The sequence below is a fragment of the Humulus lupulus genome, chromosome 6, assembly GCF_963169125.1.
Source record: "Humulus lupulus chromosome 6, drHumLupu1.1, whole genome shotgun sequence".
Taxonomy (NCBI): Eukaryota; Viridiplantae; Streptophyta; class Magnoliopsida; order Rosales; family Cannabaceae; genus Humulus; species Humulus lupulus.
Window position 1 is genome coordinate 37,797,492 of NC_084798.1, and position 72,089 is coordinate 37,869,580.

Here is a 72,089-nt window from a genome sequence, read left to right on the forward strand (position 1 = left end):
TAGCGTATCTATATTTGTTATAGAGCGTTCTATGAATTCAAGAGTGCAATTCTGAGTCTATAGTGGAGTCACGAGGAATTAATAAGTTAGTAAATTTATTTGTTAGATTTATGATAACTTATTGGAGATTGATTTCATAGGCACATGGTCCCCATTGTACTTTGGATAAAATCATCTAGATAGTCTCAATTAATTGATTTAATTATCAATTAGAATTATCAAAGTTGACCAGGTCAATTTTGGATAGTTTCATAGAGTTGTGTAATTTTGAGAAGAAAAGAGAAATTATGGCAGATTTATTAATTAAGATAAATTTGTATCTAAATTAATAAATAAATTTAAATCAAAGGTTCAAATTATAAATAATAAATTTGATAAAGGATTTAAATAATTATTTAATTAATTAAATCAATAGAAAATAATACAGAGATTGATTTTAAGTTCAATGGACTTATAATCAAATGAGAAATTTCACGGGCCTAAAGCCCGTGATAATTTCGACCTAAGGCTTTAAAATGACTATTATTTTATTGACTTTTTAATTAAATTAAATTGCCTAATTGAGTCTATAAAAGGAGTGTTTAGAGAGAAGTCAAAACATAAGTTACAAGTCAGATTTTATGATAGTTTTATATTCTCTCTAAACACAAGTCCTTTTCTAAATCTCTTTGTTATTTTCTCTTCTTCTCTCTATATCTATCTCACGTGTTGAGAATTGCCCACACTAGTTTAGGTGATTCTAATGATACATTGGAAGACTATGAAGAAAATAGAAGATCAGTTCAGTTTCTTGATAATACTCTGCGACAGAGAGGATATAAGAGTTAGAGAAACTGAAGGAAGGATTTTTCATTCCCCTGCGTATACTGTAAGTATTCTTGTTTTTGTTTCTCTTTGAATTCAATTTTAGAAACATGTTCTAGGTTATCTCATATTAATTTGTTTAATATTAGATCTACATGAAAATAAATAAAGATCTTGTATAAGTTTTCCCTAACAACTGGCCTCAGAGCCTTTGGTAATCTTTATTTTCATGGATGAACATGTTTAAAATTGGATTATTTGATATGTTTGAATAATTGGATGGTTTTCATGTTTTTATGAAGCATATTGATTTTATGTGATAATTTGCAATTTTTAGGTTATTTTGTTGTGTTTTCTATGCTATTAATTTTTATATATGCTTTATTTTGTGTAAAACATGTTAAAAATTAATTAGAAAATGGTTTTGGTTTGAAAAATTGCTCAAAAAGAATTTTTGAAATTTTTTTGCACTGGCTGCCATGCGCCCATGCGCACTAGCGCGCACCACCCGTGCGCCTTGCGCACACGCCCAGCCACCAGCACACGATGAACAGTACCCCCCGTGGTACTGTTCATCCAAAAAAAATTAATTGAAAGAAAATAAGATTTGTGGAAATTTATTATTTATAATCAAAGCCAAAAATATCAATTTTGATTTTGTATTTTAAATTTTTTTTTTTAAAATAAGATATTTTTGTTAGTTGAGATTTAAATAATTAAATATTTTCTACAAAGATTCAAATTCAAATTTAAAAATAGATCAACAAATTAATTTTAAATATTTTAATATATTAAAATATTAGAATTAAGATATCAGATATTTAAGATATTTTCTTTTAAATTCTTGATATTTTTATTAAATCTTTATTTGAAAATATAAATATCTTTTTATTCTATAGTTTTTAATATTTAAATTATTTTAAATTTAAATATTGTTAGTTAGATATTTTTATGGATATTTGAATTTGTTTAACTATTTTGAGATATTTTAGGATTGTTATAACTATTTATATTTTTTTAATGGTTAAAATATTAGCTAATAGTTGTAATAACACAAGATATTTTTGGAAAATAGTTAAGATATTGATTTTAAAATTTAAAATTTGTTAAATTTTGAAAAATATCATTTTTTTCAGCCAATTAATAAAATATTTTTTAATAAATAGGATTTAAATTAACTTTGGTTAATTGTTGATAAATCATATTTAAATTAAATTAATATTTTTTTCAAATTAACCTAAAACTAAGTTGATTGTTGATAAATGAAATTTAAATTAATTATTGTTAATTGTTGATAAATTTCATTTAAATTGACTTATTTTTTGTAAAAAATTAATTAATTTGAATTTTTTGAAAAATTCTAGATAATTAATTGTGGTATTTTTGCAAATGAAATTAATTGTGGTATTTTTGCATAAATTCGTAGAATTGCTCATATAGTAACATGATTAGGCTCATCCAATTATAACATGTATGTGTTGCACTATATGTGGTATTTTTGCAATTGAGCTTAGATGCATATAGTGACCCATATGTTTGTTAGATATGTGGTATTTTCGCCAAATAAAATATTCATAAAATGATAGGTTTTATTTGGGCCCATTAGAAAATGTAAAGTTTAAATTTCTCTCTTGTGGGTGATTCCACTTGTGAAGGCCCATTTGCTTTGCATGACTATAGTGGGCCTAATCAATTAATAACAATTAATAAAACAAAGGTTTAAATTCTTGCCTTTTGGACCTTATATGGAATATAGGGGGCCTTTATAGTGGGAACGACATACTGGACTCAACCCTTCTCCATACAAGCCCAATTGTTAAGGCCCATTTACCTGAGTTAGACTTAATTGTATAGGTTCATTATATTAGTTAAACCTAAATATTGATTAGTAGCAAATTAATTCTAAATTAATTAAATCTGTTTCAATGTGACACTTTAGAATTAATAGGAAATTATAGGACTTTGGTTTTAAAAATTTAATCTGTTTATTTTTTTTTGGAAAACCATAGTCATTAATTTTCTAAAAATAAATAATAAAAATACTATTTTTAATTTTAATAATGAGTTTTTTTTTTAAGATTTATATTCGATCTCCACCGTTGGTTTAACATAGTCAATAGCTTAATGGGGCCTCGAGACGCTTTGATTCGTCCCCTTACGGAAGGTGTTTATTAGTTATTTTGACAATGTTAGATTTCGAAAGATAGATAATTATAGGTCAAATTCTACTAGACTCACGCCTACGGTGACTACTAGAACTAAATATATGATTATTGAAACCGTGGGTCTAACTCATAATATAAGAGATTTTGTTTTCTTATTTTGATCGAATAATAGGTTGTTAATAGTGGTGTCGATTATTAAATGAGTTTACAACTCTATTTAACTAGTGGCATTTTTTACTCTTGCCAACTGGGACAATGATATCATAAATTAGTTAAAAACCTAAAGAAATAGAGATATGATTGTTTTTTGTATTTTTTCTCATATCTTACATATTTTTGGTATATGTTGTGCTATTTCTTGAAATATGTGTGAATAGAAGTTTTATTGAGCAAATGTGATTGATTTTTATTTTATTGGTAATTTGTAGTTTTAAGTTATGGCTGTGTCTACTCCCATCCTTTCTCAACTTTCGATGGAGAAACTCACTGGAGAAAACTTCCTTAAATGGAAGCAAAACATCAACATTGTGTTGATTGGTGACAACTCCAAGTTCGTCATGACTGAGGAATCCCCGGAAGTTCCAGCTGAAGGAGCTACCAAGTCTGTGAGGGACAAGTATGAGCATTGGCAGGCGGCTAACAACAAGGCGCGGTACTACATGTTGACTAGTATGGTTGACACTCTCAAGACAAAGATGGAGAATGTCGAGACAGTCTACGAAATCATGGATCAGCTCCAAGACATGTTTGGTGCCAAGTCAGCGCAGACTCATTTTGAGGCCACCAAGAAATATGCCAATGCTCGAATGGCACCTTCTCAACATGTTCGTGATCACCTGATCAAGATGACAAACTACTTTCAGAAAGTTGAACTGCATGGAGCCATAATAGATGAGGAAACTCAAGTTGGCTTAATCCTTAACAGTCTTTCTCCAGCTTTCCTTCCATTCACCACCAACTATGTGTTGAATAAACTCAACTATGGCCTGACGCAGCTCATGAATGAGCTTCAGACTTTTGAGTCAATCATGGGTGGACCAAGTAAGGGAGGAGAAAAGAAGACAACTACTACTGCTGCTGATCCAACTAAGGTTGAAGCTAACCAAGCTTCGTCTTCGAAAGCTGGAAACAAGAGGAAAGGTGGAAAAACAACAAACCCAAGCTTGCAAAGGCTACAAAGGCGAGTGCACACACCCCTAAGGGGAAGAACAAGAAAAACAAGAAAGGTAAAGGTAAGTGTTTTCACTGCAAAGAGAAGGGGCATTAGAAACAGGATTGCCCAAAGTTTCTAGCAGATAAAAACAAAGGTAATGATTATAGTTCATTTATCTTGGAAACATGTGTTTTAGAGAATGATAACTCTGTTTGGATTATTGATTCTAGATTTACTAACCATGTTTGTAACTCTTTATAGCTTCTTGAATCATGGGAGGAAGTGAACGAAGGCGGCTTAAAGCTTAGAGTTGGGAACGGAGCGTTCGTTGCGGTTCAAGCTAGAGGAAGAGCTCGTCTGAAGTTCGGAAATAAATGTTTAATTTTAAAAGATATATTTTTTATTCCGGATTTTAGTATAAATTTAATTTCAGTTTCCATGTTGCAATTAGAATGATTTGTTATGACTTTCACAAGTTTTAATATATTTATTTCTTTCAATGGATCACAATTGTGTATTGCATGTTTGGAAAACGGGCTTTATATTCTGCGACCTAACGAACCCCTTGCTCTTAATAATGATTTATTCAAAGTAGCTAAACCTAGAATCAATAAATGTCAAAAGACCGATAACGATAATATGACGTATTTATGGCACTTGAGACTAGGTCACATTGGCTATGATAGGATTTAAAGACTTACAAAGGGTGGACCTTTGAGGGAACTCGCCTTAGGCGAATTACCTGTCTATGAATCTTGTCTAGAAGGCAAACTGACCAAGCGTCCATTCTCTGCAAAGGGTGATAGGGCCAAAGAACCACTTGGTCTTGTACATTCAGATGTTTGTGGACCTTTGAATGTACAAGCCAGGGGTGGTTTTGAGTATTTCGTCACTTTTATTGACGATTACTCTAGATATTCATGTCTTTACCTAATGCATAGGAAATCAGAAACATTTTCAAAGTTTCAGGAATTCCTAGCAATGGCTTAGAACCAATTAGGTAAAACATTAAAGATCTTACGATCTGGTAGGGGTGGAGAATATTTTGATATGCAGTTCCAAGATCATTTAACTGAACTTGGGATTTTATCACAACTTATTGCCCCAGGTACTCCGCAACAAAATGGTGTAGCGGAACGCCGGAACAGAACTTTATTGGAAATGGTTACATGCATACTTAGTTACTCAACTCTGCCAACTTTGTTCTAGGGACATGCAATTGAAACCGCGAACAACATTCTCAATGTCGTGCCGTCTAAATTAATCCCCAAAACACCTTTAGAACGCTGGAATGGTCGTGAACCTAGTTTACGCCATTATAGAATCTGGGGGTGTCCCGCCCACGTCCTGAGGAAAAAGGAGGGAAAGCTAGAATCGCGAATTGAAGTTTACATGTTTGTTGGCTATCCTAAAGGTACTCGAGATGAACTTTTCTATAGTCATTCAGAAAACAAAGTGTTTACTTCTAAAACTGCTACTTTTCTGGAAAATAACTATGTCCAGAACTTTAAACCTCACAGCAAAGTAGTTTTAGAGGAGATGGTTAAAGAATTGACTCCAACCAATGTTCCATTGTCATCAACGCAAGTTGATGATGAAATTCCCACTCTTCATGTACAACCGACATAAGTCGATTTAAATGAAGAGAGTACCACTGTTCTTGAGCAAACAGTCACGAAGCCTCGTCATAGTGGGAGGGTTTCTAGGAACCCAATTCACTATGGTTTGGATGGTGAAACCAATATGGTTGTTGGTGACACTAGTGATGATGTTCCGTTGTCTTTCAAACAGGCAATGGATAGCCCTGAAAAGGAACTATGGCTTGAAGCCATGAAACAGTAAATCGAGTCCATGTACTCAAATTTTTTCTGAGATCTTGTGGAAGCACCTAGTGACTTTAGGGCCACTAGGTGCAAGTGGATCTACAAGAAGAAGTGAGGTGTTGATGGAAATATCGAGACTTATAAAGCTCGATTAGTGGCAAAGGGTTATACCCAAAGAGAAGGCGTGGACTATGAGGAAACTTTTAGTCCGGTAGCCATGCTCAAATCCATTCACATCCTCCTATCCATAGCAGCCGCTCTCGACTATGAGATCTTACAAATGGACGTCAAGACAGCTTTTCTTAATGGAAAGCTTGACAAAGTCATTTATATGGATCAGCCAGAAGGATTTAAAGTAGCTGGACAAGAAGGAAAAGTTTGCAAGTTGAATAGGTCCATCTATGGACTTAAGCAAGCTTCTCGTTCCTGGAATCTTAGGTTTGATGAAATAATCAACACCTATGGCTTTGAACAAAATATTGATGAGCCCTGTGTTTACCAACTGAAGGCAAATCAAACAGTGGTATTCCTGGTTCTTTATGTAGATGATATCTTACTCATTGGAAACAATGTTAAGAAATTATCAGATGTGAAGAATTGGCTGAGCACTCAATTCCAGATGAAGGATTTGGGTGAAGCAAGTTATGTTCTAGGTATCCATATCATTAGGGATAGAAAGAACAGACTCTTAGCTCTATCTCAAGCAGCTTACATAGATAAAGTGCTTGAATGTTTCTCAATGACAAATTCCAAGAAAGGGTGTCTACCGTCCCGCCATGGAATTCATCTTTCAAAGAAGCAGTCTCCCTAGACTCCTGAAGAGGAAGATGCAATGAGAAAAGTTCCTTACGCATCTGTAGTTGGAAGTTTGATGTATGCCATGTTGTGTACTAGACCAGATATCTGCTATGTAGTGGGAGTAGTGAGCAGGTATCAGTCTAACGCAGGACTGGAACATTGGATAACAGTTAAGCATATCCTGAAGTATTTGAGATGGACTAGGGATTATATGTTAGTCTACAAGGATGGTGTTCTGAACCATGTAGGCTACACTAATTCTGATTTTCAGACTGATGTCGATGACAGGAAGTCTACTTCTGGAATGGTGTTTACTCTTGGGGGTGGAGCTGTGATTTGGAGAAGCATAAAGCAGTCTACAATCTCAGATTCCACCATGGAGGCTGAGTACATAGCCGCGTCAGAAGCAGCTAAGGAAATAGTCTGGCTAAAGAAGTTCTATTCGGATCTTGGTGTTATTCCAAAAATGGATAAACCGCTTGTGTTGTTTTGTGACAATACAGGAGCGATAGCCAACTCGAAAGAACCTCAAAGTCACAAGAGGAGTAAGCATATAGAAAGGAAGTATCACATTATTCGAGAATATGTGGCCATGGGAGATGTGAAGGTTATGAAGATTGCAACTAAAGACAATCTTGTGGATCCGTTTACAAAGACACTACCAGAAGCTACATTTGATAAGCATATCAAGGAAATGGGATTAGTAGAATTAAGGCATTAGTTTCAATTAGTGCAAGTGGGAGTTTGTTGGGGTTTTATGCCCTAATTAAAACCCAAATTCTTTGTAATCTCATTTTATTATCAATAAAAGAATAGAAATCATTTTTTGACTTGGTCAATCACTTTGCTCACATGTTTTATTTTCATGATCATTTAAATAATATAAACTTCTATTGAATCCCAAGCATATAGCTAATCTTATTTATAGTGACGTAATCACAGTGGAATATAAATATGATTATATGTTTAAAATAAGTTAGTCCTAAGATTAGTCAGTGCACATGATTTACAGTGACTTGCCAATCTACAATATGATCTACTTACACATTACAGTGTTATGTTCTTTCCAGAACATTAGCAAAGTAGATAAGATCAGATGTATTTGTTACATTAGACTGGACCGATATTGACAGTTGATAAGATAAGTAAACATACCATTATTATCTATTCTAGTCATATCATATAGTTAACCATAAGTCAATTCAATCTTAATTCAGAGTGGTTAGTATTCTAACTGATTGTATTATTTGAGTTCTTTGACTTGTTCGTTACCAGCTTACCCTACGGACTAGCCCATACTTACATCTTGGGAACTCGGTAGTATAATTGAGTGGGAGTGTTAATTATAGATATGAACATCTATAGCTTCTGATGAAGAAGTGAAATGATGGTTTCCTTTTAGTTTGGTTCAAGGTGTTAAATGATAGATATCTCATTTCAGTAATTAAATTAGTTTACTGAAATATCATTTACAAGGAACTAAGTGTTTTAAGGATATAATACAATGAGGGGTAAAATGGTATTTTAGTCCTATCTCATTGTAGACCGTCTATAGAGGATTGAGTGACAATTATGGTTGTAACAATGGATAATTAATAGCGTATCTATATTTGTTATAGAGCGTTCTATGAATTCAAGAGTGCAATTCCGAGTCTATAGTGGAGTCACGAGGAATTAATAAGTTAGTAAATTTATTTGTTAGATTTATGATAACTTATTGGAGATTGATTTCATAGGCCCATGGTCCCCATTGTACCTTGGATAAAATCATCTAGATAGTCTCAATTAATTGATTTAATTATCAATTAGAATTATCAACGTTGACCAGGTTAATTTTGGATAGTTTCATAGAGTTGTGTAATTTTGAGAATAAAAGAGAAATTATGGAAGATTTATTAATTAAGATAAATTGGTGTCTAAATTAATAGATAAATTTAAATCAAAGGTTCAAATTATAAATAATTAATTTGATAAAGGATTTAAATAATTATTTAATTAATTAAATCAATAGAAAATAATACAGGTCTTGATTTTAAGTTCAATTGGCTTATAATCAAATGGGAAATTTCACGGGCCTAAAGCCCATGATAATTTCGACCTAGGGATTTAAAATGGCTATTATTTTATTGGATTTTTAATTAAATTAAATTTCCTAATTGAGTCTATAAAAGGAGTGCTTAACGAGAAGTCAAAACATAAGTCACAAGTCAGATTTTATGATAGTTTTAGATTCTCTCTAAACACAAGTCCTTTTCTAAATCTCTTTGTTATTTTCTCTTCTTCTCTCTATATCTATCTCACGTGTTGAGAATTGCCCACACTAGTCTAGGTGATTCTAAGGAAACATTGGAAAACTGTGAAGAAAATAGAAGATTGGTTTAGTTTCTTGATAATACTCTGCGACAGAGAGGATATAAGAGTTAGAGAAACTGAATGAATGACTTTTTCATTCCGCTGCATATATGTAGGTATTCTTGTTTTTGTTTCTCTTTGAATTCAATTTTAGAAACATGTTCTAGGTTATCTCATATTAATTTGTTTAATATTAGATCTGCATGAAAATAAATAAAGATCATGTATAAGTTTTTCCTAAATAAATATTTACTTTTGAGGGTTGTAACCACCTTGTAAATATTATTTTTGGGATCCCGTGTATCAAACTCTTATTTTAATAAAAGTCAACCATTTTACGATCAAAATCTTTTCACCCTAACCTGTTAGTTGACTTTAGAAACACTTTTATGTTTAAACGACTTGATTATCAAGTCTTGCACTACTTTAAACACACAGTATAACGGTCTTGGTTATCTAGAGCATTACATTGGTAGTTTCTAGGAGATAAGTCAGAGTACTACTGGTAGAGAGTTAGCAGTAAAATTGATTGAGCTGGTTATATGAGGATTTTGATATAATCTTGAGTATGGATTAGTTTGCCAAATAAGGGACAACCATGGACCGTAAGAAAAGATGGTGATTTTTGAGTTTAAAAGGAAAGAACCCGATTGTGTTCATGAGATTCCTAGTTATTATGGTAGGTACCACCAGGGTTATATCGGTTAGACAGAGGAAAATTGGATCGGTCAGTGAGGTTTCAGATGGGTTTACGAGGATTCGTTGGGATTGTGTTTTGAATCTAGGAATTGAGTATGCTACGGGACTAATGCAGGAATGGAATCGGTATCTAAGGCATCATATAAAATGGCACCAGCTGAGTGGAATGAATTAAAGGATTAGTCGAAGAAGTTACTCGACTTGGGGGTTGGTTAGACGGAGCTTCTCACCATGGGATTGTTAGGAACGAATTTCCTAATACGCAGCAGAATGGTGGTGTGGTTGGCCCAGTGTACAACAAAAATTTTGTAACATATTTAAACTACCTTTAAATATGCGGATCTATTAATATACATACATTAATCATAAACAAGATAAGGATAGAATTCATACCTCTTGAAGCCTATCAAGTATCCTTGCTATCTTTTCGTATTTAGAACGATCTTCCTATCCAAGCCGCTCCCACGTACTCACACCAAGATCTTCCAAAGCGTTCTCTACACCTCAAGAAATGTGTGGGCACTTAGAGAATGAAGGATAGTTTATTTGTGATTCTACTTGATGTACTCAACTTATGAGATCAAGAGAATAGGCCTGAGAATTGGTTCTTTATTTTCAGGGAGAGAAAACTATCGTTCTATTTTTCACAGAGCGAATGTTCAGAGTTGTCTCACATCTCCATATCTAAATATTTTTCTGATTAGTCATACTTAAAAGAAAATATTCAAATTTTAAAAAATAAATCTGTAACCATTTTACAATTTACTTTTTAATTAATTAATTATTCTATTAATGAAAAAATCCAAAAACCAATTTTTGAATTATCCATTAATTAATTAATTAAATAAATAAAAATGAAAATCTCATCCTTGAAATTGCCCTACACGACACACACAGTCCATGGACTGTGTGTGCACGTGTAGCTTCCCTAATTTTGGGGATGTTGGTTTTTTAATTTTTATTTAATTAATTCTACCAATTAATTAAATCCAAAATTTTCGAAAATAAATATTTAATTTATTATAATTTCAAAAATTATAATTAATTAATTAATTATTTAATTAAATTTAGAAATTAATTTAATTATTTAATATAATTTCAAAAATTATACAATAATTAAATATTAATTAATTTTTTATCTACAACTAATTTGTAATTAATTAATTAATCACTATTATCATATAATTGCATATTTGGCCTGAAGAACAAATTTCTTCTTAAATATGTCTTTAAACTATTTTCCCTTCATATCAACTCTTACCTTGAACAGTGTTGATAGAGCCGTTATGGGGACCTATGGACCTATAATTCCAAGCTCCAATAAATTTGAGATTATTAATTAAACTCTTTACTTAAATAATCTTAATTTATTAATCTCATGATTATTCCACTATAAATATGAGACTGCACTCTTGTAATTATAAACATTTCATTTATTGAGTACTTTATAATCATAAAGCGTCCATTGATATAATCATTGCATACAACTTGACCATCTAATAATGGTTCATAATTAATCGGGAATAAAATTACTGTTTTACCCTTTTAATTATCTCTTGTTTCCTTAAGTACCATTGACTCTACTAGTGAAGGTTAATTCATAACTAAATTATGAATTTGAGCTCAATAACCTTTCAGTCCCAAAAGTCAACCCTTAAGAGAACCATCATTCAATCTCTTGCAAGAATGCATAGATTCCATATTTGTATACTATGTCCCCAGCCGTCTATATTAATGAGTTCCCAAAACAAAAGTTTCTAGCCTGATCATTCTGACAGACCCTAACAAGTGAATCAAAGAACTCATATAACATAAACAGGAGTCCATAGTAACTTCAGGATTAAGATCTATTTGTATATGATCATCAGTTGATATATTTAATTAATACTTCGAAACGGTATTTAACTAAGTATTAATAAACATATCTGGTCCAGTTCTATATATTCTCTAATATATAAAGCACCTCCACTAAAGTTTCCTACCACACTAGTGATCCGGATCTAGATCACATGTATTCATAATACTAGTGGACCGTACTTGCAGTAATCAATCTAAAGATTCCATAACTTTATTTTACTGCGAACTATTCAAGTTCATTTATCTCAAACACAATCCTCCCGTACCAATACGTGTTTGACATCACATATATGAACTTAGGAATTTTCCTGATATTTACATAATATTATCACATAATATAGTCCATAAAATATATGCATAACAAATTCAATTTATTTATTTATTTCATAAAAACAATGTCTACTACATATGCTTTCAAGGCACATTTCCAACAGGGATATGTCAACACCATTTAGTAAGAAGAAGGCCAAGTCTACGAGAACGTGTACCGTATATGGACAGCTGAGTGAAGTAATTGTCATGAATAGGTATCCATTGCCAGGGATGGATGATTCATTTGTCCAGTTGCAAGGTAAGGCAGTGCTCTCAAGAATTGACCCTAGATTTGGTTATTACCAGCTAAGGATCAAGGAAAGAGACCTTTCAAGAATTACCTCTTACACTAGGTGTGATGTGATGGATTTCCAGTGAAGGCTCTTGAAATGACCAATGCTCCAACGGCCCACATAAATTCAACAAGTAGAGAGTATAGGGATGGTGTGGACAAGTCGTATTTGGATCGATCGATAATGTTTTGGACTACTTCCAGATAAAGATAGAACACGAGTAACATTTTCGTTGATATTACCGAGGCTGAGGAAGCGGGGATTACAGGTAAGGTTCCGGAAGGGATAAGTTCTGATTTCTCCAGGTGGTGTTCAAGGTCACATTATGGATAGTGATGGGGTCATGTGTGATTTAGTTAAGATAGAAACAGTAAGGAATTGGCCAAAGGAACGTTTTAGAGGTTAGAAGCACTGTGGGACCGGTGAAACACATCGGCTTTTATTTGAAGCATCTTCGAGGACTGCCATACCCTTGATTGAAGTAATGTAAGGGCCTAAACTTTGTCTGAATGGGTAGTTACGTACCAGAGTTTCAGAAGTTGAAATAAGGGTGATTATCACGCCATAGGTATCAGTATAAGCATATGGTGGACTGGTATATGAGGACGGTATGGTGGATACTTTCCTTTGTTTATAAATAAGGAGTTCATAGTGCGATGCGTCAGGGGTTAGGTTGTGCATGTGTGTAGACTAAAAAGACGATTGTTCATGCTTCATAGTGATTAAGGGAATAAGAACATGGATGCTTTAAATGAGACTTTGAGTTGATAGTAATGTCAGATAGCTGCAGTTAGGGTGAGACGACAACACTTATGGGAAAGAAGTGTATACACTAGCATAAAAAGTTAAATCGTTTTGTCACCCTTAGGGGTTAACCATGAAACAATGCATTAGTGGGAACTAGTGAAGGGCTCACAGTGACATCCTTTATTACCCAGAGAAAACTAACATGGAGGTTGATGCCTTGAGTTGGAAAGGTCCATGCTAGTTGTATGATTCGCAACAGATCACAACAAAGTCATATGAGGAAACGAATAGGATTGGTATAGAATATGGGATTGATAATTGACAGATATACCTCTACAAACAATGAAATACAGAAAGAGGATTTTGTAGGAATGACTAAGAACCCTACTATTTTAACATGGATAGGTTAAGATATGAGGATCGGATACGTGTTCCGACGGATGCTGGCATCAAGGTGGAGATTCTGGATGAGTCTTATACCACCCCTTATCCTTGTTGTAGCTAGGAATTTTGAATGTGTAGTAAGACCTAAAATTGGTATACCGGGGGGCTGACGGCCTAACCTTTCAGCAAGTGAGAGATGAATATCAGAAGCCAGATAGGCTATTTTGACTCTAGGGCATCCCAAAGTTAGTATGGAGGGATATAATTATGGACCGTATAGGTGGATCACCTTAGAATGCGGGTAAGATGATTGGGTATGAGAAGTTGTGACTCGACATATTAAGTTAACACACCTTTTGCCTGTGTGAGCAAGTTATCATAAGAATAAGTATGTGTGAAAGCAGACCGTATTTCTCGGTGGGGCACCAGAGTCGATAGAGTTGACTTAAAACCCTTTATTTATTTTCCAAGTTCTGGAAAAGGTCATAGAGGACGATGAGTATAATAAGGATTTTGAATTATTGGCTACCTTCAGACAAATTGACAACCTGAAAGAACAACTCATACTTTAAGCATTTTATTTTGAATATGTAAGTATTTAGGACATTGAGGCAAATACAGTCCCTTGATTGTCATGGTGATGAATAACGGTCGGCGGCTAGAGTGACTCTGGATAAGATATTGTAAGATAGGAAACAAGAATTACCCATTCTGTGGAATGAAATGAGAGACAAGAAGTATTCTGGTTTGGAATCGGTCCAAAGGGCCAATAAAGTTATTAAGGGTTGTTAAGGCAGGAGTGTCTGCTTTATTGAAAAGACATAAGAGTTTGCAAATTTAAATATGAGAATGTGGGGTTCCAAGATAAGGAGACCTTGTACCTCTCCGAGTATCGTCAATCAAAAGATAAGGTAATTTGGAAAGAAGGAGGAGATTTGACTCTAGGTTTGTTTGACTTTTGAGATCCTAACTAGGATTAGGCAAGGGTTCTACAGATCAGCCTTACCCCAGCATGGATAGAGGCTCATAAGGTGTTACTAGTGCCAATGCTAAGGAAAGAGGTGTCGAGTACTACCCTTGTTTGGGTGAAGAGACCCTGGGATTTCAGTAGGACTTATTGTGTAAGGAAAAGTCAGTGGAAATCCTGGATAAAAGAGATAAAGTCTTACAGAATAAGACTGCCACTTTAGTGAGGGTGTTACAAAGAAATAGTAAGGTAAAGGACTTGACTCTAAAGTTAGAGTCAGATTTGTTGACCCTGTATCCCGAGATGTTTGAATAAATTTCGTTCTCGAAATTTCAATAAGGAGGTGATAGTTGTAACGTCCCAAATTCGCCAATAAGGCTTAGTGCCTGGATTACTGTGCCAGGGGGAATAATCAGAGTTATATGTGAAATTAATTGAATATATATGTGTTATTATGTGGCATATATGATTTATATGGGGATATGAGTATTTATGCATGTTTATGTGTATTAAATATGCATGTGGGCCTGTTTTGTTAATTGGGCATATTTGTAATTTTTGACCCGTTGAGGGTATATATTGTATTATATATGTTTTATGAGTGAGACCATAGTGTTATGGGGATATATTTGAGATGTGTGGCTCGAGGCGATCCTAGTGGGGGAGTTAGCAGAAAAGTCACAATTGGGTCAAATACCCGTCTCGGGGTGAGCCTAGGGTTATTTTGGGAAACTTAGTGCATAGTCGGGATTTATCGGGTGATGGGTAGTTATTTAGTGATTATTTTGGTATGTCGGGATTAGTTGGGAATCTATAGTGCTACTTGAGGATTAGCGGGAAATGTGGCTAATGACCGCTTTGCCCTTGAAGGCATTGAAGGGAAAACACTTGGGTTAGGGGCGTTATGGTCTTTTTCTAGCCTTTGGTTGGCCTTAGCTGAGGCTAGAAGCCTTGAGAAACAATCGAAAACACCAAAAAACTCTCAGCCATTCTCTTTCCCTTGAAGCTTAGTTGGAGCTTGAGTCATTTTGAAGGAGCTTGGTTTAGGAAGTTGAAGGTTGGAGGCTGGAATTGATTGAGGTTCACTTCAGGGGTCGAAATCACTATCGAGGTAAGATTTATAACTTGATTTTTTTATGTGAATTCTTGGATTAGTTCAAGTTTTGATTGAGTTTTAATTCTAGCTTGGGTTATTGAGTGTGGTAAGATTGTGGTTGGGTTTTTGGGGTATAAATGATGCCTATGCTGTGTTGTTGAGAATTCTATACTCAATTGTGGCTTGGGTTCATGTTTAGGGTGAATTATGATGGTTTTGGCTCAGGGAAAATGCAGGAAAAGTGATGGGAATTCTGAGTTCGTGGGGTCGCACTGTGGCACTGTCCGTGGAGCGCCGTAACCCGCATGAACTCAGAGGCCTAAGGGGGGTTCGCTGAACTGCCTTAACGCCACGACGCTGGGTGGGTTGCACCGCGACACGTCTCCAGGAAATGACTTGGAGGCTCTCTGACTTGTAGAGGGTCGCGACACTTTGAGGGGTGCCGTGGCTCAAATATACATTTTTTTGGCCAAATAGGGATTTTAAGTTTGGGAACTCAAACCTAAAGGCTCGGGAAGGATTCTACTACCTGGTTTAGTAGAATTCGAGGTCCCAGAGGCTAGTAAGTAATTTTGAAGCTTTTAATTAGTTTAGATCTTGATGATTACCGTTATTTCTTTGTAACTAGGTTATATCGCTAGGGCTCGGGAATAGGGATCGTGCTCGGGATTGCCATACACTATCTACTCGGAACTCGAGGTAAGAAAACTACACCCGGGTTGTAATCGGGGCTTGGACCCCTGTTAATGGATGTGACTGTGGTTATAAATGTGATTATTCGATTAGGCATGCTTGTATGTGCTGCAATCTATATGTTTGATTATATATTAATTTGGAAGCTCGGCCTAAGGGAGCCAGGGCCAACATCAAGCGTGCGGAACGCAGCTCGTCCTAAGAGAGTCGGGGTCGGCAATAAGAACTGAGAGCTCGACTTAAGAGAACCAGGCCTGAACATCACATAAATATTCAAAAGTGCTAATTGCACTTATCTAACTCATTGATTACTAAATTGGATTATGTGTTTTTTGCGCAGGTTATTACTACTAAGTTTATTATTTATATGTTGTTGCTTATTTGAATCTATTGACTTTGTGGCGCAGGTAAAGGCAAGGGTAAGCTGGACCAACCATGAGTTGGAGAGCTTCAAGGACGATGTGTACATATGCAGCCTAATCAACCACCACAACTAGGATAACTTGGGAGGAACTAGGGTTGAACTCTGTTTTGCAGTCTAGGACGGCTAGTGTATATTTTATTTGTCTTTTATCAGTCTATAATCACTTTTTGGGATCCCATATATAAACTAAATACTTTTAATGAAAAATGATTACTCCGTTGACCAAAATTTTTAATACCTAACCTTGGTTTAGTATTTAATTACACATTTAAGTCCAAATGACTCACTTAGCGTGTTAAGCTCCACTTTAAACACACAGTGTAACGATCTTGACTAATCAGGGCGTTACATTATATATGTGCTTGTTATGTTTAATTGAATATGTTATGACTTATCGGTATGGAGCGTATTCGACTATAATCATGTAGAATGTAGGTTGTGATGGTAGGGTCATTAATGGAGTGCGGTATACACTCATTTGGCATGGGTCGTAAGCATGGTGCTCGATACTGAACCCTATTCGGCATAGGTCGTGATAAATGTTTATATGATTGAATGATTGCATTTTATTTTCTATGAATCATATTAATTGTTAATTATGTTTAATGTGATTATTTATTATGCCATGTTGGGCTTTTCTTGCTAGGCATTGGCTCACAGGTGCTCTATGGTGCATGTAAGGGCAAAGGGAAGGTAGACCAGCCATAAGTTAGAGAGCTTGGCGATGGTGCATACATGTTCGGCCTACTCGACCTACAGGGTTGAGTTATCTTATGGACTTAGGGTAAAAATCTGTTTTTTGTTGCTTAGGTCGACTTATTTTGAAAAACAGTGGTTGTAAATATATTTTGTTTAAAGAATTTGGGATCCCATGTAAACTTTTATAATTTTAATGAAGAGGTTTAAATATTTTTAATCAAATTTTAGCGTTTCAACTTTATTTAACTTTAAATAACAGTTTTGAGTCCAAATTTCTCGCTTAGCGAGTTAAGTACTATTTTAAACACACAAGGTGATGGTCCTGGATTAGTAGGGTATCACATTTTGTTTTCCTATTTTTTTTTTCATTTCTTTCAACAAATATGTTAGCTACAATGATGCTTCATCATGGAGGAATGTGGATAGATTTGAATGAATATGCAACTACATATTTGCTATTTTTCTGCTTCTTAGCAATTGCTCATTCTCAACTCATATCAATAAACGTTGAGACACATGAAATCAACTTTAGAAATCAAAACTGAAATTGGTGACACAAAAACCAATTTATGTATGATTTTTTCTTGTAACTTTTTCTTTTTAAATGGATTCAGTTATATTAATGCTTTATCATGGAGGTATATGGACAGATTTCAATAAATTTATAAACTGCAAACTTGTTAGTTTATTGCTTCCTATTAATTTAATTTATCATTTACTAACCTTGTAAAGGTGATAATAAAGAACGAAATACAAGCAAATGGTTGCATATTAATCAACTACCAAATAGAAAAAGGAAGTCAGCCAATGTTATTTTTATATATTTTTTAATTTGCTAAGATTATTCATATATAGAATACTTAAATATTGAACTTAATGCTGATGCATTATTGATTCAATCTGTGTAGCACATGATACTAAAAAGTTTAGAAAAATAAAGGAACTCTTTATTAGTTTTCATGGTTCTATTTTAATTATTTATCGTAACCAGTTACAATAAGTTCAAAAACAAATTTACAAAGGTTGTAATCAGTATCAGAGAACACACCACAGGACAGTTGTTTTGGAATGAACATACTATAATTGTAACTAGTTACAAAAAATGTCTTAGTGATATATATATATATATAAGCAGCTGTAACTAATTAAGAATTTGCACAGTAAAAAAGTAAACTAACACAGCTAGTAAGGAACTGTAATAAGTTAAAAAATGAGCCTTACTAATATATATGTTGTTGAGATTGGTTAATGTAATGGCTAAGTTATTTACACAATGAGATGTAAAATGATTTTTACTTAAGTTGAAGTGAAAACATGAGATTGTGTGGTAGACATCTATAATTGACTTTTATGGGTCTAAAGTGATACAATGATGTATCTAAACATTCTCAAAAAGTTTGGGGGCATTTGGAGCAATTTTAGAGTCCCCCTTGGAGGCTTTAGGCAGAGAGGGCAGCGTTGCATCGCCTCCTTGTAGGCGTTGCATCACCTATATGCGAAAAGGGTTTAAAAACCCGAACAGGCGATTGCGTCGCAGGCGATGCATCGCCTATAAGCAAGCGACGCATCGCCTGGGTGGTCCCTACGACATCGTACAATTATGTAAATAAGCTCCAAATAATATGTTCTAAAGCTCTAATCTTATTGGTTAGACTTGAAGATGATGCCTATACTATATATAAGGATTATTAGAGTTGTAAAACATTGATCACATTTTTCAACTCTCTCTCTCTCTCTCTATCTCTCAAAGATCATAAGTTTTCTCCAAGAAACTCACCAAGTATTGCTTGAATTGGTGAGTTTTGAAAAGGCTTGTTCAATCATAAATCTCATTCTATCTTGGTGAAGCTTCAAGCAACAAAGGGAAGACTTGGAATAGAGATTTTGCACAGCGATGTTAATTTGTGTATAAGCCTTACATGTTCCTCAAGTTTGAAGATTCAAGTGCTCAAAGCCAGGTTGTATCTCTCTAACACTTAACTTTGTAATTCCGTTTTTCCATTGTGTTTTACTTCTTTAATTGTGTTCATTATTGTTAGTTTTGATGATTTAATGATTCTGGATCTATGTTATAATCATTTAATCTTATAATCTTTAAATATCAAGATTTGCATTCATACATTGAATATGGTTATTTGATTATCAAGATTTGCATTCATACTTTGAACTAGAATCTTGATTAGCATATAGGGTTTGTAATATTGAACTATTCCTATTATGCGTTGTTGATTAAGAAAGTGTAAATACATAAATTCCCAATATACATATGAGTAATTATAACCAATTACAATTTTTTATACCATAAAGTAAACCAACACAGGTTGCAAGGTACTAAAAAAAAACTACTTAGAGAAGTTTTGCATTAAAAACAAATAATATTAAAATAAATATTTTGACTTGTTGATAACAAAATAAAACTAAAACACATAAACATAAAACTAATTGCCCTTTTTTTTATTCTTCTTATTCCTACCCAGATCTACAAGATCAGTAACATACAGTAAAACCTCTTTATAAGAATAGTTTTGGGACCAAACTAATTTTATTCTAATTGAGAGGTTATAACTGAATAGAGTTATTGGTATAAAAAAAATTATCAAACATTCAAAAGTATCAACTTTAACAACAATAACAATAAAACTCCCTAATAACTATTACATATTTAAAAGTAACTTAAGTAATTCAAATGTAGAATAAATCCTTGAATTTCTCATTTGTGTACAAATAAATGACATAATATATATTTATTTGACTGTATATATAATTATTACTATATAGATGTATACTTTCTTAAGGAAAATTTTACATTATATGTCCTATAACATACTTAATTTTTTTAAAATGCAACATAACTTACTCTCCCAAACATATGTCATTTCTAATTTTTTGGACAAAAACACCCCTAGCATTAAACACTCCCATCATAGCCGAACTCTCTTATTTCTCTCTCAATGGAATTTTCTCTCAACCTCTTAGACCCCTCACATTCTCACTATCTCTCTCAGGCGAAGCTCTCTCTCTCATCACAGCCGCCTTCTTCTCCATCGCCGGCAACGGTAAGTCGGTTTTTATGGTTTTTTTTAAAATTTGAATCGTAATGTATAAAATCGATGAAAGGGGTTTGATTTTTAATATTTATTTTGAAAAAATGTAGCTTTAAATGGGTTTGATTCTATGTGCATCATTTTGGAAGATTGTGTTTAAGTTCTGCAAATTTTTTGTGGGTCGATATTCATTCGATTCCACATTGATGCCATTTCGATGCTTAATCGATGGTAATTCGATGACATTCAGTGCATGTGTATATTTTTAAATAATTGAATTGTTGTTCATCGATGCGCAATCGACGCTCCATCGATATTATTTCGATGGACCATTAAATGAAGGTGATAGTCAATCGATGGTATATCGATGCCATTTCGATGCTTGCATGTTTTTCAGTTTTTTTTTTTTGTATAAAATTGATGAAATTTCGATGATATGTCAATGCTGACTTCGATGCAATTTCGATTATAGTTCGATGGTATTTTGATGCTTTCTTGGTTTAGTCATATTTTGATAAATCTATTAATTTCGATGCTATTTCGATGTCATTTTGATGGTTGTTCGATCACTTTAATTTGATGGTGATGCATCGATGTTAATTTGATGCTATATCGATGCGATGTTGATGACTTTTATATGTTATCTACTTGAAAGATATTTGATGCATAATCGATGCTATTTCAATGGAATATCGATACATGGTTTGTTGATTTTATTTTGTATATAATCGATGCTATTTCGATGCTGAATCGATGGTGGCTTAGTCAGTTGTTATTTGTTAAATGTATTTCAATGCCATTTCAATGGCACATCGATAGTTTGTTTATTTATTTGTAAAATCAGTTTCGATAGTATTTCGATGCCATTTCGATGGCACATCGATAGTTTGTTTGTTTATTTGTAAAATCATTTTCGATGGTCTATTGATAGTATTTCGATGTTGATTCGAGGGTGGCTTAGTCAATTGTTATTTGTTAGATGTATTTCGATGTCATTTCGATGGCACATCGATAGTTTGTTTGTTTATTTGTAAAATGAGTTTCGATGGTATATCGATAGTATTTCGATGTTGTTTCGATGCATGCTTGTATATGTTTATTTTTGCTTTTTGTTTCGATGTCAAATCGATGGTAATTCGATGGCATTTCAATGACAACAACAGACTGAGTATTTTTTTGTAAATTCAACTAATTCTCTCTTTTTTTTGTGGATATTTTGCAGATGCCACCCAAACGTATCCCACCGCTTGAGATCCCTATAGAGGATCATTATGTCGGTTGTATGACCTATAGGAGTTCCGGGAGGTTAACGAAATTGAAGAAAAGGTTTGAGGAGCATGGATTGTTGGGGAGGGTCAATAAGTCTGTTTTTGGACCATTCTTCATAGACCCTGCCTTTTCGTTCTCTGGGGCATTGGTGCACACACTACTTTTGCGGAAGGTGAAGTCTCTGCGTGGCGATGAGGTGCACTTCTTGATGGGCCCAAACTTATGTAAGTTTGGGGTGCACGAGTTTGCCATTATGACTGGCCTAAGATGCTCCTGTCCACATCTAAATTATATGTTCGTCCCAACATTGAAATTCCATCGATGATCATCGATATGGCATCAATGTACCAACAAAATGTCATCGATGCATAATCGATGTTGATGGTCGCCATTTGTATGTGATTCCATTTCGATGGTATATCGATGCCATATCGATGCTGAACCAAATCAACATATATGGCATCGATTCAACATCGATGTACCATCGATATTATATCGAAAATAACATCTAAATTAGATGTTCGCCCTAGCATCGACATTCCATTGATGCACCATTGAAATGCCATTGATTTACCATCGATTTTGGAATGACACCCACATATTTCCAGATCCGAAGAACAAATCAAAAAATGCAGAAAAAATACCACACTCAACACCGGAACAGTTCAAATCTAATATCTAACCATGGAATTTCATATTCACAAGTAGATAGAATTAAATGATACTTACCCATGATTTTTTCTCTTAAAAAACGCAAAGAATAACAATTTCTTCACTTGAAATGAAACTTCCAGATCCGAGCAGTCCGATTTCTTCACTGATTTCAGTATATTCGACAATGCTATTAATGTTGCTGTGAAAATGGCTGTAAATGATGGATGAGAGAGAGATAGAGAGAGAAATATGTGAAGTGTTAAATTTTTACTATTTTTAACTGATGTGGGTATTTTTGTCCAAAATATGGGAGGGGGCACATTAGTGGGAGAATTTTTATGATGACATGTTAAAAAAATTAACTATATTATGATGCATATAGTGTAAAATTTCCCTTTTTTAATGCGGGACTTAAAAAACGTATAATTAATTATATTTTAGAGATTATTCTTATTTATAACTGACCCAAATTAAGACCAATTTTTTTTATAATAAAATAAAGATTATTCTTGTATAAAACATTTTTATACAGAGGTTTTACTATATCTCAATCGAATATTATTTATTGCATGAATATACTAAAACAACAAGGTCATCACGAATAATTAGGAAACTTCTCAATTGTCCCATAAATGAACATTCTTCCAATTATTCTTTTCTCTTCTTCTTCAATATGTTTCTTCTCATCTTCAACAAGTTCTAGTTCTATAGCAACATTTGATCCAACTTATTGAACTAGTCTTAAGTGAGATCAATTCAGAACATACACATCAACAAACTGGTGTAAAAAAACAAAAAAATAAAATACTTAGATAATAATACCTAAAATTGTATATTGTAACTACTTACATGAACTCACAAGTAAAACATTGTAACTAGTTAACTGGTTACTTTACGCTAACATCTTCATTTAAATTTTCATTAGTGATATGTGATGCCAACAATAGTTTTATGAGTTCATCAACAAATTATCGAGTGAAAATAAGATCTTCCTCGTAAATTACTTCATCCTTTCAAGCCTAAACATGCATGAGAAGTAATATAATGAAAATACACAAACAAAAATAAAAATACAGAATTACAAAAAGAAAAAGAAAAATCAGACCACTACTAATGCAACAACAAGATACAATGCAAAGCACTGGCAATCACATCACTAGAGATGGGGGCAGGGGAAGAGTGCCTCTGAAGCATAGAGGAAACGAACATTGCCAAGGAAGCTGCTAGAGTCGACAAAGATAATTGAACAATAACAAAAGAAAACATTATTAATACATGTGTTTACAACGTTAGAAAAAAATAGCTTAAATAATAAAATAAAATTGCTGAATGAAAATGACCAAACTGCCATTACAAAATAATACAGCTTACATGTGAAAAAGTATTATGGCTTATTTCTTATTTCTTAACTTAACTATTTATTTGGGAATTTAAAACTCATACATTTAATTTTTATATGTTTTTTTAAAAAAAATATAGACATAGTAACAAATGTAAATTCCCACAAAAAAAGACCTATCTGGTATAATTTTCAAACAAAAAAAAAGGTGTGTAAATATAAGAAACAATTAATAAATGGTACTTATCGAAAATGAAATACTAAAAGGGTATTTGTCAAGTTTCCCAGGGCGAATACCGCCAACTCAAGTGAAGAAGAAGGAATAGGGCATTCAATTCATTCAAGAAAAAGGAAAATCTCGGAAAGTCTCTCGAAGGGTTTTGGCACTGTCCCCACTGCCATTGCCATTAGCCATTCAATCCATGGCAACCACTTTCTCTGAGAAATCAGAAGACGATCTTCGCAAGGAGATCGATGAGCTTCAGCGCCAGCAACGCGAGGTCTGATTTTCTCTCTCTCTCACTTTTGAATGTATATTGTAGCTCAGTGTGTTTTCTCTCTGATTTTCTCAGTAAATTTTCAGATTACTGACCGCCTTCGGGATCCTCGGGGGCTTCGCCGGGGACGCTTGCCCGGCGCTGGTCCTCGTAACTTTGCCGCCAATGGTGCTCGTCAGCGAGGTTTCACTCGGCCTGTAAGTTTGTCTTTCTTTTGATTTTTCTTTGGTTTTCCTTTACTCTTTCTGTTTGTTTCGTGGAAAACGCACTGTTTCTTAATTTTCTTCTTTTTTAATAGACTGATAGGACTGAGCTAGAAGATGAACCACCTGCAAAGAGACGACTTTCATCAGCCGTTGTCAAGGTATAAAGAAGAAAGTCTTGTGTTGTGGTTTAGAATTATGTTGCTGAATCTTTCTTTCATTTTCATTAATCCTTAGGTATTGATAGTAGAGTTCTTGGGTTTTGGCTTATCTTAGTTATACTTAGTTTTCTGTTTGGTTGAAGAGAAAATATAAAAAAGTTAAGAAAAGCACTATTTTTGAACCAATGGGAAGTTATTTTTTTTTTCTGTTCTTTATAACATAGTCTAGAAATCGTATGATTCTAATTTTTGGAAGTAGGTGGAAGATGGAGAGATCACTGAGGATGCCAAAGCAAATGAGGATGTGAATGAAGATGATTCGGTCAAGGAAGTAACTGATGGGAATTTGCTGCAGAGTGGTTGGTCCAGTAGAGATGGCAATCAAAGACCAATGAGGAAGGTAAATTCATATCACTTTACTAGTCTTCTTTTGGATTTTCAGGTTTCGAACTATGTTTACAGTTCTACTTTGATTTTTTAATTAGGATTTTGATATCCCGAGCAATGAGCATGTCCCAAGGGTATTGCCTAAGAATGAGGATCCAAGCTTGGTTAGTAGGAATAAAAGAATGCTGGGGCAGCTTCTGGGAACTCTGGAGGTATGTATTAACTTGTTATGTTATGATTTACTCTGGGATTTACGTAAAACAAAGATTTACACAAGATCTGTTTTATAACATTTCTTTGGGACTCTTGCAGAAATTCAGGAAAGAAGACAAGCAGCTTTCAGGAACTGAGGCATTTATGCGGAGATCAACTTCCTTACAAAGAGTATGTATATATTTCCCAACTTGTAGAATTAATTTTCATATGACAATTGACATGTAAGGCACCTCAATCATGCTCGTGTGGTTGACTTGACACTGACGTCAAAACTTAAGAAATGATATACAGTTTTTCTGTTGCTTTGTCAGTGGTGGGGCATGCATTTTGAGGATTGGCTTATTCTTTGTCCTGTGTCATCTTTCTTGTTTGTTAGCTTAGAAGGTAGACCCTTGCAAAACAGAAGTTGAACAGAATAACTTTATTGGAGCTAGTGTTTAGCTTCTCTTTATTTAATTATCAAGTTAAGCTCTAATGTTTGAGTTATGAGGTTATTATCTATTTTGAATATCTGAATTTATAGAACAATCACACGTGGAACCAACCATAAAGATCTTAGATATTTGTGTGGCCTTACCAATTGATTTCCCATTAGCTATTGAAGAACAGATGATATGGTAGTTGTTTACATCACAAAAGGGGAAAATATGCTACTAAGATATGAGAGCTAGTGATTAATTTGACTTTTATTTAAAACAATAAAGAGCTTACAGGTTATCACACATTTGTGTAATAATTATTATGATGGCTGCTGTCTTACTTAAGTGTTTTGATATTATTTGCATGTAATTGATGCATGATAAATGCTTGGAAATGAACATACACCTACTTCAGGGTGGCAACTTGGGTTTATAAAGTTAAAAGGGTTTGAGGAACTCTCTTTCTTTGATTTAGTTAGAGATTGGAACAACTTGTTGCAAAGTTGCTGCCTTATCTGTTTCATAACTTTCATTTGTTTATTTCATTGCTGTTTCTCGGGTCTTATGTTTTCACCCAAATGATGTTAACATGTTCCTTTTACATTGTATTTCATTCAAACGAATAATACAAAGCTTTGTTCTTTTTGTATTTTTTTTTAATATTTTTTTTAAAAAAGGAACATACTCCCCCGATAATTAATGTAAGTATTTGCCTCATTGACATTTACTCAAGAAGATATGACTATGTGGTTGCTTTTATTATTTATATATTTTTTTAAAGTGTTTGTTTGTTGATAGTTTTGAGTATATATTTGTGTTTCAAGTTTTTGGCATAGTAAGTGTTTTTTTAGTGCATAAATGAAATTTTAATGTATTCTACTGCAAACAGAAGCGATTTGAACTTCTAAAATTATAACATCTTAATTTTGGGCAAAAATGTTGAATGGACGTGGGCAGAGTTTTGGATGTTTATCATGTAAATTGCTAAACTTTGAACTGACTTGTCACCAAGCAATATTCTGTGTAGAGGCTTGCAAAAGTTGCACACTTTAGGTAATGAAATTGACATCTTAGGATGTTAGTGCATCTCAATAGCCGACACTCAACTTTGGGCTTTCGTTCAGGTCCGCACATCTAGAGACTAGAGGAATTTTGGACTTTTACGTAATATTTGTGTGAATGGGGAGAGTGTGATTTGAATTCTCCTCTCTTTTCTGTTCTCTTAGGCATGAGGCAGATATCTGGTTCTTCAGCCATTTTGGTTTCCTTTTTTCTCTTAAAAAAATTATTTGTTTCAAGAAAAACCACATCTGTTCCCTGACAGTACCATTGATTTATCAAATTGTCTGCACTTGAAAGTTCCAAATCCATGCATCTTTAGATTTGTCTTAGGGACACATTCTTGTATCTGTCATTTGTTCCTGTCTCAAACACTTACCGCTCCTTGTAACTTGTATTATTGATAGGCTGAGCAAAGAGCACGTGAAGAAAGTGAAAGACTTAGACAGCAAGAGCGTGAAAGGATTGCTGAAAAGCGGAGGAGAGATCTGGTTTGTTAATCACATATGTAATTGACCTGCTGGTGAACATCAATGCTTTTCTATTGGGAAATCTAGCTATACTAATTAATTTTTAATGCTTTTACCCATGTTGTGTCAGACTCTGCGGGCACGTGTTTCTGCCAAGACAGAAGAGAAGAAGTTGGAATTACTGTATCTTCGGTGGAGTGAGCACCATAAAAAACTTTGCAATTTTATAAGGTAGAGTCTCCATCAATGATTTTTTTAAATTTTTTTTGGTTTTAAGTTAGTGTTTATCTCTTTATCAGTGTTCTTTCAAAATTGATGACTCCAATATGGTAAAATTTTAACTGTAACTTTTTTGCAGGTTATTTTTATTTTTGGCCCAAAAGTGTCCATATTCACATTTTATTGAGCCGAAGATAAGTTTTTCTGTTCATGTGCATAGTAGTATTGAAGCAACTTGATGAATGAGTGAAGTTTCTTACTGTATAGCAAGGTTTTAGGTAGAAATTCAAAACCCATTTGTTTTAATTGTTGGCTCATATTTTATTGTTTTGAATTTATTCTCTTCAGGACTAAGACAGAGCCTCCAATTTATTATTTGCCGAAGAAGCCACTAGATGCAAATGAAATTGAGGCTGAGCAGCGAAAAGAACAGGTTTTTATTCATCTTGTATTTCTCTTGAAATATGTTTCATGTCTTAAGGCATACTAGGTCACCCATTGGTGCTGTAGCCTGTAGGTGCTGTGATATGCAATGATTTCAAGTGGCTGAATACTTTAAAATACCGAAATTAAATCTGTCTGCAATATAATTTAGTTTCTCTCAATATGTTCTAGTTTTCATCTGTGTTCTTAAGCATTATGTAATGTTCATAATGATCAGTGCAGTGCAGGATTGGTTTTGTGAGCTTGGTTCCAAACTTTCTTAACCATACTGGAATATTCTCTTGACATTTCTTTTACTTTATTCTTATCAGGCATTTGAAGAATGGAAGGCTTCTAGGAGGGAGGAACTGACGGAATATCAGAAAGAGATTGGGGAGCAATATCTTGCCAATGTTGAAAAAGACTTGGAAAGGTGGCAAAATGCAAGGAATAGGAAAGCAAATGATGTACTGAACTTGCAGGAAACAATGGACAAAGAATTGGACACCCATAGACTTGAGCATGGTCCCAAGAAAAGAACGATTCCAAGCGAAAGCAACAATGAAGAGGAAGATGATGTGGAGGACATCAATGGGGAGGATGACATGATGGATGATGTACTGGATGTTGACGACAACACTCGAAGGGGTGAAGAAACAACTAGGACAGATGCTGCCGATAATGCTAGTCCAGAGGCAGATAAAATTGAGTAGTGACGGTTATTGCCATCTTCTCAACACCCTTCTTTTTGTTCTGGTTTCATTCTGGCTGATTATTGGTAATTAGTGGCTCATATATGTGTTTGTTGTAGGCAGTTTTTCTTCTTGGTTCTTATGTTTTTTACACACCTCGAGCTCTTGATGGCTAATCATTTTAGGATGAGTTTATTTCTCTTTTTAAGCCTCACATCATTTTGCTTTATGTATTCTGTAGGACAGGTAAAATTTGCTATTTAATAAATTGACTTTGTGCAGTTTGAATGAGTTTTTTTTTACTGTCATTTACAGTATCAATTTAAACCCTCGTGCTCATACTATCTGGTATCAGTGCTATGTTTGAGATCTGAAAATAATCGAATCTGGTACTATTTTCTTGTCGAATTCTACTCTATTCATAAACAAGGCAGTGTCCTTATTTGAACTATACACTGTTCTGCTTTTCTCCTTGTCAAGGAATTTACTGGGATACCGTGCTTTGGAAGTTGATATTAAATGTTGGATCTTTGGTATTAGAGCTATATAACCGGTGGTCGGTGGTCTTCAGCCCCGAGTCCGTACATGAGGTAATATTATTAGTTATTTATTATGGTAATAATATGGATAAATATTTGTAAATACCTTCTGTTAATTGTTTGGATCTAATGTTTTTGTTTATGGTTAGTATTATGATGTGATTAACGTACTACAAAAATTATTTTGTGAGTATTTGCTCTACGGATCAAGAGAGAAAACTTAGGTTAAATTATGTTTTTTTTTTAATTTTGAATGCGTTTTGTCTTTGCATGTTTTATTAAATGGATGAGATCTTTGTAGTTTTGGATTTCTCTTGAAATTGTCTTTCCATTATATATAATTTTTTTTTTGGGATACATGGCTGGCATGATTTATTTTTTTAACTTCTAATGTGTAAATGATATGATTTTTTTAGAGAAGTGCTAAGAGGCACTAATGGTGCTCAACACCACAAGGAGGTGGTGTATTGCTATTGATGCAATTTGATATCGGGTCTCATATATTGGAATTTAATAAGGATTATGGGATATCACTAACTAATTATGAAGTGTCACCTCTTGTAGTGTAGGGCACCTTAAGGTGGCAAATAGTAACACTTTTTTAGGATATATATATATCATGGGTACATTCTTTCCACTTCAATGGACTACTCATCAAAATTGAGTGTGCTGCTTTTTTTTTTAAATGAAAAAAAGAATGTCAAATGCTTAACTCTAATTTACCACATGCTGGCTTGACTTAACCAACAAGTTATATATGGGTTTTGAGATCTCAATGTTTACTCGTAAGAGCACTCTCATTTGGTGTTCTACTTCATCTCTTAAAATATTTTCTAAAAATACACATTTTTCTATTTTATTTTTAAATTTTACATTTTCCCATACATCAGATTTTCTATTTTTTTTCTCTATATCATTTAAATATTATATTTTTACACATTTTTTATTCATTTCAAATATTTTTTTATAACTATCAATAATATCTTTATATATTTTAATGTTATAATATTAGGTTGAATGATGAATAGTGTACGTTAGATAGTTTTGTACTATAGCTTTATCTAAAAATATTTGTAAAATACATCATCCAATGGATACTCATTTTTCTTAGTTTTAGCTAATTTTTTTTATATATTTTGGTAATATACCTCACCGGATGAGAGTGTTCTAAGTGGATCTTCAAAGATCTCATCTTGGTTCTCTCCAAGGAGATATTTTAAACAAAACTATGCCTGGCGATAATTGTCTTTATCATTTCTAGTTAATGAAATGTCGTCTACATACAAGGATAAGATGAAGAACTTCCCTTAGATCCTTTAACATACGAACTGTGATATTCTTTAACAATCTTAACTCATTTGTAATAAATCTCAAATACAATAGCCTAGATGATTTCTTTTAAGCTATGAATAGAACGATTGCTTGCAAACTTTGTACTCTTGTCCCTTTGTCTCAATGCCCATAGGTTGATCTATATAGATTTATTTTTTATACTCGTATAGTAAAGTTCTAAATCCAAATGAGTAAATAAGCTAAAATGAGGCGACAATCCTTGGGTTATAAGGTTTCTTCATAGACTACACCTTCCTTTCAAGTGTAAATTTTCATCCCAAGTAAGCCTTATACCAACCATTCAACAGGTCCATGGTCTTGCGTTTGACATCTACACTGCATATGTTTTTAATAGCTTTTTGCCTAGGCATAAGATTTACCAAGTTTTAGGCATAATTTTTCTTCATAGACTTCATTCCCTTTATATCATTGCAGCTTTCCATTCCCTAAAAGAATGTGATAAAAAAATCCACTTGATAATTCTTCAGCGAATCTATATCCGACTTAATTGTTTCCTTCTTAATCTCAAAACGACGATGTGGGGTGGTCAAACATTTGCTCGTGTTTTATAGGCAAGAATTTGTTTGTTGTAGCACTTTTTTGTGGTTCCACAATTTCATAGAAATCTAAATTTTAATTCACATCTCCTTTCCTTGGAAATTCCTTTTCAAGGAGATCTACATAATGTGAGTAAGTTTCAGTTATGCTTCCATTATTCTATTCACCAAGCATTACATATCCTTTGAATCATTAGAATATCTAATTAATATGCAATTATATTCTCTTAGGCCTAACTTTCGACATTTGTGACAAGTAGTGTGAACAAATCTTATTGAACCCTACGAGCGCAACTGGTCTAATTCGAGCGTCCACCTTATCCATTGGTAAGAGTTGCAGTAACTAACTTTTAGGGCAATTGCTGCAGAGTATCAGCAATTATTAATTGTCCCAATTTCCATCACATAATTCCTTGATTTGCTCAGATATATTCTCACATCCACGATCAATTATAAAGAGTTTTTATGGTTTGCTTGTTTTAATTCTCAACCAACTTCATAGAACGTTTAACACATTTTGACTTGTGAGATATCAAATAAACATAACTCAACACATGAAGTTATCTATGAAAGTGATGAAATAGGAGACACGAGGCTTTTCTCCAATATTCATTGGACCACGTATGTCATATGTACTAACTTCAAAAGAGTTAAGACATGTTGGGCTTTCCCAAATGTTTTTTTCTATTTGATTGAGTTTTTTACTGAACAATGTTCATATGTCTGGATCGTGGCCTAGAATTTTGCCGCCGCGACCTGGAGTCGCTTCCTTTCTTCTCTTCAGTTTCCTAAGTAATTGAAATTTTCTTCAGCTTCATTCAGTGATGGTATTTTAACCATAACTTTATTGATAACTTGGAATTTGACTATTCAAAAGGCTATGGAAAATTACAAGAAAAAGATCTATAACTTGCATTTCTAGAAAATCTCTCAAAAGATTATTAGAACATTGTTAAAATTAAGTGTAAAGCTTCAAATTTGTAATGTTAAGCTTAACCATTGCTTGTAAAACATTTCAAATGTATTATTTTTCACCAAAATGTCTTGGAAATCCTAAAAATACAAAATAAACTAAGTAAACAGATAAATAAATAATCAAACGCATAATCATAAAAGAATAATGAATTAAAAATAGACAAATTCGATACTTATCACTACTATATAATTCTAGCTTGTAAATGCCAATGTCTAACACCTTAATGCTAGCTCCATTACCCATGTAGAGTCCTTTACTCCTTGAAATCCAATGATACTCTTGGGACTTGACTCGGTCCTTCGCAATGTATTCAAACTCTTTTAGATCAACACTGCAAAAAGGATGTGAATGAGCGACCATAACTCGACTAGAAACATAAACTTTGTACAAACTAAAATAAGGGAGTACCTTATTTTGGCTTAGTACAATCACGAACAAAATATCCAAACCTTTTTATAGTTGAAACTATAGCTTTTCTTGCCCTTTGCCACCACACTTACCTTTCTCGCGTTTGGTTGACTTAGCCTTTTTATGTACAAGTCCATTACCGCATCCCTTCCTTTGAGTATTATTGTCACGTCTAACCCTCTTTGTGTTATGTGAGTTATTATTATAGGCGGCATAAGCATTCATAGAGTTTGTAGCATTTGAAGCTTTGATGGCATCTAAGCACTCAACTTCAAGCTCAAGGTGACGAGAAAGATCATCAAAGGTTTTGATGTTATCACTGTGAGTCGTGCTCACCGCTATAGTCTCCTATGAATTTAGTAATGATCAAATAAATGTCGTGAGTTGTTGTTCATTAATCAAGTTTTTACCAATAATTTTAACTTGTGAATCATAGTTGACATAGCCCTAAGAGGTTGCTTATTTGTGTGATTTGAGCATATCTTATAAAAGTCAAATTTTATATTTAGTGCATGTAACCTCTTAATAGTGGCCTATCCATATTTTATCTTAAAGGAATCTCACATCTCAAAAGTAGTGGCTTGTTGCTTAAATTCATTAATTAAGTTCTTGTGCGTGATACTTAACATAGCAAAGCGCACAAATGATCTTTCTTAAGCCAATTCTAATAGGCGTCGATGTTGAGTAGTGTTTCAATCACGGGTGCAGTTATCTCTTTGGATGAGGTTACCATAACATCTTATTCTTTGAGAACATATCAAGGCACACAACACAACACATTAATATTTAGAGCTTGATAGATTATGTGTTATGTTATGCAAAATGAGTTTATGTGTTCTCAACGTGCAAGAGGCAATGGAAACCTTGACCCAAGAAATAATTGCACTGGCATCTAGGAACATTTCTCAATATTGGCATGATTAAGAGCCCATCAAAATCAGCTTGGGAAAGATCTTGTGTGCGACTGCAATTTACTATGCTAAGCAACATGCACAATGGTTTGATATGCAAATTTGAGCAACATACCACTACTAGTGAGATGTGAGACACTTTTAAGAGAAAATATAAATGGGCCACTATTACGAGGCTGTGTGCATTGAGTGGAAAAAAATCTTCTATAAGACGTGCACGAATCACACAATGAAGCATTATCTAAGTGTTATCTCAACTATGATTCGAGAGTTGAAAGCAGTTGGTAAAACTTGATTGACAAGAGCAAGAATTCATTCCTTACTAGATTCATAGGAAACTGTGGTGGTGAGTACGACTCACAATGAAAACAACAAGACTTTTGATGATCTTTCTTGCCACCTTAACCTTGAAGTTGAGCACTTAGATGCAATTAAAGCTTCAAAGGTTGCAAATTTTGGAAATGCGTATGCATTCAATAATAATAGTGCATGCAACTCAAAAAAGGTTAGACATCGTAATAATGCTCAAAGGAAGGGTTCTGGTAATAGACTTGCACCTAAGAAGGAGCCCGCCAAATACAAAATAGGTAAGCATGGGAAAGAAAGGCAGTCATTTCAATTTTAACAAGGAAGGACATTACACTTGTGATTGTCCTGAACTAGAAAAGGTGCTCTATGATTTTAGTTTGCACAAAATTTACGTTTTTAGTCATGTTATGGTTCACATCCTGTTTTGATTGTTGATTCAAATGTGTCCAATCATGTTATGGATCGAGTTGAGTACGAGTATCATTAAAATTCCTAGGTTAAGGACTTTACATGGACAATGGAGTTAGTGTTGACTAGCTAGAAATGATCTATTGGGCCAATATTAGAGAGAGAATTTCACATTGTTAGATCAATAATGTTGCAAGCCAACCACCCAATGTCTTAATGGGGAGCAAGCTTTATAAATCACGCGTACATACTTAATCGAGTGCCCTCAAAATTAGTTATTATAACTCTTTAGAAATGTACAAGGTGTAAGCTCAAAATTGGACAATTTGTGTCTAGAATTGAGGTTATTTTAAACTACTTCTCACCAACATGGAAAGTTTTCTTTTTGAAGAGGAATACTGATATTCAATAAATAAACGGCAGAGCCGTAAAAACCATGCAACCTTTGGCCAAAGGCAAGAAGGTAATCCGGCCACCATACTCTAGTTTGCTCCATGGACAATGCTAATTTAGCCAATGAATGAGCACCATCATTAGAGTTTCTATGACAATGGATAAAGGAGATAACATGAAATTTGGTACACATTGTTTGAGTATCAACTAATACAGTTCTGAAACCTGAGAACAATTGGCTCTTATTATTAATAGTCAAGCAAAACTCGAAGGCAGTCAGTCAAACCCTATGCATACATTCGCATACCCCAGACGGAAACAGAAGAGCATTCCTTGGAGCACTGCTAAAGCCTCTGCAACGTGTGGTGCCATAGTTGATTGCATAGTAATCACAAAGGAGCCCAAAAAGTTGTCGCCTTCATCACGCAATACAACTCCCAAGTAGGGCCGGCCCGTGAGCATTGGAGGCGCAAGTAAAATTTTGGTATTTCTACAATATTTATATATAAAATGGTATTTTTGTAAAATTATGAGACCTTTTAGTATAGAAAAAAAATAACATTTTAAAAAAAAGTAGAGCCTTTTTAATTTGGAGCCCTAGGCACAAGTCTGGTCCGCCTATGTCCAGTGCCGACTCTGCTCCCAAGCCAATTGTCATGTCGTAGGAACTAATAGATGTAGCTACATTCACTTTAACCACCCCCTCTCTGGTAGAAGCCAAGCAGTTTGCTTTTCTTTGTTCCGAGCTGGTGCCAAAGTTTGACAAGGATGATGGTGTTGTGCTTGTTGGTACGGAGATTAGAAATCATAAGCCTTAAGACATACTCATCTTGAAGTTGAACATTATCATGCACTCATCTATTACGTCTGTACCAAACTCTCCCCAACAAGACAACCTCCATTTCTTCTTTAGTGAGAATGTTCATGATATACAAAAGAAACACATACATATTCATGGAGCTAGGGAGATAAGCAATGCGATCATCCAAAAAAGAGAGGAGCATCCCTACAAGGATGTCTTAGTTGTGACGTTGCAAATAGGGCAGTGACTTTTTGTAGGTACTCTCCTAGCAGACAAGTTGTTCAAAGTTGGGATCCAATTCAGGGAAAAATGTATAAATGTATATTCATTAAACATTCTAATATGTATGAGATTTGGTTAATCTTCCGGCTAGGTGAAAAGCTATTGGGAACAAATGAGTTCTAAAAGTTAAGGTAAGACGTATGGATCTATTGAAATGTACAAGACTTGTCTAGTGGTGACTTCTTTTATATTTATTATTTATTTTTATTATCTTTTTTAATAATAATAAAATAATATAGGAAAGAACTAAACTTAATTGTCAAATTTTATTTTCATTCAAATTTAGGTTGAAGTATTTAAACTTTATGATAACAAGAGTCAATTTTGAATTAAAATACAAAATTCAGGGTTTTTTTTATTCAAGCAAGAGTTTGCGGCTTATAGAATTAATCAAAATTAAAATTTGAAATTATTGATGATAAAATATACTTAAATTCCCCCTAGATTCTCATCGTGGGCTCAAAAATTGTAGGAGTCTATTTTTTATTTTAACAAATTTGAGAACTTGTTGTTTTTTCTCTCGTGTACATAAAAAAGATTATTTATTTATTATTATTCTATCGGTATGTACCAAAATTTGCAGAGTTCAGAATAGGTTGGGTTCAAAGTTTCAAGTGTTCAAGTAATTTTTTTCTATTACTAAATATTTTGACATATTACTACAGTTATTTGTTGGATATTTTTTTTATAAGTATACTTAAAATAATAATTAATTATTACAAAGATCTAAAATAATTAAAAACAAATACTTCCAAAACTAAAAATAATTACAAAAATACTAATGTTACCTTTTGGTGTTGCTTTGAAAATTATTTAACATATTTATTGGTTACTTTTTAAAATATGACTTTGGGTTGCTTTTTATTGACGACCTTTTAAAATATGACTTTACTATTTTAGTTTTTATCTCTTCAGCTTATTTTTTTTTGTTGAAATCTTATTTCTCCTCTTTCTTTGTCAAACTTCTTTTGAGAAAACTTCTTATTAAGTCGTCTCACCTTCAACTCAAATATTTTATTATTTATTTTCATTTTTTTTATTATTGTACTTATTTTCTTAATGATACATAAAAAAATACCAAATCAATTTTTTTTGTTCTAATTTTTTTTTAAACATTTTTTTTAAAGATCGTGACTATTCTTTTCCTTGTTTGGGTTAAGTAACTAATAACAATCATGTTTTCATATTTGATTTTTTTTTTCAAATTTGGATGTTCTCATCAGAGTAACCAGATACTCATTCACGTTTTCATATGAGCTTTTTTTTCCTTTCAAATTTGAATGTTTACATCAGGGTAACTAGTTACCCATTCAAGTTTTTTATATCTATTTTTTTCTTTCCAAATTTGGATATTCCTATTATGGTTACTGGTTACACATTCAATGTTTCATATCTAATTTTCTTTTCTAAATTTGGATGTTGCCACTAAGGTAACTAGTTACTCATTCACATTTTCTTATCTGGGTAACTGGTTATCCATTCACGTTTTCATATCTATTTTTTTCTTTTCAAATTTGGATGTTCCTATCAGGGTTACTAGTTACTCATTCAAGTTTTCATATATATATATATATATATTTATTTATTTTCCAGATTTGGATGTTCCCACTAGGATAACTAGTTACCCATTCACATTTTCATATAAATTTTTTTCTAGATTTGAATGTTCCCATCACGGTAAATGGTTACCTATTCACGTTTTCATATTTTTATTGTTCTTCTTTCCAAATTTAGATGTTCCTATAAATGTTATAGTAAAAAAAATGCTGAAAAAATTGATTTGAATTTTTTTTACACATAGTGGAAAAAATTGTAAAAAATACAATAATAAAATAGTAAAATAATTATGTAATTTTAAAATATATGTGTGAAAAAAATTAGAAAAGAATAAGTACATAATAGAAGAAAAATGGAAGAAAAAGGAAGGGAAAAATAGAGGAAAGAAAACTAAAAAAAATATGAAAAAAAAAACAAAAGAAATGATGAAGAAAAAAAATAGAAGAATGAATAAAAATGAAAAGAAGAAGAAGACAAATAATGGGAAAATGGAAAGCAAAAAATTTGTACAAAAAAAGAAGGAAAAAAAAAAAGAAAAAATGGAAGAAGAAAAAAAGAAAGATAAAAATGGGAGAAAAGAATAAGTACAAAAATGAAGAAAAAATAGAAGGATTTTTTTTTTTTTAAAGAAAAAAGAGGAAAGAAAACTTAAAAAATATGGGAAAAATAAAAATGAAAGAAAAAAAAGATGAAGGAAAAAATTGGTAGAAAAAATAAGTAAGGAAAAAAAAAAGAAAAAAACTGAAAAAATAATAAAAAATGAAGGAAAAAAATTACCTTCAAAATCAACGAAAACATAATTATGATAAAAAATGTGGCATAATTATATATTTTTTCAAATTTATGAGAATGAAAATATCATAAATATGAACTTCAAAATAAAAAATCCATAAAAAAAGTAGAAAAATTAAATGCCATAAAAAAGTAGAAAAATTAAATGTCTATATTTTTGTAAAGCAACATTAAAAATCCCATAAATATGAAAATGCAAATTTAAAAAAACAAACTTTTTAGTAACTCATAAGGTTAGTTGTTTTCAAAGTAAACTTACATTTGAATTGTAATTAATTTTTGGTCAATCAAATAGGAAAGTAACTAAAAAATTACTTTTCTCAAATTATCTTCTTTGGTGACGATAAGAAACCTATTGATGCAGCGAAATGGATGGGGGGAGCAAAACTCATACTAAATCCATGACAAATAAAGGAAAAACCCCCAAATGAGAGAAACTCTCTCTCAAAATTCTATTCAAAATGTTAGTAATCAATAATGTCCCTTATATTTCTACTCATAAGTTTATATAGCCCACTAACAAATTTGAAACCATAATAAAAATAAGATAAAAGAAATAACCAACTAGCCTAAAAAATTATACTATTCTAGAATATTCGTAACCATTCTTCTACATCATCCACTCACTTTATGAAAGAACTTGATCTCGAGTTCATTTTGTGAGAATGGTAAACTCCAACCGAAAATTCCCTTCGAGGCTCGTCCCAAATCCACAATGGGATTAAAGAGATATCCAAACAAAATGATAAGGAATTCCAAGCTATCCACCATTGTCTTCGTCTTGCCATTTAAGTCTTGAAGCCTCCAAAATCAATACCAAGATTAACAACCAATTGAGCAATCACAAGTTTTGGCTTCACTACTACTTTGTCAACAATTATTTTCTCAATTGGTGGCACTTCAATTTTTTCGACCATGTTGTTGCCATCCACCATTTCCACTGCCGGTTTCCGATATCGAAGTGACATGCTCGACTCACCGGTGCCACAAGCTAGATTGCTATTTTTGGAAGTTTTTGCTATTGCAGCTAGATGGGGAAGACAAGCTGTCATGTTTGATGTTGTAGAGTCATTCATGGAGGGTAAATGGACACTGTATGATGTCATCGTTGTTATCGGAGACAAAGAGGGGAAGCTTGTCATTATTGCAGCAATCATAGGTGACGCCTAAGGTGGGTGGTCCACTCCAGTGGTCTCGTGACGATTGGGCCTGTTGAGATCAAAGGATTTGTTGTCTCTCTTGAAAATAAAATGGGTTGATGTTTGAGTTGTATTTGCGAGTTGTAAGTCTTCTTTGATGCTCGAAAATGGGAACCAAAATGGGTTTTGAGGTTTGTGATGACTGATCAGCAACAAATTATTCAAGTCTTGAAAATGGGTAATAGGTTCCTTTTGTGAAATCTGGTTTTTCTTTGCACGTTTCATGAATGATGCAGTGGAATGGACGGGGTGAGCAAAGATCATGCGAAATCTATAGCAAACAAGGGGAAAACCCCTAAAATGAAAAGCATAGGTAATGTATAAGAATAGTTAAGAATAGCCAAGACTATTTCAAAATGCCAATAATCAATAATGTCCCTTACATTTCCACTCATAATTTTATATAGCCCACTAACTAATATGACATCATAATAAAAGGGAAATTTCACTATTTATACCTAATAATGCCTAATATTACCAAAAAATCCTAACACTATTAATCTTTTCAATTTGATGCTAAACATTCCTATCATACCCAAAATACCCCTCCCAATATATCAAGAATCCTAAAACCTTATCTTCCTCTCTCTTCCCTCTCTCTCTCTTTCATTCTCACGAAATCGTCTCTAACACCTACAGATTTGTATGATTTTCTTGTTGAAATCGTTGTAAACCATCTTCATTGTCTCTGTGAAGTCACTTATATCAAAGGCAACATCCATTTTGAGGGATTTTGGAGGAGAAAAACCACGGGTAATAAGATTTTTCATTTTATGTGTTGGGTATTATTTGTTTACATTTTTTTGGCTATATTGAACAGATCTGAGCCTATATTGGTGTGTTTTTGGGGTTTTTTTAGAGAGATTTTGCGATATGCATTTTTCTGGGTTTTCTGCAACTTTTTTTCTTGATAGGAGCTTGATACCGGTTTGATAGGGGCTCGATGGTATGTAGAAGAAGGTTCTTTATGAGCTCGATGCTGCTCGATATAGTTTGATTATAGCTCGATAGTTTTAGGATTTGTTGCTCGATTATGCTCGATGGAAACTCGATAAGGGTTCGATTGGACCCTAGAATATTTGGTGTAGTTTTTTTCTCGATTTGTGCTCGATAGGAGCTCGATAGGGTTCGATGGAGGTTTCAGTTAGGTTTTATGTTCGGTTTAAGAAATGGTAGCTTGATACTAACTCGATAAGAGCTCAATTATGGGCTCGATGGTGCTCGATAACAACTTGATAAGGGTTCAATTAGACCCTAGAATATTCAATGTACTTGTTTTCTCGATAGGGTTCGATGAAGGTTTTGGTTAGGTTTTATGTTCAGTTTAAGAAATGGTAGCTCGATTATGGGTTCGATGGTAACTCGACAGCATTCGATTAAAGCTCGATAATGTTCTTTTTTCATGAATTTCTGAAAAATTGACAGTTTTCTTGACAATTTCAATGTTTTTTTTCCAACACAGGTTCCATTGTCTACGTTTTTGTATCCTACAATGGTGTTTGGGAATTACAAGGGAACAAGTGGATTTTCAAGGACCCTCAATGCATGGTGATACCGATGGAGGATATTGTAACGTACTTGCAACTTCTTGACATATTGCACAGGGAACTTAAAGTTGATAAACAGATGTATGAGTTGAAATTGGAGGTTCCTTACACATGCGGTGACCAACCGTTTACACCCGTTCATGTTGAAAGTGATCTTGGTGTTCGTGCATTCTTAGGAGTAACATCTAAAGAAAGGTTGGCCTTGTGTGTCACTCCTATTAAAAAGATTGTCATTACAGATCCATATTCCACTCCTGGACCTGAGGGAGCAGTCAATACTTTGGGATGTCCTATTGGTGACCTGAGGGACAACCAGTATGAGTACAACCCCTATGTGAATGACGACCCAGTAGCTAAATATAATGAGGACTTAGGATACAATTCAGTGAATGATGATCCATTAGCTGAACATTTGCAAGTAGAACAAGCACAAGAACAACCAATACGTCCTATTGCATGGGCAAACCCACCAAGTCAAGGACGTCGAACACTTGGCACCTTCTCTAGTCGTCTTGGTGGAACAGAATATAACTATACAGGGAACATTCCAATATGTTCAACAGAAGATCACAGAAAATGGAGTGCTCCCATGTTTACAAAAAAAGATATCATGACTTCTAGTCGTTCTGAATCACCCTCATCCGGCGTACGATTGGGAAAATTACACATTGGGAAGACTTTTGAGAACAAGATGGTATTGAAAACCAAAGCGGCTCTCTTCGCAATGAAGAATAATTTTGAGTTTATGGTTAAGAGGTCAATTACGGATGTGTTGTATATCACCTGCAAGGATCCTGATTGTGGTTGGAGAATAAGAGGGAAAAAATTCGCGCGATCAGAAATGTTTGAGCTCACTGTTTATAATAATGTACATACTTTCTCACTAAAATTGTGACAGAAAGACCACCGTCAAGCAGCACCTTCGGTCATTGGGCACCTTATCAAGAACAAATAAGCTACTGATGGCACTAGCTACCCAACAAACAACATAAAGGAGGATATGAAGAATAATTTTGGGATCAATATGAGTTATATGAAGGCTTGGAGATGCAGAGAGAAGGCACTCAGTTATGTCAGGGGGACACCTGAAGAATCGTACTCCAAGTTACCTTCTTACTTGTACATGCTGCAGCAAAAGAATCTAGGTACAATAACTGATTTTGTCACAGATGACAGTCACTTTCTTTACTGTTTCTTCTAGCTTGGATTTTGTAGAAGGGGATTTACATCATGTCGTCCTGTTATATGTGTGGATGACACTTTTTTGAAGTCAAGGTACAGTGGCCACATGTTGTGTGTTGTCGCATTGGATGTGAATAGCCACATTTATCCAATTGCGTTCGTGATTGTTGACAGTGAGAATCATGCTTCTTGGAAGTATTTCACGATGAAATTGAAGGAAACCATTGGAGTTGTTGATAATCTAGATTTTGTATCAGACAGGCATGCTAGCATTATTCATGCTCTTGAGTTGGTCTTCCTTGATGCCTACCACGGCGCATGCTACCATCACATAAGTATGAATGTAATAGCTAAGTTCAAGACTGATCACTATCACAAGGTGATGTGGAATGTGACATATGCATTTCGGAAGTCAAAATTTCACAAGTTCTTCAACAATATAAAGCAAATGGATCCTGCCATAGCTCAATATCTCGAGGGTATTGGCTTCGATAAGTGGACCCGTGCTTACTTTCCTGGGAATCGATACAATGTAATGACAAGAAACTACGCTGAAAGTTTCAACACCAAAACCAGAGATGCAAGAACCTTCCCAGTCACTAATTTTGTGGAATTCATTCGTTTCACAATTCAGTCATGGTTTGTTGTGCGTCGTGAAGAGGTAGAGAAGTGCACATCCAAATTAGCAACAATATATGAGAAAGATGTCTCAGGCATTGCGGATGAAGCAAGGTACTTGAAATTCCATCCTCTTGGACAATTCAAATTTCATGTGGGAGACTCAGAAGGTGATGGTGAGGTGAATTTGATGACCAAATCATGCTCCTGTGGCCAGTTTCAAATAATGGGTTACCCCTGTGTTCATGGTGTGGCTGCGGCCATCCTGCGCGGTGTCAACATTTACTCACTGTGTTCCCCATATTACACTACTAAGATGTGGAGGGAATCTTACAAAGAAACAATTTACCCAACTGGCAACGAGGATGATTGGGAAGTTCTTGAGAACATACAATACATGCAAGTTGGGGTTCCCGTTGAAAAACAACCAGTTGGTCGACCAAAGAAGTATAAGGTGGGAAGAAGGAAGACAAACCGCACTCCATCGAATGGAGAAATCATTCGCAAAGAGCACAAGTGTAGTATGTGTGGTGGGCTTGGACACAACAGGGCTACATGCAAATCTAGGCTATAAACTCTTTTTTCCCATTTGGACTTGTTGTATTAATAACCTATGTTGTTTTCCCTTCTTTTTTATTTGATTTTTCTTAAAAGTTATGTTAAGCTCGATTGTAGCTCGACATTAACTCGATAGTAGCTCGATATGAACTCGATAATATGTTAGTTAGCTTCTAAACTGACTTCAAATAACTCGATAATAGTTCGATAATGATTCGATATAGCTCGATATATAGTTCGATAATGGTTCGATATGGCTCGATATTAGTTCGATAACAGCTAGATAATAGTTATGAAAATGATATTGCTCAATTGAAGCTCGATATTAGTTCGATCTAGCTCGATATTAGTTCAATAATGTTCGATATGAACTCGATAACAGACATATGAAAGTTACAAAAAAATGTGAACAAAAAAATGCACAATTAAAGACCCTGTAAATATACAATCATCAAGGTAATAAATTTTGATACCACAAGTCTGTGGTCCACTTGTTCCTGAACACCTCCATATTTTCATCGCAGATAGTTTCCAATGGAAGGCCGACCATTAGATGCTCAATATGCTTGACAACATACACACCACAATCCCCACTGTAAAAAAAAAGTAAACATTAAGTGTACATTACTATAATTTGTAGAGTCCCTTAATGTTTACTTAGTTAGCTAGTTAGTAGTAGTTGTAGTATTTTAGATTTCGTGGATTTTGGTTCAAACCGGGACTTAGTTGGAAACTCCTAGCAATAGTTATGGATTTTATAAGTTTAATCTATAGTTTGAGAATATTAATTATAACATAAGGTTTGATTAATATTGTTGGTCATAAATATGATATTTATTATAACCTAAGGTTTAGATAGAGCCAATAAGAATATGACACTTATCATAAGCATGATTATTAAGGAATTAAGTATTTTAATGATTAAATAAGGAAATATAAGCTTTAGTATTCACCAAAAACTGTTAGGGTCGTAGTTTGACTCAGTCAAAGCAATTATCCAACTTCAATTATGCTGAAAAAGTGCAATTACGTGTTTAAAATATTCACGTATGCTGGTATATCGCAGCATTGGAGCCGATATATCGCCTGATGAAGGATACGGAAAACACGTTGACGTTGCACGAACGTACGAACGGAGGCTCGGGATTGGGGTAGAGCCAATATATCGCCACATAGGGGGCGATATATCGCCCTTAGTAGATTTTTTTTTTTTTTTTAATTTTAAAAACAAGCCTTTAACTACTTGATCTACCTCTGAACGTTTTGACCGAGTCTTCAGCCTCTGATTGACGAAAATTCAATTCTTTTTCATTTTAAAATCATTATTTTATTAAAATCAAAATGGGGTTAGTTTCACTCCTTACCTCTATAAATAGGACTTAGTACCTAGCCCTTCCACTCACTCTTCAAGCTGTGATCAGAGACTCCAAGGTGCTAGTGATTCGATAGAGTGATAAACACTTGGGTTGGGAAAAAGTTTTGCCATTCTTAAGCTTTATAAAATAATTGGGAAGTGAGGATTAGTGTATTTCGGTATTGAAGTTAGACCAATCCTTAAGGTCAACTAAGTTACTCTTACTCTTTTAAGTCCAGTTCTTTAAAACTCTTTAGTTCCTTTTATTCAGATCCTAACTTTTGATATTGGTTTTTGATTAGGTTCTTGAAACTTGAAAGATCTTTCTGGGTAAGTCTCTTATTGAAGTTTTAGTTTCCACAATTATTCTTTACTCTTTAGAAATACTCACCATTCTTATTGTTGGTTTTAGGAGTGTTCCAAGTCCCGCATTTGTTCTCAAATATCCCAGTTTTGGTATGGAAAATAGGATAGATCTTGTATGTTTGTATGATATATTATGTTATATGTTATGTCATCTTATGTTGTATGTTAACATTATGTATAGTATGTATATAGACCTTGGGCATATGACTTGTCTAGCGAGCAAGGCCCAATAATTTATGGGCATATGACTTGCCTAGTTAACAAGCCCCAAGTAGTATAATGGCCATTGTAGTATTATATGACATATGTTTATAGTATATGTGGTTATGATATAATTTATGTATATGTTTTATGTTGTTAGTAGTTTTCCTTGCTGGGCATTAGGCTCACTCCTTTACTTTTAGTGTGATGCAGGAAAATAGATACAAAGGCAGAAGGATTATTGGAAGCTTGGCATGTGTGTTGAGGTGAATGGAGTGGATGGGCTGCATGTCGATTCGAGGACGGCGTTATTTTCTTTAGTCTTTTTAAGTTACGTTTTATTTGATGTATTTTCCGCATTTAGCTTTGTAAACAATTTCATTTAAAGTTATGTTTTATTTTGAAACAATGAGCTCATTTATGTATTACAAATATTGTTTTAAAGTTTTTCAATAAAGTTATGAATTTTTCTTATGTATGTTCTCTTCAAAGTAGTAGTTATGTCTAGTAGGTTTAATGATCTAGTCATAGAAATAGTCGGGTCATTACATAATTTTAGTTATATGATGTTTATTACCTTCTCTTCGACTGAGTGAGCTTGTGTTTCTGTTTGCGACGCCATGTGAACTGAGGCGGCCTCTTTCCTACTGCAGGAATCTTCAACATCAAGCTATCAGTGAACAGTTTACTCTGCATTACAGAGAAGGAAGCAAAAAGCACCATGGATTCATAATTTCCTCTAGCTTTGCGTCACTAATCACCGAGTTGTCTGAATCATAAACAGAGAGGGTCCAACTAGAAATAGAAGCCTCAATGGCAAACCAATGTTGTTGTCCATAGTTCTTGCACCAATACACATCCTCAACTCCTCCCCAAGATGCCAGAAACTGCTGCTTGATGCCGGTCAACATGGACATATCGTCAGAATCCCACGTATACTTTGTTTTGTCGGCAATTTTCTTGTACTGATCATATCGGGTAGGTATCACTTGTGAGAAATACATGTTCATCACAACTTCATTATGTCGATATATATTGGGAAAATACTTGCGACGCATACGAAGCATGTGTTCTGCCACATCAATATGCTACAAAGAGAGTATGATATAAAAAGTTAGCAAAGATCATCATAAATGGCTACTATCGAGCTCCATAGAGCTCACATCAAAATACTATCAAGCTCCATCAAGCTCACATCAAGATAATCTCAAACAGTAAAAAAAAACCCTAATTTAACACCCATATCGAACTACTATCGAGTTCCATCGAGCTCAATCGAGCTAATCTCCAACAATAAACAACAACCCTATTTTAACACCCATATCGAGCTCCATCGAGCTCACATCGAGCTAATCTCAAACAGTAAACAACAACCCTATTTTAACACCCATATCGAACTACTATCTAGCTCACATTGAGCTAATCTCAAACAGTAAGCAACAACCCTAATTTAACACCCATATTGAACTACTATCGAGCTCCATCGAGCTCACGTCGAGCTAATCTCAAACAGTAAACAATAACCCTATTTTAACACCCATATCGAACTATTATCGAGCTTACATCGAGTTCATATTGATCCTGGAAACCCCCCATCAAGCTCCTATCAAACTCATATTGAGCTATCATCGATCTCATATTGAGTCAATAAAAACAGAACGTAAAATTGAAAACAAAACATAATTTCTACCACTATCAAGTCATTAGGTATAAATGGCTTACCCCATCATTGAGCCATGACTGGAGTGTCTTCCACGTCAGAAACCACGCTGGACCGTGATTCCTAGTCTTTACATCCCTCGGGGTGTTGTTGGGGATGTCTCTAAGCAGCCACTTGGACATTGTCCTATACTGTTTGCGATCTGGCTTCTTGAGAGGGTCCAACACCTGTGTAGCCTCCTCTTCTTGTGTAGCTGCATCAGTGCGAGGTCTTTTCCTCGTGGGATCGGTGTAGTCCTCAAACCAATCTGGCTTGCGTCTTTGACGCATAGTCCTCTGAAACTGAACCCCAACAACATCCTCAGAGTTGACAATAACGACTCCCAGAGTCCCAGCATCAGGTGTCACAATGATGGTAGGAGGCGTGGTTGGATCATCAACATAGTCCAGAGGAATATCCAATGGCTCTGAGTCTAAATCTTCATTGGAGCCCCTCGGTTTCTCCTTAATAAACATCAAGATCTGACTGACTACGTCCAAGATCACTGACTAGTTCTTCAGAAGGGTCTCCTGTCGACCCTCGTCTCTGTCCAACCACTCAATCAAGTTGGCGAGCTCAGGGGTTGAGGCTGGGGCTGGGGCTGGTGTTGGGGTTGGTATTGGGGCTGAGGCTGGGGCTGATGTTGGGGCTGAGGCTGAGGCTGGGGCAACGAGAGGGGTGGGACCTGCAACCTCCTCCTCCAGGGCAACATCATCAAATATCTTGCCTGCCTCGGCTGCCTGAGAAACTATCTCCGAAATTTTATCAAAAGTCGCATCCTCTGAGGGATCCTGGCCAAGCCCAGGATAAAGAGGAAGATCTCCCTCTGTCAACGACAAATAATAGTCTTTTTCTGCCAGTCGAGGCTTCAACATCGGAAGGACGATCAACTGCAAACAACACAAAACATTTGGTTAACTCAAATAATCATAAAAAAAAATAAGCATATATATAAAAAATAATTGTTTAATGTCAATCAAATATAACTTACATTCTTCTTTGATAACATCGGTGAGATGACGGACTTGGTGAAATCCTTGTTCCTCCGATGCGACCAACTAAGCATCCTCGGGACCATGTTTCCCGAGCTCACAACAAACTCCGTCGCAAGCTGCTGGATAGCCTCATATGCCCAATACTATAAGGCCGGGGCATAACCATACATACTGTACTTGGACTCTTGATGCACCTTGGCATCCTTCTTGTTGTCATAGTTGGCCTTTTGCTTCACCATGTCCTTCTTACAAGACTGCAATAGCCTCCTATAAGAGTACTTCCCCCATGGATAGCTGAAGAAGTACTCTACGTCCTCAATAATTTTTAGAATATCTCGCCATATGTGCAACTTGCCTTCTATGGCATTCATAACTCCCTCAACCAACAAACATAGACCAAGCTTGTACACATCTTCCACAACAGTACAAGTCTTGAAAGCATGGTCCACCTGTGAGAGCTTTACTTTCTCATCATCGTTGAAATACTCCTTTATCAACTGGTTGCTGAGATTACGCTCTTCCAAGTCTTTTGGTGAGGGGAAGGTACTAAAATTTAACCCCGTCACCAGGGAAAACTCTCCCATGTCGAATCTACAAGACTTCGGCCCCAAGAAGAAATGCACCTCATCTTCGTTGTTACTGGCGATTTTCCTCAACAACAGTTGATGCACCAAGACTCCGGAGAAATTAAACTCCGAAGCCAAAAAGAACTGCTTGAAAGGGGATTCATTAGCCCTTTCATGCAGCTCGAACTCTACAAACCTAGTCTTAATGTGATTTAAAGTGCTACGACCCCGATATGTCACTCGACTAGGAAAGTGATCACTGAATGGAATAAGCAACTTAGGCATCTGCAACAACACATGAAAAAAAATTGGTAAGAAAACAGAATGTTAAACAGAATCAAAAAAATTTCATCAAAACACTGAAATAAGTTGTCATCGAGCTCTATCGAGTCTATCGAGCAATATCAACAACCGAAATCTATAGAAACTATCGAGCCAGTGTCGAGCCTATCGAACTAAGCAAAATATGTCTACATAAATAACCATCGAGCTACAATCAAGTCTAATATCGAAACATTATCGAACCTATCGAGCCATTGTAATCTAATACCATAGATCCATCGAGCCTACTATCGAACCACAATCGAGCCTATTGAGCTAGTTTCATATATTGCCATAGATCAATCGAGCTTCTATCGAACCTTCATCGAACCTATCGAGCTACTAGTTCAAACCCATAAAAAACGACAGACCTAAGAACTGCCATACCCATTCCACACAGTCGGATTCAAAGGGATCAAAACAACAATAATGAGAATATGGGTTCAAGAATTTACCTTAATGAGAATATGGGTTCAATTGACGGGTTCGATGGGTTCAAACTTGGTTCGACAGGTTCGTTGCCGACGTGGGTTAGAGCTTCGTTGCCGACGTTGGTTCGACAGGTTCGACGAGCTCGACGAGGTTTGGTGGCCGACTTCGGAGAAGAGAAAGAGAGAGGGTGAGATGGATTGGGTTTTGTTTTTTGAGGTTTGCCTTCGATTTGGGTTTGGATTTTAGGGAGGAAGGGATTGAGAGAAACAAAGAGATAGAGAGAGTGTGAGAGAGTTTGGGGGGGGGGGGGGGGGAATTTTGGGTGGGAAAAATGAGAGGGGTATTTTTGGTACTTGGTGAAAGTTTAGCACCAATTTGAAAAACTAATTAGTGCTAATATTATTTAGTAATTATACACAATATTATGCATAAATAGTGAAATTTCCCTAATAAAAATAGGGAGTGATATGAAAATAATACCTAGCTAAAAAAACATCACATTTTTATCTTAGTATTCCCTTTCATACCCAGAATTCCCCTCACATAAGTTTCCCTCTTTTTTTCTCCTATTGTCTTCTCTCTCTCTATCTCTCTAAGCTCTCATACACAAAGGCAGCCACCATTATCTTAATCTATACTAATTTTCGAGGTCATTTTGTATTTCGGATCTAGGAACAAGTTGTGAATCCTTTCAAGCCAAGAAACTTCATTTTGGTTTCTCTTTCGGATCTAGGGGAAAAAATCGTATGGGTAAGTATATATTTGTTATATGTAGTGAGGAAACTTGTTTATCTACATTGCTTGTGCTATCTCGAATAGATCTGTGTGTGCCTTCATGTTTTAATGTACTTTTTCACTGTCGGGATGGATTTTCGTTCCTTTCTTGGTTTTTTTTTTTCTGGGTTTTTTGTCTGCCTCGATGGACCTCGATAAAACCCTCATATGTTTATGTCAATTGGTTACCTCGATATGCCTCGATGAGACTCAATGGTCCTCGATGGACCTCGATAAAACCCTCATATGTTTAGGGAAATTGGCTACCTCGATATAACTCGATGGTCCTTGATGGACCTCGATAGAGGCATAGAACTTAATGTATGTAGTATGTGCCTCGATGGGGCTCAATGGGTTCATAATAATTTTTTTTGGGCAGTCTGCCTCGATGTACCTCGTGTTGGAGATGTGCCCTGAAAGCATATGTAGTAAACATTGTTTTTATGAAATAAATAAATAAATTGAATTTGTTATACATATATTTTATGGACTATATTATTCTATGATAATATTATGTAAATATCAGGAAAATTCCTAAGTTCATGTATGTAATCTCAAACACGTATTAGTACGAGAGGATTGTGTTTGAGATAAATGAACTTGAATAGTTCGCAGTAAAATAAAGTTATGGAATCTTTAGATTAATTACTGCAAGTACGGTCCACTAGTATTATGAATACATGTGATCTAGATCCGGATCACTAGTGTGGTAGGACACTTTAGTGGAGGTGCTTTATATATTAGAGAATATATAGAACTGGACCAGATATGTTTATTAATACTTAGTTAAATACCGTTTCGAAGTATTAATTAAATATATCAACTGATGATCATATACAAATAGATCTTAATCCTTAGGTTACTATGAACTCCTGTTTATGTTATTTGAGTTCTTTGATTCACTTGTTAGGGTCTGTCAGAATGATCAGGCTAAAAACTTTTGTTTTGGGAACTCATTAATATAGATGGCTGGGGACATAGTATACAGATATGGAATCTATACCTTCTCGCAAGAGATTGAATGATGGTTCTCTTAAGGGTTGACTTTTGGGACTGAAAGGTTATTGAGCTCAAATTCATAATTTAGTTATGAATTAACCTTCACTAGTAGAGTCAATGGTACTTAAGGAAACAAGACATAATTAAAAGGGTAAAACGGTAATTTTATTCCCGATTAATTATGAGCCATTATTAGAGGGTCAAGTTGTATGCAATGATTAAATCAATGGACGCTTTATGATTATAAAGTACTCAGTAAATGAAATGTCTATAATTACAAGAGTGCAGTCTCATATTTATAGTGGAATAATCATGAGATTAATAAATTAAGATTATTTAATTAAAGAGTTTAATTAATAATCTCAAATTTATTGGAGCTTGGAATTATAGGCCCATAGGTCCCCATAGCGGCTCTATCAACACTGTTCAAGGTAAGAGTTGATATGAAGGGAAAATAGTTTAAAGACATATTTAGGAAGAAATTTGTTCTTCAGGCCAAATATGCAATTATATGATAATAGTGATTAATTAATTAATTACAAATTAGTTGTAGTTAACCAAATTAATTAATATTTAATTATTATATATAATTTTCAAAATTATATTAAATAATTAAATTATAATTTTCGAAATTTAATTAAATAATTAATTAATTATAATTTTCAAAATTATAATAAATTAAATATTTAATTTCGAAAATTTGGGTTTAATTAATTAGTAGAATTAATTAAATATCTTTATTTGAGTGGGAGAAAATAATCTGATAAGTTCAAATTAGATTTGAATTTAAAAGATTAATATTTATTCAAATTATTAATTATATTTGATAATTAATTAAATAGATAGTTAATTTGAATTCAAATTTGAATTAGCTATGAGGTTGTTAGATCTTATCTGACAAAGAAATTTGAATAAATAATTAAATAAAATTTGAAAAACTAATATCCCTAGAAATTAGGAAGCTACACGTTCACACACAGTCCATAGACTGTGTGTGGCGTGTAGAGCAGTATTTTTTCAGGGAAGGGATTTTCATTTTTATTTGTTTAATTAATTAATTAATGAATAATTCAACAATTGGTTTTTCGTATTTTTTCATTAATGGAATAATTAATTAATTAAAAATTAAATTGTAAAATGGTTACAGATTTAATTTTTTAAATTTTGAATTTTTTCTGTTAAGTATGACTGATCAGAAAATTATTCAGAGAAGATAAGAAAAGAGAGTGAGACTACTCTGACAATTTCGCTCTGTGAAAATAGAACGATAGTTTTCTCTCCTTGAAAATAAAGAACCCATTCTGAGGCCTATTCTCTTGATCTCATGTGTTGAGTACATCAAGTAGAATCACAAATAAACTATCCTTCATTCTCTAAGTGCCCACACATTTCTTGAGGTGTAGAGAACGCTTTGGAAGATCTTGGTGTGAGTACGTGGAGCGGCTTGGATAAGAAGATTGTTCTAAATACGAGAAGATAGCAAGGACACTTGATAGGCTTCAAGAGGTATGATTTCTATCACTATCTTGCTTATGATTAATGTATGTATATTAATGGATCCGCATATTTAAAGGTAGTTTAAATATGTTACAAAATTTTTGTTGTACACTGGGCCAACCACACCACCTTTCCGCTGCATATTAGGAAACTCCTTCCTAACACCTCGATTGTCCTCGATAGACCTCGATAGGTAATAAGAATTACATAGAATTTTCTGTCTTGATTGTACTCGATAAACCTCAATAGTTTGACCTTGATAGGCCTTGACATATCTTGATAGAAATCGTTTTTTTGCAGTTTTATGTTATAGGTTTAATTTTTGACCAATTTTTTTTTGTTTTTTTGATACAGATTCGAATGTTTCCATATTTTCATTTAATGGTGTTTGGGAACTGGAAAATAGGGATTGGATTTTCAAGGATGCTGAAAATAAAGTTCTGCCTTTGGAGAAGGGTGTGACGTATGAACAACTACTTGACATTCTATATGATGAGCTTGAAGTGGATAAATGTGTATGACTTGAAAGTTGAGGTCCCGTAGACATGCCTCTCACAATCCGTCAAACCTAATGCTATCAAAAATGATAGGCATGTGCGTGCATTCATTGGGTTAGCATCGAAATCTGTAGAGAAGCTGATTCATCTGTCTGTGACATTGGTTAAGAATGAAGGTATAAGAAATGCATCAGCCTCTCCCAGTGTTAATAAAGAAGTTTGATTTGAAGAGAACATTTCTCCCCAATGTCATGGTTTCAAAGGAACTCAAAGTGAGGTTGGGACATTTGTTCCTGAGACAAATCCAGATGTTATAGTCTATGATGATATCCCTGTTAGAGATGCGCCATATTTTCATGACACAACAGAGTACGATCCCTATGGCTACGATCCTTTTATCAATGACGATCTTGTTGTTGATGCAACAGATGTTGGTGGGCCAAATATTAGGGCAGAGTTGCCAATGCAGAGTTTAGATGTTATGGTAGTTGAGGAGCGCAGAATAGAAGATCGACAAACACCTGGGACCAGCAGTAGTCGTCCAGGTCCAAGTAGAACCGATGATAGTTTTAGATGGAGTTCTCCATTGAACTTAGGTGAAGATCGTAGAACATGGAGTGTTCCCATGTTCACCAAAGAGGATATAGGCCTCACATTAACATCATTCCTCAATCGGTAAAGCTTCAGGAGAATTGCACCTTGGCAAGTTCTTTCAGACCAAGCTTGAATTGAAAACCAAAGCAGCCATATTTGCGATGAAGAATGATTTTGAGTTTATGGTGAAGAAATATGGTACTGATGTACAATACATTACCTGCAAGGATCCTGATTGTGGTTGGAGATTGAGGGGAAAGAAAAAAAAATACGATATGAAATGTTCAAGATTACTGTATACAACGAAGTACACACTTGCTCACAAGAAATTCGAGATAAGGACCACCGTCAAGCATCACCGTGGGTTGTTTGCCACCTAATCAAGAGGAAATTTTCTATCGATGGTACTCAATACATGGCAAACAACATAAGGGAGGACATGAAGCACCATTTTGGCGTCGAAATGAGCTATGAGAAGGCATGGAGATGCAGAGAAAATGCTCTTATGTATGTCAGAGAGACACCTGAGGAATCATACTCCAAGTTACCTGGATACCTATGTCAGTTGGAGCATAAGAAAATAGGTACAATTACTGATTTTGTAGCAAATTATGGTCGTTTCTTGTATTGCTTCTTTTCCCTTAGTGTTTCTAGGCGTGGATTCCAGTACTGTCGTCCTGTCATTTGTGTGGACGGCACATTCTTGACGAATAAGTATGGTGGAGACATGCTTTGTGCTGTTGCGATGGATGCAAACAACCGGTTGTTTCCAATTGCATTTGCATTTGCATTGGTGGATAGTGACAACCATAACTCTTGGACTTATTTCATGAGAAAATTGAAGGAAATCATAGGGGACGCTGACAACCTAGCTTTTGTATCGGACAAGCATAAAAGCATTAATCATGCTTTGGAGCTTGTGTTCCTAGATGCCTATCACGGTGCTTGTTACCACCACATCTATATGAATGTGGTGGCAAAATTCAAAATTGACCACTGTCAAGACATCATGGGGTGTGCAGCGTACGCGTTTCAAAGAACAGAATTTCACAAGTTTTTTGACAAGATTAAGATAATTGATTCCCCCATTGCTCAATATCTTGAGAGAATTGGTTTTGAAAGGTGGAGTAGTGCTTATTTTCCTGGAAACCGATATAACATCATGATGAGAAACTACGCAGAAAACTTTAACAATAAAACCAAGGAGGCAAGGAGCTTTCCAGTTGCCACTTTCCTTGAATTCATAAGATTCACTCTTCAATCTTGGTTTGCTGATAGACGTGAAAGAGCTGCAAAAGAAACAACCGTGTTATCACTTGAGATGGAAAAAGATGTGAAGCAAATAGGTGAGAATGCAATTTTCCTAGATGTCCAAGTCCTTGGTAATCATTAATTTCTTGTGGTTGATGGTAATGGTGATGGTGAGGTGAACTTGGCCACAAAATCATGCTCTTGTTGCATGTTCCAAACTATTGTGATACCATGTGTCCATGCTTTTGCCGCAGCTAGAAAAAGAAGCATGAGAATTTACTCATTGTGTTCCCCTTACTATAGAATCAAGGCATTGAGGGACACTTATAAGGAAACTATTTACCTTGGTTGGAACGAGGATGAATGGGTAATCCCTGATCACATCAGAGATATGGTTGTCAGTGTCCCTGTTGAGAAAACCCATGTAGGAAGACCCAAGAAGCAGAAAGTGGGTAGGTGAAAAACAAACCGCTATGCTTCACGCAGGGAAAAGATCGTCAAGCCACGTAAGTGTAGCAGATGTGGTGGTAGTGGGCACAATAGGAAGTCATGTAAGGCTAGACTTTAAAAATTTGCGTTCTGTAATAATTCAATTGATTTTTCTACATTTATTTCATTCAGGTTCCTCTCATATTACTTTGTTGGTTTTGATCTAAGTAAATAACTCTTTACAAATTTATTCCTGTCTGCCTCGATTGGCCTCGGCACAATAGTCTGTCAATCATGGCCTTGAGGCGAGTCAAGGCACATCGAGGCAATTCGAGGCCAAATTTAATCTGGACCCATCGAGGCCAGTCGAGTCCTATCGAGGCCAGTTTGGTTATGTATTAATCTGGACCCATCGAGTTTTGTCGAGTCCTATTGAGGCTGGTTTGGTTATGTATTAATCTGAACCCATCGAGTTTTGTCGAGTCCTATCGAGGCCTCTCGAAGCAAATTTGGTTATGTATTGATCTGGACCCATCGAGGCCAATCGAGTCCTATCGAGGCAGATTTGGTTATGTATTAATCTAGACCCATCGAGGCCAGTCGAGTCCTATCGAGGCAGACTTGGTAATGTATTTATTTGGCCCCATCGATTCCTATTGAGAAATTCGTTTGATCCATCGAGTTTTGTGGAGGCAGACAATTTTTTTGTGAATTTAGTAGTTTTTTATTTAATAACTTTTGAAATATTTGGACGGTCCTAATCAAATTATATCAAGGCAGATCAATTTCGTACAAAAAAAATAATGTTCGATAAAAAAAAACCATGTACAAAACTAACTATATACTATACTATACGCAAGGTGTATCAAGAAAATGTAAGGAGCATCACGGTGACAAATTCTGATAGAATAGGGCCACACACCACTTGGTCCTGAAATGCTGCATGTTCTCATCGATAACGGTATCGAGTGGTAGCCTAGAAATCAAATGCTCGATATGTTTTATGGCAAACATACCACAATCCCCACTGCATATAATCAATTTTTTGTCAATAGAAGATAAAAATAACTTCAATATTCAAATTAAAAAAAACTAATTAAATAGGGGAATACCATGTCTTAGTCTGAGGACACTCTTCATGAGAAATACAACAATCCAAAAAAGGCTTTGATTTCTGCTCAGGATATGTCTGGAGGTCCTCATGGTCGTCAAACATGCAAGAACACCACAACAATGAAGGCAACAATAAGCACCAAGGCTTGATCACTTCCACCAATAGAGTCGGACTAAGCATGCTATGGTTGGAATCATAATTGTTGATGCACAACAATGGAATGAAGACTTCAATGGCAATCCAATGCTTAGCTTGATCGACATGCAAGGTAAAATATACTTCACTCACATTGTGCCAGGATACGAGGAATCAATTTTCATCACCCTTCAGTATTTTCAGCACATCCTCGTCCCATATATACTTAGTTCCGGTGTCCTTAAAATGATTCTAACGACCTAGACACACTTAGGGGAAAGTGGTGTTCATGATCCTAGCATCCTGGCGATATGCAACGTGATAAAAGTGGCATCAACGGCGTAGCATGTGCAGAGTGGCTTCAATATGCTGCAAAAACATGAAAATTCGTTAGTACCATCAATATATTTTATGATTGAATTGAAAACATAATTGTATTTTACATATCGAATCTCAAAGCCAAGTATGAATTGTGTGCAACTACAAGAACCATGCCACGCCGTGCGTCCCAATATGGACGTTCTGATCCCTCTTATTGTCGATCTTCCTGATCATCCACTTATGGAAGCTCTTCTCCTACTACGGGTCACACTTCCTTAAAGGTTCAGTAACTAGCCCCTGTTTATCTACTCTAAACCTCTTCGTAGGGTCGATAAAGTCATCAAAACGCTTGTGTAGAGTCCAAGAACTTTACTTAGCTAGTTAGATAGTAGTATTATAGTATTTATAGTATTATCTTTATGACTGTGGATTTTTGGTTCAGACCGGGAATTATTTGGACACTCATAGTAGTACTTGTAGATTTTCTAAGTTTAACCTATAGTTTAAGAATATTAATGTTAACCTAAGGTTTGATTAATATGGCTGATATTAAGGATAATATTTATTATACTATAAGGTTTAGATAAGAACCAATAGGATTTTAAGCACGTGTTATGAATGGGTGTTTAAGGATTAAGTATTTTGAGGATTAAATTTAATAAGGGTAAAGTTTGAATGCTCTAAGGTCAGTCAGCAGCTTTGAATACGTTTAAGGGCTTAGTCAAGGCTGTTTACTCAATTTGAATTAAGCTAAAAATGTGTAATTTCGTGTTTAAATAATCAGCGAATGCCGATATATCGCATTTATAGGGGGCGATATATCGCAGCACGTAGATACGGAAAACACGAAGCGATGCACGACTGCCTCGGGCATACTGGCCCAGGCGATATATCGCCTACAGGGGGCGATATATCGCCTCCTTCAGCTTATTTTGAAAGTTTTTGAATTTGTTTTCCATTCAGCCATTCAACCTTTTGATAAGTCCAACACCTTTTTGAACGAGTCTTCAGCCTCTACTGAACGATTATTCAAATTATTTTCACCTAAAAAGCCATTATTTTTATTCAAGTTAAATTAAGGTCCTTTCACTCCTAAACTCTATAACTAGGACCTAGTACCCAGCCATTATTCACCTTTTATTCTAAATTCAGAGGCTGCAAGTTGCTAGGTGAGTGTGAGAGTGTAAACACTTGGGTGGGGAAATCATAAGCTTGATCATCATAAGCTTATCGAACACTTGGGGAAGTAAGGTTTCATAGTATTTCGGTTCGAGGTTTAGATTGGTCTACAAGTCTTCAAGGTATTTCTACACCTTAGTTCATTGGTATTATTTTATTTTAAGTTCTCATAGTCTTCTACTCAGCCTCTAACCTTAATCTTTATTTTGGTTAGGAAATCTAAGTTCTTGAGCAAAAAGGTTTTGGTAAGTATTTTTCTCAATGGTTTAGTCCTTCCATTTCCTTTCATTTCTCTTCTTCTCTATACTCACTCTTTTTCAAATGGTTCTTAGGAGTGTTCCAAAGTCCCACCTCTGTCCTCTTATCCCGGTAATTTTGGTAAGGAAAATAGGATAGAAATTCATGTGTTATATGTTTTATATGTTATCTTATGTTTCTTATGTTATGATAAGTGTTATGATATGTATGTTTGTAGGCTTGGGCATATGACCCATATGACTAACAAGACCCCAAATAGATTATGGGCATATGACCTGCTTAGCTAGTAGGACCCCACTAATCTCATGGGCATATGACTTGTTTAGTCTATGGGACCCCAAGTAATAATGGCCATTATAGTATGTGTATGATAAAAGTGTAATGTATGTTATGTTATGTTTTTATGTTTCTTATGAAATTGATGTATATGAACTATGTAGTAGATTTTCCTTGCTGGGCATTAGGCTCATTCCTTTTTGTTTATATGTGCAGGAAAATAGCTATAGTGGCGGTAAGATTCGTGGATGCTTGGGGAATGTGTATCGGTGATGAATGGATTCAAGGAGTCGAGAGTTCGATTTTCGAGGATGTAGTATTCTTTTTATGGGTTTTACATGTATTTTTCCGCACTTGCTATGTAACTCCTTTTTATTCTAAATTATGTTTTGTTTTTAAAGACAATGGGATCCCATATCCTACTTGACAATTTATGTAAGTAACTCTTATTTTTACAAGTTTTCTAATAAAGTTATGGTATTTTCATAATGTAAGTTTTATTAAGGATTAGTATGTTTAGTTTTCGTTGATGGTCCAAAAGTCTAGAATAGTTGGGTCATTACAGCTTGGGCCTGCATTTCTTCCTGATAACTTCAAGGCTAGTTGCCTCCTCAGGCTGTAGTACTCGTACACTGGGACTGTCAGCGTCATTGGCAACAAGAGATGTCTGAGCCTGTGGAGTTGTAGATGGATCACCGGGCTCGTAGTCAGCATGCAAGATATCAGACTGTATCTAATTGTAAGTGGGTGGGTCAGCTCTGTTCTGTGGATCGATCTAAGACCACTGTAATCAGTTACGCCAACTGAGCCATGATCGTAGTCTGATTCTGAAGTAAGGTCGCCTGGCCCTCCTCAACCCTTTGTAGCCTCTAGGCATAATCGTATTGGCCCTCCTCAATCCTCTTGAGCCTTTTCATCAACTGCTCATAATCAGGTTGGGCAACCTGACTAGAGGAAGGTGCACAGGCCTGTGAAGTGCCCTCCTCAACCCTCAGGACATCCTCGTAAAAAATAGAAACTTCATTTGCAACCTCTGTCAACTTTTCTGCCTCCTTCTCGGACTCTACTACCTCTGTTGTAGTCCCAGCCTCCACTGCAGTGGATTCCAACTCAGGGAATAACCTGGAATCAACGTTTGGGAGGCTATTGTAGTAGACTACCTCATCGGGACGTGGTTTCAACAAGGAAAAATACCAATACCTGCATGGTCGAATAACATATGTCAGAAAAACTTTAATAAAATAAATCGTTAAAAAATTAATTTGTGACATTTAACAAGATAAAGTGGAACTTACTCAACACTTGGTGAACATAGGAACGAACTCAGCTATCGAAAGAGTGATATCGGTCTTCGTAGCCCAACAAAGCATCCTGGGAATCTCGTTCCCACTATCCTCATCGAACTTACTCCCAATAGCTAGCATGGCCTCAAACACCCAGTACAGAAGTGTGGGGGCATAGCCATAGAAACTGTAACGACCCAACTATTCTAGACCTTGGACCATTAATAACTACTATACTAATCTTAAGAAAACGTACATATGAAAACACCATAACTTTATTTAGAACTGTAAAGTAAAGATTTAAATACATAAATATTTCACTTAGGATATGGGATCCCATTGTTTTGAAAATAAAAAAAAAACATAACTTAAATAAATTGGTTACAAAATTAAGTGCGAAAAAATAATAAATAGAAATCATAACTAAAAGACTTAAAAACTTCATCCTTGAATCGTACACGCAATCCACTGATTCCATCCTGCCTCAATACACATCCCCAAGCTGCCAAGAACTTTTCCGCCGCCATAACTATTTTCCTACACATATAAAACATAAAGGAATAAGCGTAATGCCCAGCAAGGAAAATCTACTATAAACATGAAACATAAACATACACATAAACTATGAACATATACACAAGCACGTAGCATATCCTCTAAGATCTGAATCGTACGCTCAGATTTCCTGTCTGTCTAAGGATGAAAAGCTGTACTAAGACTTAACTTAGTACCCATGGCTTACTGTAAACTTCCCCAAAATCTCGATGTAAACACCAATCCTCTATCTGACACTATTGTCTTGGGGATTCCATGCAACCATACTATCTCTTGGACATATATGTCTGCGTATTGGTCTGCCGTGTATGAAGTCTTAACAGGAAGGAAATGAGCGGACTTGGTTAGTCTATCTATTACTACCCAAACGAAATCATGCTGCTTGTTCGTTCGTGGCAACCCTGTCACGAAATCCATAGCTATATCGTCCCATTTCCATTCTGGTACACTAAGCGGTTGCAATAAGCCTGCAGGCCACTGATGTTCTGCTTTCACTTGTTGGCATACTAGACACTTAGACACAAATTCCGCAATGTCCTTTTTCATCCCTGGCCACCAATAGATTGCCTTGATGTCATGCATCATCTTGGTTGACCCTGGGTGAACTGAGTACGGGGTACTGTGCGCTTCTTCTAGAATCGTCATCTTAATCCTTTGATCATTTGGCACGCATACCCGATCTTTATATCTCAATAATCCTTGACTTGATATTGAGAAATATGTGGCCTTGCCTTCTCTAACTGCATCCATATGTGCCACTAGTGTGTTGTCATGCCCTTGCCCAATTCGTATATCTTATAGCAGATTTGACTGGATAGACAAATTAGTCAGCTTACTGACAACTATTTCTATTTCGGCATTGATTAGCTCCTGCTGTAGCAGCTTTTTTATTCCTACTAGCACTGCTAAACTTCCATAACTCTTCCTACTTAGCACATCGGCAACTACGTTTGCCTTTCCCGGGTGGTATGGGATTTCGCATTCGTAATCCTTTACTAACTCTAACCACCTGCCCTGCCTCATGTTGAGCTCCTTCTGAGTAAAGAAGTACTTTAGACTTTTGTGGTCTGTATAAATCTCACATCGTTCTCCGTAAAGATAATGGCGCTAGATTTTCAACGCAAAGACCACCGCTGCCAACTCCATATCGTGCGTTGGATAGCGTTGCTCATACTCCTTCAGCTTCCTTGAGGCGTAGGTTATTACCTTGTCATTCTGCATCAGCACGCAACCCAACCCTTGCTTTGATGCATCACAATAGACTACGAACTTATCGTTGGGTGTTGGTACACAAAGTACTGGTGCTGAGCACAACTTGTACTTAAGCAACTGGAAGCTTTCTGTACATCTATCATTCCAGTTGAATCTTTGCTCTTTCCGGGTCAGGTTGGTGATTGGAGTGGCTATCTTGGAAAAGTCCTCTATGAACCTCCTATAATAACCTGCTAATCCCAGAAAGCTTCTTACTTCGGATGAGTTCTTCGGTCTTGGCCAATCCTTCACGGCTTCTACCTTTGATGGGTCTACTACAACTCCGTCCTTGGATATAATGTGCCCATGGAACGCCACTTGCGAAAGCCAAAACTCGCATTTCCTGAACTTAGCGTAGAGTTGATGCTCCTTTAGTCGTGAAAAAATCAATCTCAAATGTTCCTCGTGCTCTACTTCATCCTTGGAGTATACTAAGATGTCGTTGATGAACACTACGACAAATTTATCTAAGTAGTCCTTGAAGACCATATTCATCAAGTCCATAAACGCGGCTGGTGTGTTGGTAAGACCAAAATACATAACCAAGAACTTGTAATGCCCATAATGAGTTCTAAAAGCTGTCTTAGGAATATCTTCTCCCCGCACCCTGAGCTGATGGTACCCGGACCGTAAATCAATCTTTGAAAATACGGTCGCACCTCAAAGTTTATCAAACAAGTCGTCATTCCGGGGTAGTGGGTACTTATTCTTAATCGTTACTTTATTCAGCTCGCGGTAGTCTATGCACATCCGCATACTTCCGTCTTTTTTCTTCACGAATAGCACCGGTGCTCCCCATGGAAAATGGCTTGGCCTAATAAAACCCAAGTCTAGGAGTTCTTGTAGCTGCGTCTTTAACTCCTTGAGTTCCGTAGGTGCCATCCGGTATGGTGCCTTGGAGATAGGCTCGGTGCCCGGTACTAATTCTATTGTGAAGTCAATTTCCCGAGTCGGCGGCAATCCTGGTAAGTCATCGGGAAATACCTCTGGGAATTCTCTTAGAATGCGGACGTCTCCAACCTTAAGTGGTGTTTCCTTTACCACATCTGTGATGCTGGCTAAGAATGCTTGACATCCTTTTTCCATCATTATTTGAGCTTTGAGAGATGATACTAACGGGGTGCGTAATCCTGAAGCTTGTCCCACGAAGCATAGTTTCTGGCCGTCAGGAGTCTCGAACATCACCTTCTTGCATTTGCAGTCGATTGTTGCGCCATGTCGTGCTAGCCAGTCCATGCCTAGTATTATGTCGAAATCCTTGATCTCCAGTTCTATAAGGTCTCCTTCTAGCTCTACGTTCTCAATCTTGACCAGTACGCCTCGTACTATCCGTGATGATAGAACTACTTTGCCCGAAGGCAACTCGGTTACAAACCTAGTTCTTAATCTTTCACAAGGTTTGTCTAGTTTTTCTATCATTTCTAACGAGATATACGAATGGGTGGCTCCGGAATCAAATAATACATAGCATATATTATTGAGGATAGAAACCTGACCTGTGACCACCTTATTGCTAGCATCAACCTCTCCTTGGGTTAAGGCGAATACCATGGTAGGAACCATCTTGTCTTCCTTTTTCCCTTCTGGCTTGAGCTAGGGACACTGCCTCTTTTGGTGACCTTCCTGACCACAGTTGAAGCATCCCTTGGTGTTTACACAACATTCACCAAGATGTTTCTTCTGACACTTAACACATTGCGGGTATTCTACATAACCCGACCTACTACCTCCATTATTTTTCCATGCCCTTTTATCGCTGTCGGACAGTTTGTTGTTAGGATGCCTTCTTTTCTGACCGTTGTTGTTGTTGTTACTGGACTGATTGTGGTTGTTGCTATGGTGGTTATTCCGACTAGTCTGAGGTTGATACTGCTGTCTAGGCTCAGGCTTACTGGCTTCTTCTTTACTAACATTAGCCTACAGCCTTTCGACTTCTATTGTTGTCTCTAGTACGTCGGTATAAGTAGTGTTTCCTGGGTTTGCTAACTTAACCCCTAGCTCGATCTTCGGTCGAAGTCCTCTAACGAACTTAGACACCCTTAGATAGTCAGTTGGAACCATTTCCGGTGAGAACTTAGCCAAACGGTCAAACTGTCGAGCATATTATGCCACTGATAAACTCCCTTGCTTCAAGCCAGCGAACTCCTCAACTCTTGAAGCGAGTACAGCTGAATTGCAGTACTTTTTGTGGAATAGCTCCACAAATCGAGTCCAAGTCATGGCGGCAACATCATGCGTCTGCTGGACTAAGTCCTACCATATCCTGGCATCTTTCTTGAGCAAGGACGAAACGCAGGATATGCGGTCTGCATTACTGAGGTTCATGTGTGTCAGGATTGGCTCCACGTTCCTTAGCCACTCTTCTGCCTCAAAGGGGTCTGTAGTCCCTTTAAATTTCGGAGCGTGCTGCTTACGGAACCGCTCATAAACTGGCTCCATGTGCTGTACTGGATATGGTGCATAATTTTCCACTGGCCATCCCCCATTTGGACCAACTTGTTGGGGTGCTGAGGCCATTTGCTGTGGCTGTGGCGGAGGCTGAGTCTGGGGCTGAGCCTGTTGTCACTGTTGCTGCAATAGTTCCTCGACTTGTTGTTGCAGTCTGGCGATCTCCGTAGCATTGTCAACTGGCAGTGTCGGCGCATTGCGGCTGGCAGTAGCACGCACTCCCCTTCTGCGAACTGGAGGGGCTTCATTGTTCACCAGAGCAGCGTTGGAGGCGTTTCCGTTGGTGCGAGCAGAACTTCAGAGCGACATCGCAACAGAGTTCTAACAGTTGAGAGAAACATGTCAGAACTTCACCCTAATAGGCTCTAAGAAAAAACTTAATCTAAACAAACATATCTCTGACTTATTGATTATGACTTCTTATGAAAATTATATAAGTCTTCTTTATCATTAGAGTGGGTTTCTATACTTAGAAAAACGAGCTATCTTTATTATTTTCTAAGTCTGTTTCTTATCATCCTATATGACTTAATTCTCAGGCTCGAAACTCATCTTTGTTCCAAAGTTAACCATATTGAGGGAGGGCTGGGATCAGTAAAATCGTTCCCACTACTATGGCCCCTAACTCTCAATATAAAAACTTGGTTCATTGATTTGTATCCACCCTCACCGAACTTAGTCATTATTCATTTTATTTATTATGATTGCAAAAGAAAAAAAAATCAAACTCATACATGATAACAAAATAACCATGATATTAATTTGGAAAAGAAAGTTTTTACTATTTACAACCATAAAAAAAAAAATGAAACTAACTATTCTAAAAATCAGGATCTTCTATATCCGATCCTTCATCTAGCATATCATCTTCTATCTCCTCATAAACCTCATTATCATGTGCCTCAAAATTCCCTCAAGGAAGGTTCTTAAAAATTCTATGCTTTTGCTCATTTGTAAACTGAAACTCCATTTTTGAAGTGAGCCTAATTAAGAAAAAATAATATCTCATTGCTGCCGGCAATTCATCTTCATTATCCATTGTCTCTCACATCTCCTCTAAGGCTGCAATTATGGTATGATAATCTCTAAATAGTCTTATTACTAAAACGTATTGCTTCGTTGCTCTCATCATGATCTGCTTAGTTTCTTGGAGATGACCTATTTCTCTGTGGAACAAAACCAGCCTCTAAGTGATTCTTTCTAGCACTCCTACGATGTTTCTTGGTTCTCTAATTCTTTTTAAAGCTTTAATGGCTCGGATATCCCCATAGGTTAATGCTCCATTCATTCTTAACTGAAACATAAAGACTAAAATTGTTAACTATACATATAAATATAATAACTATAACTTAAACACTTACTTGGCGGCCAGATTCAGAGCTTTGAGTGTGTGTATCGAGGAGAACTTCATGCGGATGAACCGTTGCTCTGATACCAACTGTAACGACCCAACTATTCTAGACCTTGGACCATTAATAACTACTATACATATCTTAAGAAAACGTACATATGAAAACACCATAACTTTATTTAGAACTGTAAAGTAAAGGTTTAAATACATAAATATTTTACTTAGGATATGGGATCCCATTGTTTTGAAAATAAAACAAAACATAACTTAAATAAATTGGTTACAAAATTAAGTGCGGAAAAATAATACATAGAAATCATAACTAAAAGACTTAAAAATTTCATCCTCGAATCGTACACGCAATCCACCGATTCCATCCTGCCTCAATACACATCCCCAAGCTGCCAAGAACCTTTCCGCCGCCATAACTATTTTCCTGCACATATAAACATAAAGGAATGAGCCTAATGCCCAGCAAGGAAAATCTACTACAAGCATGAAACATATATATACATATAAACTATAAACTATAAACTATAATCATATAACTATATAACTACAACATCTATTACAATGGCCATTATACTTCTTGGGACTTGCTAGCTAAGCAATCATATGCCCATAAATTTACGGGGCTAGTTATCTAAACAAGTCATATAAATTTATGGGGCTGTTATCTAAACAATCATATGCCCAAGGAATCTACTATTGGGACTTGTTATCTAAACAAGTTATTTATTTGTTATCTAAACAAATTATGTGATTGTTATCAAAACAATCCAACAACTAAAAAAAACATATCATACTTACAACATAAACATATATCAACAACATAAAAGCATACAAATCTACCCTATTTTCCTTACCAAAAAAACTGGGATATGAGAACAAGAACGGGACTTTGGAACACTCCTAAAAACCATAATAGAGAGGTGAGTATACTAAGGAAAAGAGATGAAAAGAATGAACTACACCATCAAAAAGATACTTACCAACAAGAATCTTACGTTCAAGATCTTAGCTGCCTTACCAAGAATAGAGAATACGAGTTAGGATTTGGGTAGAAAAACTATAAGAATAATACAGAAAGGAACTAGAATTAGGAATACCTTTAATGCTTCTATAACCAAACTACACCTCGAAACCGAAATATACTATAAACCTTACTTCCCAAGTGTTTATTAAGCTTATAATGATTAAGCTTATAACCCCAACCCAAGTGTTTAACACTCTAAAATAACCTAGCAGCTTGTAGACCCTGAACTCAGCTTGATGAATGAAGAAATGGCTGGGTACTAGGTCCTATTTATAGAGTTCAAGAATGAAAAGATCTTCATTTAGCTTGAATAAAATAATGGCTTTTTAATTGAAAAACATTTGAATAATCGTTCAGCAGAGGCTGAAGACTCGGTCAGAAAGATTCTGGACTTATCAAGAGGATAAGGATTAAAATGAGCTCGGTTTCAAAATCATTTGAAAACCATGCACCACAGCCGATATATCACCCATGCTAGGCTATATATCACCTGTACTGATGCTCCCGAGGCTCGTCGAGGTGGTTGTGCGAAGCTAAGTGTTTTTCGTATCCCCGTATGGCGATATATCTCCCCTAGAGCTGCGATATATCGACATATGCTGAAATATTACACACATAATTACACATTTTCAACCTAATTTGAATTGAGTAAACAACCTTGACTAAGTCCTTTAACGATTTCAAAGCTACTGGCAGACTCTAGGATTTTCAAATATTGCTCTTAATAAACTTATTCCTAAAAAATACTTAATTTCTCATTAAACCTACACATGACAAGTGTCATTACCTTAATGGGTCTATCTAAACCTTATAGTATTATAATTATCATCTTCATAATCAGTCATATTAATCAAACCTTAGGTTATAATCAATATTCTTAAACTATAGGTTAACTTATAAAATCTACAAGTGTTACTACGAGTGTCCAACTATGTCCCGGCTTGAACCAAAATCCACAGTCATAAAAATACTACAACTATTACTAGCTATTACTATTACTACTACTATCTAACTAGCTAAGTACTTGGACTCTACAGAAACTATACTTCGACTCCTTCTGTTTTTTGCTTGAACCCTATTTCTTCTTCTCTTCATAATGTTTCAATTGCTTCTGCGTGTCCTTCTGAACTCCTCTAATAACTTTCTTAAAGGACAGCTTCCCCCACGAATACTTGAAAAAGTAATCAAGATCCTCAACCATCTTCAGGGAATCACCCTATATATGTGTTGTCTTGTCTGGGGCATCTAGTACTCCCTCTATCATATAGCACAAACCCAACTTAAATGCATCTTCTGAGTTTCTCGAGGCCTTCAAAGTGTAATGCCCCAAAATCCCTAATAAGGTTTAGGACCTTGATTAGGAGGCAGGGAGGGCCATAATTGATTTATTATATTATTAAATGATTATGTGCATGTTTATGTGAATTATATTAAGATATGATGATAAATGCATGCATATGGGTCCATTTTTAATTATAAGGGCATTTTGGTAATTTGGCCCGTTGAGGGCGTAATTGTGCATTTTCATGTATGTGGGTGAATTATGAATGATACCACATTATATGTGGATTTGTTCGAGCCATTCGGCATGAGACGATCTTTGAATGCAAGTTATCAGTCTGGTCATAACGGGGTTAGTTTCGGGGCTTGGGGTGAGTCTCAGGGTAATTTGGTGATTAGAACATTGACGGGAATTAAAGGGTAATGGGATGTGATTTATTAGCATTTGAGAATATTTGGAGCAATGGGAATTGGAGGACGTTAATTATGATTAGCATGATTAGATGGGAAAGGACAATTTTGCCCTTGGGGGCTATTAAGGAAAGAAGATAAGCCTAGGGGCATTTAGGTCTTTTCACCCTAAGGATAGATATAACTTTGAGAAGGCTGTGGAAAGTTAAGCAAAAAAAGACCATCTCCTTCACCTTCTTCCTCTTCATCCGTTCATCATTTTCTTCTTGAATTTTGAAGCTAAGTTTGAGGATTCAAGTGTGGGAATCAAGGCTTGAGGTTCTAGGTGTAATGCCCTGAAGTCCCTAATGCGGTTTAATGGCTGGATTAGTAGGTCGGGAGGGCCATAATTGTTTAATTATGCCATTAAATGATTATATGCATGTTTATGTGAGTTATATTATAATATGATGTTAAATGCATGCATGTGGGTCCACATTTTATTATTAGGGCATTTTGGTAATTTGGCTCGTTGAGGGCATATTTGTATATTTTGGTGCATGTTTGTGATTAATTTTTGAGATTTGTTCGAGCTCTTTGGCATGAGACGATCTTTGAATATAAACTGTCGGTCTGGTCATAACAGGTTTAAGTTCGGGGTTCGGGGCGAGTCTCAGGGTGATTTTAATAATTAGAGTGTTGCCGGGAATTAAAGGGTAACGAGATATGAATTATTGGTGTTTGAGAATAGCGGGAATTGGAGGGTGTTAATTATATTAACGAAATAGGTGGAAAAGGTCAATTTTGCCCTTGGGAGTCTTTAGAAACCTTTATTTGACCTAGGGGTATTTTAGTATTTTCACCCCTAGGATTGATTTAAGCCATGAAGACTGTAGAAGGAAGGGAAAAACAGAGCATCTTTTGCACTTCTTCCGTACCTATTTTCTCTCCTTTTCTTCTTGGATTTTTGAGCTTAAGTTGAGGAACCAAGCTTGGGAAATAAGTCGTGAGGGCTTGGGAGTGTATTCCACCATTGAAGTGCATCATAACCTAAGCTTGAGGTAAGATTCTAGCCATCAAATCTCTGGTTTGCTCTATTTTTGTTATGTATTTCAGTTGAGATTTCTAAATTGATTGCTCTATTTTTGGCTAGGGTTCTTGTGGTTGTGATGCTTAGGACGTGGGGATGGTTTTTGGGTTCATTTGGCACTTAATTTGATGTATGGAAGCATTGGAATCAGGTTGGGAATGGAGAAGTCGAAGAGAGAAGGTTCAGGGGCAAAATTGGCTGGGTGTAGCGCTATAGCACCCACAAGGGAGCGCTACAGCGCTACCCAGGGTTGGTGTAGGGTGTTTTTGGTTCTAAGTAGAGTGCTGGGGCACTAGTGAATAGCGCTAGGGCGCTAGTGAGTAGCGCTGGGGCGCTACTCTGTTCCTTCAGAATCCCGTTTTGAGTGTTTTTAAGGGGTTTTGGCTTGGGGTTTCAATCCTTAAGGCCCAGGATCGAATCTACTCACTGTGTGGGTTTGTTTCGGGGTCCCGAGGGTGGGGTTTAGGTCAAGATCCTTTCATTGTTGATTTCAATTAATGGAGGTTATATTTGGTTATGACTAGGTGACCGTTAAAGGACTTAAAGTCAGATCGTTCTCAAGGGTTGTTCCTTTATTCATTCTCGCTCGAACCAGAGGTAAGAAAACTGCACCGTGTGTATATGACATGCATGCTTGTTAATGAGGCATGTTGAATGTTTAAATGTGGACATGGATTGAATATTGAATGCTTAGCAAATCTTGCTTATCTGTGAATAGCACTAATTATTCAGAAATGGCACTGGTCGCGTATTACTGACCTGAGAGTCAAAAACGGTATAAGCGTCGTGAACTCAGAGCTGATGAAAGATTAGATCTAATCGATATCAGCGTTGAATGACTCTAGGAGCATTAATGCTGGACCGACCCCAAGGTCGATGAAAATTATAAGCGCTTGACTAGTCTAGGACTAGTTACTCAGAGTCAGGGCCAAAGGCCTAGGTGACTGCTTGTCATGTGGCTAGGGAGTAGAATCCCATGGTTGAGACTCTATGTTCATGTGCTAGGTTATATTGGTGACTAGTTCATCGATCACCTATCTTGATAAGCTAGTGAAAGGATCACTTATTTGTAAAGCCCAGGTGACCCTATCGTCACATGGCTAATGGGAACGAAAACCACCTTAGTGACTTTTCCAACTGTCACTCCTCTATTTTGGACTGAAAGTCCTGAATGATTATTATGATCATTGTTGATATTATATTCATGCGTTATTTTGTTTTCTTGCTGGGCTTTGACTCATGGGTGCTATGTGGTGCAGGTAAAGGGAAAAAAAAGCTCACCCAGCCTTGAGTGGAGAGCTTAGGTGGTGTTGTGTACATATGTGGCCGTGTAGAGTCCAAGAACTTTACTTAGCTAGTTAGATAGTAGTAGTAATAGTAATAGCTAGTAGTAGTTGTAGTATGTTTATGACTGTGGATTTTGGTTCAAGCCGGGACTTAGTTGGAAACTCCTAGCAATAGTTATGGATTTTATAAGTTTAACCTATAGTTTAAGAATATTAATTATAACATAAGGTTTGATTAATATTGCTGGTTATTAATATGATAATTATTATAACATAAGGTTTAGATAGAGCTAATAATAATATGACACTTGTCATGAGCATGGTTATTCCTAAGGTTTAGATAGAGCCAATAGGATTATGTCATTTGTCATATGCATGATTATTAAGAAATTATTATTTTAATGATAAAAGAAGGGAAATATAAGACTTAGTCTTCACCAGAATCTATTAGGAGCATGACATTTATCACAATTTTATTTATTTGTGGATTAGGTTGTTATTTAGATAATTAAATAGATTTTTCGTAACTTTAGGGTATTGTAACTTCCGACCTATTTTTGGCCCAGTTATGTTATGAATTTTGAAAAATAGTATTTCTAGAACGTTGTAGATAATTTAATTAGCTTTCTAACGGTATAAAGATAGTCTAAATTGAAGTCCTACAGCTCCATATATGTTGATTTTACTGCAGGAGAGTTTAGAGTTACGAGATTTAGGGAGTTAGAAGTTAGGATTCTATTTGTTTTAAAAATCAAGCTTTGAATCCTTAAATCTCTATGAACAATTTGACCAATTCCTAAGCCTTTGGCTGAAGGATATTCAAATATTTTCAATTAAATTTATTATTTTTATTCAAAGCCAAAAAGAAGATTTTTATTCCTAGAACTCTATAAATAGGACCTAGCACCAAGCCTTTTCATTCATTCTTCAAGCATTGATCAGAGCCTTCCATGTGCTAGTGAGACTATAGAGTGATAAACACTTGGATTGGAGTTATAATCTTAATAAACACTTGGGAAGTAAGGTTCATAGTGTGTATTTCAGTTTCGAGGTGTAGTTCGATCATAGCAATTTCAAAGGTATTCATATTCTTAGTTCTTTTCGGTATTGTTTCATTAGTTTTATAGTCCTAACTCAGTCTTCTCTATTCTTGGTTAGGCATCTAAGTTCTTCGAACTTGAGGTTTCTTGTCGGTAAGAATATTCTCGGTGGTTTTTAGTTCATTCATCGATTTCTTTTAGAATACTTACCTCTATATTATGGTTTTTAGGAGTGTTCCAAAATCTCGACTTTGTTCTCATCATCCCGGTATATTGGTAAGGAAAACAGGATAGGATATTATGTGTTATGCCATTTGTTATCTAATGATGTATGTGTTATGTTAACTTATGATTTGTGTGTTATGTATGTTTGTAGACTTGGGCATATGACCTGTACACTAACAAGCCCCAATAAATTTATGGGCATATGACTTGCTTAGCTAGCAAGCCCCACAAATCTAATGGGCATATGACTTGTTTAGTTATGGGACCCCAAGTAATAATGGCCATTATAGTATGTGTGACATATGTTTATGATATGTTTTTTTGTATGCTATGTTATGAATTTTATGTATATGAGTTATGTGTTAGATTTTTTCTTGCTGGGCATTAGGCTCATTCCTTTATGTTTTATATGTGCAGGAAAATAGTTATGGCGGCGAAAAGATTCTTGGCAGCTTGGGGATGTGTATTGAGGCAGGATGGAATCGATGGACTGAGCGTTCGATTAGAGGATGAAGTTTTTAAGTCTTTTAGTTATGATTTCTATGTATTATTTTCCGCACTTAATTTTGTAACCAATTTATTTAAGTTATGTTTTGTTTTCAAAACAATGGGATCCCATATCCTAAATGAATTTTTATGTATTTAACCTTTACTTTACAGTTTTTTAAATAAATTTATGGTTATTTCATATGTACATTTTCTTAAGATTAGTATAGTAGTCATTAATGGTCCAAGGTCTAGAATAGTTGGGTTATTACAGGCCGCTTGACCACCACGACCAAGGAGTTCTTAGAGGAACTAGGGGGTTTACCCTATTTTTGCCGCTTAGGTTGGCGGGTTGTAAATTTAAACTGTAATGACCATTTTGAGTTGTAAATGACTTGTAAATGTTTTTATGGGCCAATGA

At 35.4% G+C, this 72,089-nt stretch overlaps 1 protein-coding gene across 3 annotated transcripts; it reads left to right on the top strand.

The window, feature by feature from the left end:
• Nucleotides 1-23,889: 23,889 nt before the first annotated feature.
• LOC133782079 (uncharacterized) lies at nt 23,890-33,117 on the top strand. Of its 3 annotated transcripts, XR_009870333.1 has the most exons (13): nt 23,890-24,072; nt 24,156-24,266; nt 24,368-24,433; nt 24,693-24,833; nt 24,919-25,032; nt 25,133-25,204; nt 26,922-27,005; nt 27,115-27,215; nt 27,552-27,636; nt 27,959-28,404; nt 28,634-28,707; nt 28,799-28,908; nt 32,339-33,117. XR_009870333.1 is itself a non-coding variant. In XM_062221257.1 (10 exons), exons 1-10 carry the CDS (start codon nt 23,995-23,997, stop codon nt 28,337-28,339), a joined length of 1,233 nt encoding a protein of 410 aa, XP_062077241.1. In that variant the 5' UTR covers nt 23,891-23,994; the 3' UTR covers nt 28,340-28,599. The 3 variants fall into 3 exon arrangements, 1 of the variants encoding a protein (XP_062077241.1); XR_009870332.1 differs by lacking the exon at nt 32,339-33,117 and having other exon boundaries at nt 28,799-29,169; XM_062221257.1 differs by lacking the exons at nt 28,634-28,707; nt 28,799-28,908; nt 32,339-33,117 and having other exon boundaries at nt 23,891-24,072; nt 27,959-28,599.
• The last annotated feature ends 38,972 nt before the right edge of the window (nt 33,118-72,089 follow it).

Coding starts and splice junctions, on each gene's coding strand:
- LOC133782079 (XM_062221257.1), top strand. CDS start 23,995: ATGGCAACCACTTTCTCTGAGAAATCAGAAGACGATCTTCGCAAGGAG. Junction 24,434..24,692: donor TTTCATCAGCCGTTGTCAAG/GTATAAAGAAGA, acceptor TTTTGGAAGTAG/GTGGAAGATGGAGAGATCAC. Junction 25,205..26,921: donor GATCAACTTCCTTACAAAGA/GTATGTATATAT, acceptor TATTATTGATAG/GCTGAGCAAAGAGCACGTGA.